This window comes from Panthera onca, chromosome E2 (assembly GCF_046562875.1).
Source record: "Panthera onca isolate mPanOnc1 chromosome E2, mPanOnc1 haplotype 2, whole genome shotgun sequence".
Classification (NCBI taxonomy): Eukaryota; Metazoa; Chordata; class Mammalia; order Carnivora; family Felidae; genus Panthera; species Panthera onca.
Window position 1 is genome coordinate 45,807,356 of NC_138353.1, and position 72,089 is coordinate 45,879,444.

The 72,089-nt window shown below is 39.9% G+C and overlaps 1 long non-coding RNA gene across 1 annotated transcript; it reads right to left on the minus strand.

Moving 5' to 3' along the window:
* Nucleotides 1-39,284: 39,284 nt before the first annotated feature.
* LOC132690200 (uncharacterized) lies at nt 39,285-44,245 on the minus strand. The gene is made up of 3 exons (XR_009615306.2): nt 42,735-44,245; nt 41,948-42,118; nt 39,285-39,633 (listed from the first exon to the last, which is right to left on the minus strand). It is a non-coding gene; the product is annotated as an uncharacterized LOC132690200 (long non-coding RNA).
* Between the last annotated feature and the right edge of the window lie 27,844 nt (nt 44,246-72,089).

Here is a 72,089-nt window from a genome sequence, read left to right on the forward strand (position 1 = left end):
TAATATTAGTAAAGAGTTGTCCTAAACCAGGTGTCTGAAAAGTTTTATTAGAACACAGTAATACTCATTGGTTTACATACTGTTTATGGCTGCTTTTGAGCTACAAAGCAGAGTTGAATAGATGACCTATGGCCTACAAAGCCAAAATTACTTTCTACCAGTCCCTTTACAGAGAAAGTTGTACTTAATATTTCATTATATATTTGGAGCTTTTTGTCTGACTTTGTCTGAGATGTAGTATCCGTGAGGGCACGGAACTAGGTTTCTCCAATGGTTCTCACTATAGCATCAAGAACAGTGCCTTATACATAGTAGATAATCTATAAATCAATATTGAGTGAATGGAACTTAGCATAAAAATGACAAATGAATGACTTAATCTGAAGGAAAACAGACGCCAAGGAAAAGGGGATAATCCTATGCAGTTGTATCACGCTATTAAAGAATGTAATACAAACATATTTTTGAAGGAGATGATAAGAAGAGGCTGCAAAGTTAAAGAAACTGAGGACAAAAACACTATTATAGAACTCACAGATAAGTTAAAATAGCAAAGCCTAAAATATTACTAGCTGAAATAAAATTCTGATATAAAGAATATGTTTCAGTTAATCATGGTGAGTGCAGAAGAATAAAAGACAAGAGAATGTAATTAGTGCATGGACAGTCTGAAAGTGGTTCAACGTAAAGATGTTCCTCAAGTAGAGAACCCAGAAATGGAATTTTTTTCAAAGGTAGAATAACCAGAAGCATTCTCTAAAATGAGACAGTAGGGATATTGCAAATAAAAAATAAATTCATTCCAGACTGGTAGAAAAATACTAACCCTAAGCTATATTCTGGTTAAAATTTTTAACCTTGAAAACAAAGAAAAATGATTTAACTTTTTCTCACATCTGTAATACAAGTCACCACCGAAGGGGATGGAGTGGAATCTGACAGCCTTTTGACCTTGCCAAATAACACCCATTAAAAGAGACATGGGATAATGTCTACTAAATACTGGGGAAAACCAGTATGATTCCAGGATGGGAAAAATACAGAGAAAAAATTTATCTGGTTTACAAACATGTCCAGAAAAATAAAAGGACACACACACACACACACTCAAAAATTTTCTTTAGAATTGCAATTAGGTTTTTTTCATGTTGTGTTTCACTTTGGCATATCTGCTGAATTTCTTTGAGGCATCATTGCATTGGAAGTCTAGTGGATTCTCATTTGGTTGTCTCTGAAGTTGGCTTCTCCAAGTCTAGCCCTAAATCAGGCCATTTAATCAGGTAGGCTGCCTTTCCAACTCCCCGATGTCCTGCTATTAATATTGTCTGATTAGTGTGTTCCACAAGCCTTTCTAACATGCATAATTATTATCAGCAGATGATAAGAGCATTTTAGACACTTTTTTAATTACTTGCAGTATCTTATTTGTGGAGTTGGTGATTGTTCCTTTGGATTAGCTGCTGGACTCTGAGAGGAGCAGGGTTAATATTTCATGCAATCTCCTTTAAGCTTCAGCTATATGTCCTCATGCCTTGAGCCTGCTCTATTGAGAAATGACTTCCACTGCCTGCCAAGTTTCTAACTACAAGGAATAATGCCATTGTTGAGAAGATCCAAAAACCACATGAATGAAAAGATCTGGCTGCCTTGACTACGTTTTATAAGACCTTGAGTGATGTAGCAACAAAAGAATTACTCAGTATTGATACCTTAGAGAGTTCAGTAGCAATTTCCATTGGTCTCCTCATTACCTTTGTCTTAAAATTTTTTTCCCAGTGTAAGACACAATGTAACATTGAATATGAGCTCTTTCTTTTCTTCCTCATAACTATAACATAGTATATATCACTTTCAGATCACTAATATGTGATAAACTATAAATACATTGTATACTGCTGACTCCAAGTAGAAGAAAATACCCAGTAGGCTTATTATGACAGATATATGCATCTTTTTGATGGATAACAAGAACGTGATTACTGTCTGGTACTCAGTTCTCTGAAAACTTCTTGAAGGGAAAAACTAATTAATACCTTTGACTGGTTCATTGGGGTTACAGCTTCCTGCCTAGAATTTGTGCAGAATGAATTGACTCTAAGGCAGGCAAAAAAAAATATGTAAGATAAAATGACTAGCATCTTAATTTGCAAAGATTATGAATGGTATGTACAGACAGGGAGGTTAACACTACAGGAGAAGTTGTATTAGAATCAACTGAGAAGTGTGGTTGTCCCCACTTAGTGGTAGGAGAAAACAGCAGAGAGATGAAAATTCTTTGAAGCTGCCCTCTGAGTAAGCAGTCACCACTTTCTTCCTTCAGCAGTATGAAGACCATGCCCAATGCAAGACTTAGTATTTTGATTGCCTGGGACTGTAATTACAGCATAACTATGAAGTCACGTAACAGGAGATTTCCAGTGACAGCAACACACACCTTATTTTAAGATGTATATTTTTACCTGGATTCAGTGTGAGAAAATTGTTCCATGGGTTTAAATGATCATTTATCAAAGGGATGGGAAAGAACAAAAAAACACCCAAGAGTATTTCCCCTTGGACATAAAAATTGAAAAGACACATCTCTCTTTCCACCATATGGTTAGAAGATGAACTTACAAAGTAGAATGAATCAGAAAATCTTCAGTGATTGCTCTCCCAGCTTTTATCCGGCACATTGGTATCCTACAAACAGAAATGTTGTCATTGAGTGACAACCACAGAGTGAATAAAGTCATGAAAATTTAATTCCTTCTAACAATTTTGGGAATTATTCTCCTCTATGAATGGTGGGCCCTAAAGAAAATGCTACCGAACTTTTGGATTTTGATAAAGATTTCATGTACCCAGTAAGAATGACAAATAGGATGCCACCTAGAGCTCAAAGCCACAGAGAATGGCCTTGCTCTTGAACTCTGGAGCCACAGCGCTGCCCTTGAGAATGATTCATCATCTTAGGCAGGGTTGGTATTAAGTAAATCTGGGATGACTTTCAGTTCATTCTGAAAATTAAATATTTTCATTAGATGGAAAACAAGGACATCAACATGCAGTTTGTTAGCCCTGAGATTTAAAATGATTAAAATGCTGCATTTGTACTCACAGTGCTTCTAAGTCACCTTTACAAGTGTGTGTCAAGCCCTTAGCAAGTTCTTCAGAAGGAGAGAGAAAAAAAAAAGCATGAGACATGGTCACTTAAGGATCAAGCTTATGTTTAAAGAAAACAATTCAGGACACCCAAAAATGCATATATGTAATGTCACCAGTTTCTCAGTTTCTACAAAATCTTTCCTGTAGGAAACTCGGTATTTTGTACATATTTGACCTATTCTAATCGTCAGAAGTTCCTCCCAAACCTTGGAAGATGGAAAGGACTGACTTCTCATTTTCTGAGTAGCCTTGGATTTAGCTCATACGATGGAATGTTTGTGCTAGCCGCAAAACGTGCTTTCTCCCCATGGAAACAAAAATGTCCCTCATTCCTGGAAAATTCGGCTTAAGTGGTTCCTGTGAGACTTGGGCTTTCTACTTTTGAAAAAAAATAAATAACCACAACAGAAACATGACAAGATGGTTTCATATTTAAGAACCAAAGAAATAAGGAAGGGGTATAATTTCCTTATATTTTATGAATTTCAGCAAACCTATATACCATGCAAGTAATAATACTGTAAGAAATACAGCCGTTAAAAAACAATGACCACTCCAGTGCTAATCAGCTTCCCACATTAGACAACACAACCAGCCAACAGAGAGAGAGTCTGTATTCTACAATCTGCCATGTTAGGGGGAAAAAAGAGCATAAAATATGGGGCATAAAGTATCATCATCTCCTAAGTCCCCAGTACTATCCTTCTCTGTCCCTCCCCATCACTCTCCATTGCTACTGACTTTAGGGTGGAATAAAAGATGCTACCTGTAGGTTGAGTTCTCCAAAAGTCTCACTCTATTGCTGAGCTAATGGGAAGTTTAATTTATTAACATATTTTACTTATTTTCTCCTCTTTGTTCTCTCTCTCTCTCTTTTGCTTACTGATTTTATAAAGGAAATAAATAAAACTCAAAAAAAACCCAAATATTAGGAATGGAAAATGGAAAAGTACATATAGATTAAAATTTTTGATAATTTTAATCTTATGTCAATGAATTTGAAACTAAAAATAAAACAAAACTTAAACCTTTCAAGAGAAAATGTAAAGTGCATCATCTCCAGGGGGAACAGAAATAAACAATTTAAAAATTGAATATAAAATGAAATTTCCCACCAAGGAAGACACTAAATTCATAAAGATTTACAAATTTTTACCAAACTTTAAGAAACTGAAAAATCCATAACAATCTATTTCAGAAAACTTTTTTAAAAAGAAGAATGTTGCCCAATTTATATTACAAGGCTAGTATAATCCCCAAATCTGGTAAAATGAATACAAGAAAAGAAAATTAGAAACCACACTCACTTGTGAGCCTAGATGCAAGTCTCCTAAATAAGCAAGCAAATAAACAAAAAACTAGCAAATTGAATTTAGCAGTGTATAAAAATATAAAAATTCATGTTAATGGAGAAGAGTTAATTTCAGGAATACAAAATGTTTCACACTCAGAAAATCAAATTATGCAAGCTACCATATGAAGAAATGAAAGGAGTAACATCATAGGATCATTTCAACTGATAGAGAAAAATCCAATTAAATAAATTTATGTTCAATATAAAAAATCTTAGAAACCTGGCCATAAGAAAGTTTTTTAACTCAGTAAAGGCTATCTATCAAAAATATGCAGCAAACATCATACTTAATATTGTTTACATTCACATCACTATGTTTGGGGAATGTAGAGAACATTTTAAAAATGATGGTAATTATTTTGAAAAATATACATATATACTACACACATATACTGGCTGGTAATTATTGAGTATACACACACACACACACACACACACACATATATATGTACATATATACATATGCATACACTGGCCAGGATATTTCAGGGAGTAGGTAGGAAAGAGTGATGGAGTGATTTATCACTATCAGATTATCATAACAGATTAAGAAGCAACAATAATTAAGGCAATTTGATGTTGCTGAAGAAATGGATGGAATCCAGAAATATACCTAAGTATGAAATAAAGATAGTATATTAAGTCAGTAAAGAACAGAAAGATTATTAATAAATAGTGTGGAATATCTGGGTAATCATTCACGGAGAAATGAAGTGACATCAATAAACCCAGTAAATTCCAAATTGACCAAAGCCTTTAAAGAAACAAATAAGCCTCCAAGTTATACAATACAGTCTAGGTGCTCTTAGTATCCTGAAATGGGAACACTTTCTAAGAAGATAAAAACTAGAAACCATCAAGGAAAAGAGTGATACATTTGGCTACAGAAACCAAAAAGGAAAGCTGAACAACCCAATGCAAAAATAAGCAAGGTAGAAATGTCAATATGATGTTAAAAGTCAACTATCACATGGCAAAAACGAAGAAATTTGGGAATACCATTTCCTGGCAGGGGAATATACCACCCATTCTTTCTAGGAATATGAATCTGTGCAACTATCTGGAAGGCAATTTGGTAATGACTATAAAAAATTAAGTATCTATTACTTTGTACAACACTCCACATATTTGTGACATGCCTCTGAAGTACACCAAAATATCTACACAGAGACACTCATTGAAGCATTATTTTCAAATGGGAGGGGGGAATATGAAATATCTGGCAAATGGGGGACTCGTTAAAAGCTGTGTGGTAGGTATAACCTTTGATGGAATACTATATGGCCTTGAAAAAGAGGGGACAGATCTGAATGGACTAATACAGAGACATTCCTAAGATATAACATCAAGTGAAAACTACACAGTGCAGAGGAATGTGGGTTAGTAGGAGTCCTTTGAGTAAAAAAACCCAAAATCGATGGATTATATATATTATATATACCTTATGAATAAATTTTGACTATATACACATGGAAAATGTTTCTGAACGGATACGTGGAAATGGCCTGTTGGGAGACTGAGGACTTATTTTATTTATGTCTTCCTAGTTTTAAGTTGAATTTTCTAACCATGTGGATAAAATACTTTCAATTTTCATATCCAACAGGACTTAGATAGTTTTACAGACCATTTATATTCTTCCTATTTTCAGTGTTTTTTTAATTCATCCATAACCCTTATATTCATTGCTCTCTGCACTACCTCCTTGTAGCGCATGAACTTTAAGAATATGACCAAAGGCAAGTTAGGACACCCTGGGCTGTTGGACTGATTGTGTTCTGTCGAAGGGGATTTTTTCCCCTGGGGGTAAAAAGAGTAACAAATATTTCCTGAATATTTTGGCAATATACCAATAATACTGATACTGTTGATATTTCTAACAGACACATTTCTTCTTACTTTCCCCAAACTGACTGTTGGAAATGGCATTGAGCTTACTGAGGGCAGTGACTATTCCATTTTTCTTTTATGTCCTTCCTCAGACTTCAGCACAGTGCTTAGCACAAATCAGATGCTCAGTAACTATTGATGGAAGAAATTAAATGAGAAACACTTTCTCTTCCTTTCTTCTATTGGCAGCATGTTTTCACTGGAAGATAAATGTCATATTCATCGATATAACAAACGTATATTGTGCATCTTTTTAAACATAGCTGTTGTTTAGAGTTACAGATCTCAGACTTCTTCACTTCACAGACCAGTAACATTTTACACAAACAATTGTGAGAGACAAATGTAGGATACCGGTATTTCATTTTGCAATGTAAAGTCATTTAAAAACATCTACTACAATCTACTATCACAACCGTGCCATTAATGAAAAGGCATTTAACTTATAAAGGGAGGGAGAAGGAGGGGGGAAGGGAGGAGAGAAGGAAGGAAGAAAGAATTGGAGCCTATAATCTCAGAATAAACCCAGTTCTTTAACTATAGTTAGTGCTCCTTTCATCTCATTTCCACCTCTAATTGGTGAAAACTCTGTCAGGGTTGAATGTTATCCCATGCCCTGTGTGACCGTGGTTGATTACCTGGCCTTCCTGAGGTTCAGGTTGCTTGTCTGTAAAACGGCAATAAGAGCCCCTGGCTCTAGGGTTATTATGGGGATTAAATGAGGTAATGCACATACACTACCTACCAGAGCCAGGCATACAGTAAGCATTCAGTAGATGTCAGCAATTAGTGTCACTGTGGTTGATGATATTGTCTTGGAACAGAGACTAAGAGGAAATAGAAGACCTTGTGTCTGCCAAGAACTCAGCATCTAACTGGGAAAAGAAGCAGGTGGTAAGAAAGTGCCCAACAGGCGATATGGATGATGAGAGGCATCCAGGTGTTGTCAGAGGAGGGAGGCAGTGCAGTGGAATAGGGGAAGGTGTGGGGTGCGTGGACCAGAAGACACCAGGTCTGAGTCAGCCACGATGGAATGCTAACCTTTATCTGGCACTCACCATGCCCCAGGTCTGTATCAGGTGCTTTTCAATCATCTCATTCCATCCTCATTCAAAAGCTATGTGGCTGTTCCTATTGTCATTTTTTTCCAGATGAGGAAACTGAGGAGCAAAGTCACAAAGGTGGTCAGTGTGAGAGGTGGGATTCTGATCCAGTTTTTTCTCACTTGAAAGCTGGGCTGCAGTGTGGACTCAGGCATCTGCTCTGTGCTCTTGACATTGCCATGCTGCCCCTACGGAGCAGTGTAGACTTTAGCCGGGAGTCCAGGAAAGGCCTCAGAGGAGAAAGTGAGCAGGGCTATGACCTACTCATGGGGGTGGCATGGGAAGACAGCATGTCAGATAAAATAAAACAGAGGACTAAACGCAAAAAGACTGCTTTAGAGGGAAACAAAGAGGACGCATTTTGTTGAAGTGGCTGGTGCCGAGAATGAGCACTTATGTGCCCAGAATCTTCCCTCATGGCTTAGAGCCTAGACTTGGTCATTAGTGGACAATGTGTAACTTCACGGCTCAACCCTCAGGCACATTCCACCGTATTCCAAGCTCTAAAAAAATGCCCGTGCCTTGGCCACACCCAGAAAAATTAAATCTCAGCCTCTGGACTGAAGCCCAGTGGGAAAGATCAGGTTTCAGGAAACTTCTTGAAAAAAGAACACAAAATCATCACCACCATCAACAGCAATATCCAGTGCTTAGTATTTCTTTAAAATGAGTGCAGAAATCATGCAGATTACTGAGATTCAGGTCCCTTGCTTCCAAGATGTCTTTGAGTGTCCCGATTGCCACCTGGATTCTTCCCTTCCCTTCCGGAACACTCTATAATTCTCAGCAAGTTCCAGCACTCACAGGGTACTGCAAGTGAGAGGCCTGCGCTAGCTTCATGCAAAATCTGTGCCTGGTCCTAAGCATCTCTTTAAAAAATTCCCTCCCTGATTCTATAGAGCAGCCTGATAAAGGACCTCTACTCTCTGTATAGCATTAATGCTCTCCACAGGACAGAAAAACCTCTTACTAAGTGGCCAATCCACCCTCTGTGGCTTTAACATCTCCCAGAACATATGCACACATGCTAGTCATGTCCCCTGGGAATGTGAGCCACCATCTTGCCTCCATCAATCATCAGATATTTATTGTACCCGCCGCGTGCTTGACCCTGAGCTGCATGCTGTGGGGTGGGAGGGGGATGAAAAGACCCAGTCCCTGCCCTGAGGTGAGCTCAACATGTAGGGAAAGTTAACTTAGAGTGGTGTTGTTGTCAGTGACCACATTGCTGGGTCATTGCTATGTTTGGCCTTTCCTGGGATGCACTTTTTGTAGGCACTTGGGAGGGATTTGACAAATCTCTGACAAATGAGGTACATGGGAACTTGCTTCAACAAGAATTTTGGACAGAGTGGATTTGAGGTGATTTTTTAAAATAAATTATAGCATGAAAGGAATCTTAGAATCATTAGTTATTAGGAAAATGTAGTTTAAAATCACACTAAGATACTTGTAGATACCTATTAAAATGACTAATATGAAGTGCTAACCAAGATGTGGAGAACTGGCATACATTACTGATGGGAATGCAAAATGGTATATCCACTCTGCAGAATATTTGGGCAATTTCTTGTAAAGTTAAATGTATAAGCAAGAACCAAGGAATTCCATTCCTATGTACCCAAGAGTAAATAAAATGTATACCCACACAAAGACTTATACACAAATGTTCATGGCAGCACTGTTCACAGAGCCAAAAAGCGGAAACAACCAAAATATGCAAATGCTGGAGAATGAACTGTGATTCACCCAATACCACTCAACAATAAAAAGAAACAAGCAACTGACACACACGACAACATGGGAGAATCTCAAAAGCATTATGCTAAGTAAGAGAAGCCACTAACAAGAAACTACTTAATTATCTCATTTATATGACTTTCTGGAATAAAAAAACAATAATAGGGACATAAGATCAGTCATGACATGGTCTGGGGGCTGGAAAGGAGGAGTGACAGAAAAAGGAGCAAGAAGGAATTTTTAGGAGCAGCGGAATTGTTCTAGATCTTGATTGTGGTAATGGTTACGTGACTGTTCACATTCGTCAAAACTCCTAGAACTGTACACTTTAAAAGGGTGAATTTCCCTGAATGTAAATTATCCCTTAATTACCCTGACTTTTCGAAAACTAAATGAGTGATAAATATCGATTAGGATAAATAGTGCATTCTTAGAAAAAGGACAGTTGCCAGGTTAGATGATGAGACTAAAAGGAAACAATAACTAAAGAGGCTTTTACCCCATAAGTGGCTTCGGTTCAGGTCTTTATTCCTATATATTACATCTACCATGGTTGCTGAACAGTCTCTAGCATCAGGCACTGCAAAGCAATGCTCTGCCTATTCATGGAACATTCCCCGGGCCCACCCTGTTAGCAGTTGCCCCACTGGAAATACTAGCCTGAGTTCCCTGCTGCTGTCTGTTCTCATTCATAGGAAACATGTCTTCGGGACTGGCACTCCTGCCCGCACTCCTGGCCTCCCCTGGGTCTCCATGGTTATCCCTAACCAAGAGGAGAATGTAATGTTTCAGGTTGCACCAACCCCTCATTTTAAAACAAAAGCCTAATGAAAGGGCAGGTGTGCCCGGAGCCCTCTGTGATTAGCTGTAATTCTTGGCAGAGTGTGACATGCTTATTCTTCTGAATTAGCACAGGGCACAAGGCATTTACCACGGTGCTAATTGCTATTGGATGAAAACAAGCAGCCCCAGTATGTGGGCATGAGGCAAGACAAAACAGATGCCAGAGCCATTCAGAGCCATACCCTGCATTGGGCGCAGCACCGGTGACTGAGAACACGTTTGTCTAAATGTCAGTCGCCTGTGGGAGGGTGTGGGGAAGCGAGGCTGGAATCCAACGTGATTCTGGTTGGGTAACTGGGCAACCACACACCCTCCATTCTCCCCTCTGATACAGTCAGCAGTTGTGTTCTTTGTACTCATGTAGAGTTAGGGAAATAATGTGCACATTCTAACACATCTTCCCCCCAAATTCACCAGTATATGGAATTTCCTCCAGAAGGGACTGATCATTCTCAAGCAAAGCCAGCTGAGAGCCAAGTTTAACTCATCTACCAAACTTCTTCAAAAACTCAAGTGTAGGAAAAATGACAGATTTTGGTGTCATTTATTGTGGAAAAAAATTTGTACACATCCCATTTCTTCATGTTTTTTTGTTGTCTTCCCCCAAATCACCATTGACATATGGAGATAGAAATATCTAGTAAACCAAATCTTCTGAAATCTTCCAAGTGTAGTAATGGAGGCCAATAATAGAGCTAATATCACTGTCCATTTTTATCAACAGATATACCCAGAAGGTGGTGATAAGGAAACTTCATGAATTGAAAAAATAAATACCTTCCTTGTGGTTCTTAAACACTTTTCCCAGAAAAGTTAAAAATAAAACTCTGGAAAAAATAAAATGAGGGAAAAATTCACTTAATGAAGCTTAGCTTGTCATCTTAAAGGTGAATGGAAGGAGCAGTGCTGAGTCTTTCAGATTCTACTGGAGTCAGCTGGGTCTGCTCCTAAGAGTCTAGTCCAGCTGCCCCTTAAGGCTACCACAGGCTGGACCAAGCCTGCTGATGGAGACCTTTGTCAGGCAGAAAGGATGCTGAACCAAAGGTGTTGTGACAGGTGGTCATGGCTCAAAGAAGGAAATGTGTGTGTATGATCCTTTGTATGAGGAAGCTCCATATTTTAGTGAATGTCCCATTTTCAGGGAGGGGATTCTATGTTATTAAAACAAAAGTCATAGGCCCAGGGGCACCTGGGTGGCTCAGTTGGTTAAGCGTCCGACTTCAGCTCAGGTCATGATCTCATGGTTTGTGGGTTCGAGCCCTGCGTCAGGCTCTGTGTTGACAGCTCAGAGCCTGGAGCCTGCTTTGGATTCTGTGTCTCCCTCTCTCTCTGCAGCACCTCCCCCTCTCACATTCTGTCTCTCTTTCAAAAATAAATAAACATTTAAAAAATTAAAAAACAAAACAGAACAAAAGAACCAAAGGCCAACTTAGATCTAATTCCCAAAGCAGGGTTAAAACATAATCTAACTGCAGTTTCTACCTCCCCTAGAAATCTAGTCTTAGCCAGTCAGTCAGGAATTTTTCAGTCAGCACCAATGAGTTTGTGACTTGGGCTTTTTCCATCCATACCCCCATCCCTTGACCCCAGCGAAAAAATGAGATAATCTGCATGACAAGACCCTTTGCTTTTCCCCTTAATGGAAAGCCACCTTACCCACAACAGTCCTTCCCTTTTGCCAAAAACTTTCTTGCCCCACCTTTCTTCTACACAAAACTTCCATTTAGGACTCTCCTAGGCTCCTCCTCAGAGCACCCTCTAGATAGGGGTTGCTAGGTGGGATGCTGCCCATTCTTGAATCGTTTAATAACGTCAATTAGATCTTTAAAGTGTACTTGTTTGAATTTTAATTATTTAACAAGATAAATACAGATCTGAGCCTGATTAGTAATCGGCAAGGACTACTTTGTATGCCCAAAATTTACTTCTCCCAAACCTTGGCACTAAAACCTAGCTGCCCACCACAGTTTGGGGTGATCACATTGAAACCATGTGTGTCCTGATGAAACAAGATGACCCCCCAAAAAAACCCTGGACCAAGGAAGACATTCCCCACCTATAGGCACAAGCGAATAGTGTCACACAAGAAATGGGTATACTGTAAAGAAACCTAAGGGAGAGATGGTTAATTAAAGTTTTTGCTTGATGCAATTGAAAATAGATCAGAACCCCTTTCTTCTTGCCTCTCTTCTATTCCCAATCAAGTTCCTGTGCCATAGATATTTTTTCCCTCTTCAACTTCACCATGCTCCCACAAAAATACAGTCAAGCTGCAAATATGTTTTTGCTTTTTCATCACCAAGCACTCAACTGCAGGAGTATTCTGGAAGTATACTGGTATTGGACTCAGGATACCTGGGTTCAGATCTCTTTTCTGTTTCTCAATAATAACCAAGTAATTAATCCTGGCCAAACCCCTTAAGCACTTGGAGTCTGTCTTGGCATCTGTAAAATGGAGACACGTTAACAGATATCCCTCCTTCACAAAAGCCTTGTGAAAATTCTAGGCAATAATGCCTCTCGCGGTAGCTAGCACCTCATAGTTTTTCATATATTTTTTGGATCTCAAAGGGGAAAGTGCAGACATTATCTCATATTTAAGTTTGCTACAGAAAGGGAAGTACATAGTCATCCTTTAAAGTGGGTAGTAGTTACATCCCTCTCCAAACAAACAGAAGCAGGATTTGTGATGATAGGGTTATAAAAACACTGGCATTCAGAAAGGAATCCAGACTGAACTGCCTACTGCGTGCAGGTTGGCAACAGGGAAACAAGCTTAGCTGTGAGTATTGTTTTACTTGTAGCCCCTAAAGGTTATATTTGCATTTGTAATCACTGCCCTGTCATGTTTTGATAAATTGAAGAGCAGCTAGATCTTTCTCTTGAAAAACTTCAGTCCCTTTGCTGTAAAGAGTAAGCAGTTTGTTTTCCATACTGACTGCTCTGATTGCCATGTTTCCTCCATTCTCTGTTAGCACCTGGGAATGTGGTCAGGTTTGGGAAATTCCTGCTGAAAGATGAAGGAGCTCATGTGACGCCCACGCCCAGAGGCTGCTTACATTTATATCACTGTCCTTGGGATATCTTGTTTTTCCCCTTCAGGGGCATTTGCGCTTTGGCCGGCAGACCTCAACTCCCTTGAAGACTAAAACCTGAACTACCTTCTGATGCCTCCTGTCATATCACTGCATCCATTTCTATTACACATGACCAGAAATTTTAATTAAAGTGGGAGTTCTCCATTTGGCACAGAAAACCAACCAGGGAAATTCCAGGAGGGCTGATAAGGTCACGAACCAGAGTTTCCAGGGTGACAACACAGAGATTTCCTCATCCCTCCTCTAATCACCTCTCAAAAGTACCAAATACCCCACAGGCTGATAAGAGTGGTCAAAACTACCTCAGTGTATTCCAGTAGTCCAGGAATGGCAAGTGAGAATCTTGCCATTCATAGAAAACCATTGTGCAGTTCAAAGATGGTAGAATTATGAACGCTGTGTCTAGGACCAAGCAAGGAGCGAGGGAATGAGCCCTGGTGAGAAGGGAATAACAGCCAATCTGACCCTAGCTCACTCTCTCTCATCAGTCTCTCTGCCCCTCATGATTTCCAGGCCCCCAACTGATTTCATTCTTGACTCCTAAGCCAGGTTCTTCTTTGCCACTTGGCCTCCTAGTAATCGAGGAGTTGGAACTTTGTAAGATTGTGATTAGAAGAATCTTGGGACTTTAATCAGAAGTCTAGTGTTTTTTCAACTATGAGAGCAGTTAGGATGAAAGTCTTAAAGGAGAAAAATGAAAAAAATGCCTAAAGTTGGAGGGACAGGGAATGGGTGAAGGATATAGGCATGAAATTTAATGGGAACCAGGAAACCCTTAATTGATTTCTGGAAATGGAAATGGGCACCTTGAGGGTCTGGGGAGGTGGGGGAGGGTGTACTGTTAGTGAAAGCCAAGTAAAAGGGAGAAAAGGAGGGTGAAAAATGAAAGTTTGGAATCCTATGACTCCAGAAAATCACTCCCTGGCTTTCATTTTTATAGGATGTTCTCCTCTGTTTGCCCAGCACCTCGCAGCCAATACTAGCTAAGCCCGCTCCCTTTTATTCATACAGGAATAACTTACCAACATATTTGCATAGCAGTCTAGAGACTGCAAAAGAGGAAGTGGGGTAAGGAGGCTCTACAGACAGCACTTCCCTGGGTCCTGTGCCAATCTCTCTTGCTGTTGCTGGAGAATTATGGTCTATGACCCTGGGAGACATGGATCTTCCCCCCCACCCCTGGGCCCTTGGTAGGATCCCACCCAGAGGCCAGGGGTGTTCCTGAGAATAAAGGGACATGGACCAGGCAACACATGGGTGGGATAGATAGTTAATCTTGGTGCATAGTTGGTCATCCAGACATCCTAGAGATGAATTATAAATGTGGTGTTATTGAAGAGAGGCCCAGGTTCGTTATCAGTTTTTGCTGTATAAAACACCACTCCAAAAGTTAGTGGCTTAAAACATCAAATATTTATTATTTAGCTCACAGTTCCATGGGATGGTTAGGATGGCTGGACAGCTAGGGCAGCTCTGTTGGTCTAGACCAACTCAATTGATTTTTGTGGTCTGCTGGTGGCTTGGCTGGAGTTGGATGATCTGGGGAGGGGGCATCTGACTCATGTGCCTGGCAGTTGGCCAGCTGGTTGGTGGTCTAGGACAGCCTCCACTGGGACTTCTTGTCTGCACTCCATGTGGTCTCTCATCTTCCCACAGGCTAGCCCAAGCCTTGTCACCGAGTAGCAGTGTCCAAGAGAGTCAGATCAGAAACTGCAGGACCGCTTGAGGCTGAGGCTCAGATCTCACACTACATTCAAGGAGTGGGGAAATAGGCCTGTCCCCTTGATGGGAGGGGCGATGAGGAATCTGTGGTTATTTACAATCTAACACAGCTGACAATCCCACCACTGATGTTCTAGGGTTGAATCTGCTCTGTTTAATTGTGCTACATTGGACCACCACTTTTTCTCCTTGAGCCCCATTTTTATGTATTTCATAACCTAGAAAATAAGAGACATGAATTAGATAATCTCTGAGGACTCTTCTCTTTCTAAAGTTTCATGATGGTAAGAATTATAACTTGAGCCATAAGTGCCGGGGAAGATGTAGAGAAACTGGAAAAGCTGTGTGCTGTTGGTGGGAATGTAAAATGTTACAGCCCTTATGGAAAAACAGCAGACTGGTTTCTCCAAAAAATTAAAAATAGGTGCCATTTGACCTAGCAGTCCTTCTGGATATTTACTCCAAAGAATTGAAATCAGGATCCTGAAGATATATCAGCACCCCTGTGTTCATTGCAGCACTATTCACAATAGGCAAGATATGGAAACAAACTAAATGTCCTTTTATGGATGAGTGAAGAAAATGTGGTTCATACACACAATGGAACATCATTTAGCCTTAAAAATGAAATTCTGCAACATGCAGCAGCATGGATGAATCTAGAAGACATTATGCTAAGTGAAATAAGCCAGTCACAGAAGCACACATACTGCATGATGCCACTTATATGAGGTATCTAAGATAATCACACTCATAAGAGCAGAAAATACAAAGGGAGTTGCCACAAGGACTTGCATGTCAATGGGTGTAAAGTTTCACTCATACAAGATGGATAAATTCTAGGGGCTCAGTCGGTTAAGCATTCAACTTCAACTCAGGTCATGATCTCACAGCTTGTGAGTTTGGGCTTCTGCGTCAGGCTCTATGCTGACAGTTCAGAGCCCGGAGCCTGCTTCAGGTTCTGTGTCTCCCTCTCTCTCTGCCCTTCCCCCACTTGTGCTCTGTCTCTCTCTGTCTCTGTCTCTGTCTCTGTTTCTCTCAAAAACAATTAAAAATTTTTAAAAAAGATGAATAAGTTTTAGAGATCTGCCGCACCACTTTGTGACTCTAGCTAACAGTACTGTATTGTACATGTAAAATTTTGCCAGGAGAGTAGATCTCATATTAAGTGGTATTACCATAATAAAATAAAAATAAAAACAAATTATAGCTTATATTTTTTGAGTGATTACCATGAGTCAGCACAGTTTTAAATGCTTTACATGTAGTAACTCATGTAATCCTCACAACTACCCTAGAAGTCCCATTTTACAGGATAGGAAACAGGGCACAAATTGGTTAAATAAGTTGCCCCAGGTCACAGGGCTAGTGTGGCAGAGCCAGACTATGGACACAGCTCCCTGACTCCCTGACTGGCAGGCTGTGTGGCCTGCCTGGGGCATCACTAAAGTAGTGAGTAACAACAATGCATTAAAGATTATCTATCTTAGGACTGCTCCTTAATGTATTCCTGTGCTTTTAAAAGTTCTTTTCCTGAAACTCAAGTGGTGAAATATAATTCTCCTCCCGCCTTCCTTCTCTTATAACTTTATCCATCCATTCTTTTATTCAACAAATGTTTCTTAAAATCCCATAAATGTGAGAATATGTGATGACTAGCCGTCCTAGTAGCTTGGCACTTTGTTTTCACTCTTGCTTCACCTGCCTTTGCTCTGGCTTCTAGGATAAAAATATTACACCCATATCACAGAAAGAGAAGTTAAATCATAAAAGTATACGACTGTTTTTATTGATACTGAGAGATAATTATCCAGTTGCACTTGTGTTTTTAGCTAGACTCTTGTCCCAGAAAACAGATTTCCTCTTTTGATATTTGAGACAGTAATAAATACTTTGCATTAAAGTGATGCATTGCTTTAAATTTTATAGTATTTTTAATGCTTCATATGGTCCCAAATTTGAATGGTACAAGAAAGTTTATAATGAAAGTCTTTTTCCCTCTATTACCCAAATGCTCAGTTCTTTTATCCACAGTCAATGTTTTTTGGATTTTGTAAGCTTTTCCAGAGCTATTTTATGTATTTATCAGCAAGCACATATACATATATAATATATGTGTGTACGTGTATATATATTCCCCTTTTGGTACATAAATAGTAACATACTGGATACATAGTTCTATAAATTGATTTTTTTAATTTAATCTATGTTGGAAATAATTTCTCAATCTTTTATGGATGCATAGTATTCAATTATATGGACTTAAATAATTTATTTAACCCTATTGATGAACCTCTAGGTCATATCTAGCCTTTTGCTATTCTATATAATGCTGCAATTAATGATTTTATACCTGTTGCAAGAATTTCTGAAGGAGAAATCACTAGGTTCAAAGTTAAGTGCACCCATAACAAAGAACACACCTAGCACCCATATCTTGGTTTCTAAATACCATTCTCCACTCAAAGGAACCAGGACTCCTTAGAAAATGGTCAGTTCCAGGACAAGATCTGGGTGGGCATGAGATGAACGTGGGACATCTCACAGTGACAGAAAGTGGCGAAGTGCCAAAGAATAATGGGGATGTATCAAAAGAACACAGAAGTAGGCTTGAATGAGTGTTCACTGACCAAGCATGAAATACTTTAGTCATCACAATAAGGTTAGTAACCCAAATCAACTTATTAAATCTAGGAGTCCATCCTGATAGAAATTGAATATATTCATAGTCACAAAATATCTCCCCAAAAGATAATTACAAAGGGAAAAACAGGGGGGTGCCTGGGTGGCTCAGTAAGTTGAGCATCTGACTTTAGCTCAGGTTGTGATCTCACAGTTCATGGGTTCGAGCCCCACATTGGGCTCTTTGCTAACAGCTTGGAGGCTGAGGCCTGCCTTGGATTCTGTGTCTCCCCCTCTCTTTGCCCCTCCCCAACTCACATGGGAGTAAAAATAAATAAACATTAAACAAAATTTAAAGGAAAAAACAGTTACTTGGCAGGTACCACCATAACCAAGTGATCAAAATAACATCACCAGTAATTGGGCAAACTGACTGCAATTGAGTACTTCCGTGATGCACTGAGGAAGGATACAACATCACTTGTGTGGTATTTTTCCCAAAAATGCATACCCTCTATCTAATTATGAGAAAACATTAGATAAACCAAAAATGAGGGGTATTCTACAAAACAACTGATCAATACTTTTCAAAAATACCCTGAAAACAAAAAAGACCAAAGAATTAGTCCATCTCCAGTGAGCCTAAAGAGACATGACAACTAAGTACAACAAATGACTTTACATTGGATCCTGGAAGAGGAAGAAAATATTTTAGTATGAAGGACATTTGTTGGAGTGTAGATAAAATTTGAATAAGATATGTGGGTTATATAATAGTATTATGTTGCTGTTCATTTTCTGATTTTGACAACTTTTCAATGGTTAAATAATGGAATGTCTTTGTAGAAAATTTTCAGAAGTAAACTCTTGGAAATAAAATATATGTGTGTGTGTGCATTTACAAATAGATGTGTGTGTGTGTATATATATATATATATATATATATATATATATATATACAGAAAGAAGGAGGAGAGATGAGAGGGAGAAAGAGATTGAGAACTATAATGCAAATATTATAAAACATTAACATTTTTACAATCTGGGTCACAGGAATTCTATGATATTTTCACTATTTTTGTGAAATTTTTAGGTTTTTTTTTAAGTTAAAAGAAAATATATGTGCGTTTGAAATTTTGATACATTATGTCAAACTGTCTGCTAGAGAAACTACAAATATTCTCTCCTACCACCAGCAATGTACAAAAATGGCACTTGATACTTAAAAAAAACCCGCATATGCACACTGCACCAGAAGAACTTATTACTACTCGTACAAATAGGCAAAGGTATTTTCTCCATTTTACATAACTGAAGCTTCCAGCAGCGTAGACAGTAAGAGGAGTGGTTAAGAACACAAGGTTTTGAAATAATAATTATATGCTATTTCGCCCTAATCAGGCTGGCAAACATAAAGTTTGAAAATACTGAGCATTGGCAGGGATGTAAAGAAATGAAAACTCTTACAGTCTGTTGGAGGGGGTGTAATTTAGTGCAATCATTTTGTAAAACGATTTGGCAATATTTAATAAAGTTGAAGATGTGCACAGCCTGCGACCCAGCAATCCCATTTTGAGATGTGCATCCTGGAGAAACTCACACACACACACACACACACACACACACACACACACACACACACTTGGGCTCCAGGCTGTGCAACTTGGAAGAGCAAACAGTGGGAGACAATCTAAATGCCCACCAAGGGGCAAATGGTTGAAAACATAGTGGCCTATTCCCTCTAATACTGTTATTAAATAAAAGTATTAGAACCATAAAACATAATGTTGAGTAAAGAAAGCAAATTGCAGAAGAAGGTGTACCCTTTCTGTGCATTTTTTGGAGTGTTGTATGTGGCTTGTGAACACACATCCATGGAAAAGGAGTATAGTCTTTCCCAGGGAGGCTATGGTTCAATAGAATTGTTATTTTGGGAAAGGAAGTGAGAAGAACAGGAGTGAAAAAGTCTAAAAGGGAGATTCATCTTTGTAACGCTTTATTGCCAAAAAAAGATATAAAGCAACTATGACAAAAAATAATAGCATTTGTTAAATTCAGAGTACTAAGTACATAGGTATTAGATTATTCTCTTTACTTTTTTGAATGGTTAAAATGGTTTAAAAGAAAAAAGTAGGGAACAATGAACATGAGCCTTAAGGTTCAAAGTTCTGGGTTCACATCTCTAACACTTACATGTTGTATAATATTGTGCAGTTTCCTTAACATCTGTGGACTTCAGTTTCACCACGTGTAAAGTGGGGATAGTATTGCTTACTTTGAAATGCTAGTTTCAAGACTGAATGTGGTGTATATAAAGCCCTACCACAATGCCCTAATAGGTGCTCAAAACTAGTCGCTATTATTATAACCAGTGATTCTCAACTGGGGACAATTTTGCCTCCCCCAAAGGGGACATTTGGCAATGTCAATGTCTAGAGACATGTCTGATTGCCACAAGTAGGAGTCACTTAATGGTATCCTACAAGGTACATCCTATCATGTTCAGGATAGCTCTCCCCACAGCAAGGAATTATTTGGCTCCCAGTATCAGCAGTGTTGAAGTTTAGAAACTCTGCTGTTGTCAAAATGGCCCCAAATTTGAACTGGATCTTTTGACTCCCAGTTGAGTGCTCTTGCTTCCACAACACATGACCTTTCTATTAAATGACGAGGGCACCTGGGTGGCTCAATCCATTAAGCGTTCAACTCTCACTTTTGGCTCGGGTCATGATCTCACAGTTCCTGAGTTGGGCTCTGTGCTGACAGTGTGGAGCCTGCTTGGGATTCTCTCTCTCCATTTCTGTTCCTCCCCCCGCTCATGCTTGTGCTTTCTCTCTCTCAAAATAAATAAATAAACATTTTTTTTAAAAATGACTTGAGTAACTGGTAATCAGTATTTACCCACCTTCTAGTCAATAGGCTTCACATTGCCCTCCTTCTAGTCAATAAGCTACTGAGCCTGGGATATAAAGCTACTGCCTGGGATATAAAAGGTCTTCATAAAAATTGAATGAATGAATGAATGAATGAATGAGCCCATGAATGAGGGCACCCTCTTAAATTGTGAAGATCTAGTCACTGTTCTTGGAATAACTTCTCTGATTCCCCATTCATTTGAAATGAGGATGTACTCAGTTTTCCCTTTCATATATAAAGAGAAGAACCAGAAAACAAGTGAGTGTGAAGTTCTCAGAGCCCTGTAGCCCATATCAGAGGGTCCTCTAACTACTATGGGCTAGTCTTCCAGTGATCCTTGTCAAGACAGCTCTGGAATTTGCTGAGACACAAAACCCTTCAGCTTAAATTGACTGTGGCCTCACAAAGTAAAGTGAGAAATTAACCTAAAGATGAAGAGCATAATTATGACACTTAAATCTGATTTGATTCTAATAAAGCTTATGCAAAGTACTTGTTATTTTAATGCAGCATCAGAAACAAATACAATTTCTTGCAACTGTTTACTTTTTTGTTTTATCCAGGCACTGAGCTGGGGGGACCCAGACACTGTGGTTGTTCAGAGGACAACTTAGAGTCCCTTCTATCATCTTTTTCACCATTGATTTTGGAGAGGGTAAGTACCATTTCCTTCTGAATGTTTGCTTTGGCAACACTGAAGTTCTCACCAATTGCTTCAAAGAATATAAAAATTTAAAAACGAATCCACACATTCTCATTTCTACTTATGTGCATGTATATCCAACAGGACTTGAAGAAGAGAAGGTATAGTAAATGCAAACCAAACAGTATATAGTAAATGCAAAAGGCACAGTGACTAGACTTTGCTTCTAGTCCTGACTTTCCACCTTTAACTGGGCTAGCGACCTTGAGAAGGTTACCAAAGCCTTCAATTTCTTCATCTGCAAAATGAAAGGTTTGGGCTGGATTACTTGGAAAATATTTCTATAAACTTCTTAATATCACATCTTCAGAAAGATTGAAAGGCAGTGATTTAAAGCAATGACTTCTAATATATTATGGGCAATACATCTGCTTCTATCACTGGAGTACTTGCTAAAAATGTACATTTTTCAAGTCCCATCCCAGACCTACCAAGTCAGAATCTCTGAGGCTGAAGAACAGAAATCTGCCTTTTTCACAAACTCCCCAGGTAAACTGGATGCACAGTAACGTTTGAGAACCCCTGTCCTAACCACTGTAAGCATCATTTTATCTACGTGTACGTTTAGTTCTGTGAGATATGATGAGTTAGGTCTGGGCCAAGCAGCAACTGGCTGAAATCACTTGTATTCATATAAGAATTAACAAAGTCAGCTTCTGATGTTTTTTTTTTACCTTTTGTTTCTTGGCTCTGTACCTTCCCCTTTGGCTCATTCCTCCCCTCAACACTTTGTTGGCTAAATCTAGGTGTCTTTGGCTCCCTTCCTCTTGGCTGCAATTGAATGAGAGTAAAATCCTTTTGGAAATGACTGTTAAAGGATAGAATCTCCTCTAGACTCCATTCAAAATGTGATCTCATTGGTGTGTATCACTCCTGGAGATGTCATAGTTATTACCTCTTCATTTTACAATGGCTTTGCCGTCAATCTTTTGCTGTGGAAGGTTGGGCTTTGCTCCCAAGGATGTCATCACTATGAAATGACTAAAGGGATGTGGATGGAGGTAAATCATGTTTGCATGTGGAACCAAGATGGCAGGCTTCTAGACAGAAGGGCCTGTGTCCAGAGATCCCAAATCAGACAGAACCAGACGCTGCTCAAGGCTCTGGCCTGTGAATCAGAAAAGCATTCAACTGTGCTGTAGGCTAGTTTGGTTGCCAGTATAGCATCCATAGCATTTCATGCTTTCTATATTGTGTGCCTAAACCCTCAAGGAGTCACAGGCAGCCATGAAGGGACTTCTATCTTAAAGGAAAACTAAATCCTGGCTTTGAAATACATAGAGTCTCCCAGTACTGCCTACAGAGACTTCCCACCAGGATCAGTCTAATTGCTCAGTGGATGACTGTTGCTCTTCTCAAGAGCTTCAGCAGATAGTATTTTCTGGTATCAAATAAAGGGAAGTGGAGCTTTAAGAACATAGTGTTGCTGTTGTCTTCTGTGGGCCAGATATTAAACTCTCCTCCCAAATCACAGGCAAGGCACTGTATATGATATGTCAGGTAAAGTACTAACAAGTGCCCCTTCATGAGAGAGCCACTCGCCCATAAAGTGCGTTCCAGACAACACCCACTGCTGGCCGGGGATGCATGTGGGCTTTATTTGATTTGGGGCTGATTTATTTGTTTGCCTTGCTTCTAGAACAGAATAACTTGGATTTAATGTCTCAAATACTGAATCCAATACTTCTAGGTTCACTGACTTGTTATTATTTAGCATTTATGAAGTATATGTCAATGCACTTGGTGCTTTACAGTGACTCATAAAAAGGCATGATCCTGGCTGTTGAGCATACGGTTGCTACCAGTTGAATTACTGCCTAGGTAAAAATGATCACAGGGCCAATCTGGATATCCTTTGCCCACAAAACAACTATATATCTGGGTTCTTCACTGCATCTTAATTCAAGCACAGGTGTGGTAGCTGCTGCTACCATTTTGATAACAGTATTGTAATGCAGTAGATGCACAATATAGGTCCTGACACTTAGGAAAAGCTTAGCAAACATGGATGGATGGATGGATGGATGGATGGATGGATGGATGGATGGATGTTTGGGTGGATGGGGAGCCCTCTCCTCAATAGACATATGTCATTTTTCTATTTTTCCCTCCACCTAATGGCTTTATTTATGCATCTTACAAACCTTGCGGTTATAGAGCTGGTTGACTTGGAAGGAACTGTTATTTAAGTGGCCTTTTGCAAAGAAGATGAGATCAATATATCTATGATGTGGACAGGAACATAATGAGAAACAGATTACCCCAAATCATATGAACTTGTTAACAATATTATATCAATATCAATTTCTTAGTTTTAATTATATAAGATGTTACCACTGGAGAAAGCAGAGTGAAGGGTATAGGGGAAATCTCTGTACTATTTTTGCATCTTCCTGTGAGTCTATAATTCAAAAAGGAATTGCATAAACAAAATCTTCACATCTTTGCAGTCACCTCATTGCCTACATCTTCCAATCACTAGGTCCTCCACTAATAATAGCAAGCCCAATGTGTCCCTTCAGGACTTCCAAAACAGCAGAAGCAAAAATAGAATTAGACATGTGAGAGATTTATTGGGGGAAATGCTTGGGAGGCAAAAAGTGAGAGGGACTCAGGTTGGGAGAGTCTTCAAATTGGCAGGCAGTTCTAATAACTAAGAAGGAGAGAGGGCAGGAGGGTTTGGGTAGGAAGAGCTTCAGACTCCAGAAAAAAGTCCGAGAAAAATCTCAACCAAGCCAACGGAGTCCCTGAGCACACTTAATTATGACAGGAGTCCCACATGGGGAAAGATGGCCAAATTTAGTCCCTTCACTGGCTTTAGTCCTTACTGGTGCAGCCTGGAAGCAGCCTGGCCTGGGACGAATACTGAGTGAATCCACAAGTGCTGAGACTACTGGAAGCTGTCAGTCAGCTGTGCTTCCAGAGCAGGTTATCTTCAAAGGGGAGCTGATCCTCCAGCGCCACCATACCAGGCAATGTTTTTCTCTCAGTCCTCTGGCCTTTCTATCTACTCCTTAGTGACTTTGACCCTTTGTGCCTCAGTTGGACTCCTATTCTAATTCCCAAACCAGAGTGAATTCCACTGTCTGCTGCTCCTGCATATCTGCTCCCTGCCTAAACAATCCAGTTTTTTTTTTTTTTTTCAATGTTTTTTATTTATTTTTGGGACAGAGAGAGACAGAGCATGAACGGGGGAGGGGCAGAGAGAGAGGGAGACACAGAATCGGAAACAGGCTCCAGGCTCCGAGCCATCAGCCCAGAGCCCGACGCGGGGCTCGAACTCACGGACCGCGAGATCGTGACCTGGCTGAAGTCGGACGCTTAACCGACTGCGCCACCCAGGCGCCCCAACAATCCAGTTTTTAAAAAGTCATAGAACTGATGTGGTTGCTCCACCATACATGTTATCCAACATCAGGTGGCCCTCATTCCCCAGTATCTTTCACTGTCCTTCCTCTGTTGACTACATGCCATACTTCTCTCTGTGTTTATTGCAACCCTGTTGCACTTTGATCAAGTACTTCTATGCTGCCCACGCTCTCACTTTTTTCTGGTTGGCCTTCCTCCATGAGCTCCCAAAGTGCTCTCCCTCTCATATCTCACATCAACAGCTTTCTTCATCTTCCCCTCCTTTCTTTAAGTGTTGGACGAAGAAAGGCCCTTCTCCTGCCCAATGCCTCCCTCTCTTTGGGCTCTCACTTGCTTTCTGCCTGCCTACTCTGGTTGTGTCAGTTATCTCTCTCTCTCTCTCTCTCTCTCTCTCTCTCTCTCTCTCTCTCTCTCCCTGCCCCCTCTCACCCATTTTCTTTCTCTCTTCTCCACTGGGATTCTTCCTCTTAGTCCCTAAACCTTGGCTCTTTTTTCCTAAACCAAACTTTCCCCTGATCCTTCTACTACTTTGAACTATACTCATGTATGCCTCATCAACAAACCTCTTGGGAGGTGTGTCTACACTTGCTGCATCCTCCCCTTTCTCACCAGACACTCATCCCCTAAACCCCCCTCTCCCTCACCACTCAAGTGAAGCTGTTTCCTCGCAAGTCTCTATTGCCAAACCCACTGCCTCATCTTTTGTTGTGCTTTCCATGACCTTTCATCTTGTCTCTTACCCCCTTGCTCTCCACATGTTCTCCTCCCTTGGCTTTGCTGCTCTCAACTCTTCCTATCTGTCTAACTTTATCTTTTCTGACTACTTATTGCCTCTAAATATAAATGTTCCCCAAGATTCTGTCTTTAACACTCTTGATTTGACTCTATATTTTCCCTTGACATTCTCCTCCATTTCCATGATTTTCACTCTCCAGGCTCTGCAGTAACTCTAGGTCCCCACTCTAACTTCCCTCTCAAAGTTAAATTCCTCAACAGTGTCCCTATGCATCTTACCAGAGCTTCAAATTCTGTACCTGCACTTTCCTCCCAGGTGCTCTTCTCCCATCTTTTCTGTTTCTCTTAATGAGACCCCATTCTGTCACTCATCCTGATTGGAATCTTGTAGTCAACTTGACCCTTCATATCCATTGCTCTGGCCTTCCTCTGTAGAGCCTCTCCCCACCTCTCCATGCCTATGGTCACTGCCCTCATTCCAGCCCTCCCTACCTGTCCTGTGGGTTCCTATAGACACCTCCAAATTGGCCTTTCCACCTTGAGTCTTTTCTCCTTCCAGGCCATAATAGTCACTGATGGCAGTTTTATTTTCCTAAAAGCATAGCTTTCATTATATTCCTTTTGTGCCAAAAAATCTTTGATGGCTCTACATTGTATACTCAACTCCTTCCTGCGTAGTAGCTAAAAATAATCTCCTCCCAACTAAACTGCCATGATATTTTTCTCCAAATGCCTTTCTTTCAGCACTTATTATTAACTGATTACTAACAGGCTAATTCTCCCAGCTCTGTGCTCCACCTCTCACTGACCCCCCAAAGAAATAAAGGAGTGTGTGTGTGTGTGTGTGTTATTCTTGTTCCTAATCTACTTTTGTATGTTTTCACCTGCAGTAACTAGCTTCCTACAAGGGACATGAGAATTAAGCATTCTCTTGTGTTCTACTCTTAAATAGGGGTCACAGTATGGTGACTAAGACCAAGGCTCTGAGATCCATCTGCTTGGGTTCAGATCCTATAACCTTTGTACATATAATTTACCTCTCTGAGTCTTGGTTTCTTCATCTATAAAATAGGCTAACGACTGTATACATGCCATAGTATTATTATGATGACTACCTAAAGTAGTGCACATAACAGCCTTAGAACCATGCTTGGCACCTAACAGCGCTCAGTGTTAGCTATTGTTATTATCACCATCATTATTGTTTTATCACTCTTGCAGCATGACATTATCCACAGCTTAATTAGTCACTGTTTGGCACGAGAGACTAACTTGGGAATTATATACAACTGGTGAATTAATATCCTGAGTACTTCCACTAAGACATCAGGCTAATAATTTTTGGTACTTTAGATAACCCATGATGGGTCCCAAAGGATTCTGAAACCAAGAGTCTACATTTTTCCTAGTAAGAATGGATTTTTTTTGTTTTAATTCTCCATAGTTTAATGTAACAGCTTCCACTATTGGACAACTGTAAGCTGAGCTGAAGAAGGAAAGAAAGTCCTGTTGACACAGAAATCTAGTTCCCCACATATGAGATAACACACATGATTCAGGCTGTAAAAGAGACCAAGGACCTGGCAAAGATGGCAAAAGATAAAGTGTAGGAAGAGGGAGCGGCTGTATTAGAGGAAGTTTTTTGTTGTTGTTGTTGTTGTTTTAATATATGAAATTTATTGTCAAATTGGTTTCCATACAACACCCAGTGCTCATCCCAAAAGGTGCCCTCCTCAATACCCATCACCCACCCTCCCCTCCCTCCCACCCCCCATCAACCCTCAGTTTGTTCTCAGTTTTTAACAGTCTCTTATGCTTTGGCTCTCTCCCACTCTAACCTCTTTTTTTTTTTTTTTCCTTCCCCTCCCCCATGGGTTTCTGTTAAGTGTCTCAGGATCCACATAAGAGTGAAAACATATGGTACCTGTCTTTCTCTGTATGGCTTATTTCACTTAGCATCACACTCTCCAGTTCCATCCACGTTGCTACAAAAGGCCGTATTTCATTCTTTCTCATTGCCACGTAGTATTCCATTGTGTATATAAACCACAATTTCTTTATCCATTCATCAGTTGATGGACATTTAGGCTCTTTCCATAATTTGGCTATTGTTGAGACTGCTGCTATAAACATTGGGGTACAAGTGCCCCTATGCATCAGTACTCATGTACCCTTGGGTAAATTCCGAGGAAGTTTTAAGAAAGCAATTTGAAATACCAAAGTCGATTCTAACAAAGGCAATAAAATGAGGGTGAAAACCATGTGGCTAGATGGTTGCATTGTGAATATAATTAATGCCACTGAAATGCACACCAAAAATGGCTAATTTTATGCCATATACACATATTCACATAATAATAAAGTAAATACACACACCAGAAAAATTAGACAGCTAAATTATATAACAATTTATAATAATACTTGTATTTTAGACATATTTTTATATGACAGATGTGCTTATATCAGTTGAGTGTTCACTGAGCACCTACTCTGTACAAACACTGTGCTTGGTATGTTGTATCATAATATGTAGCTATATTTTTTATGTGTTCATACTCACATGATCATTACTATTGACAAAAGAATGATATTATCCATGTAGGATAAATAGCTATCAATTCAATCACCGTAGACCTGTGGCCAAGGTACACTTGTCTTAATTGAAACAAAAGAAAAATAAGGACCTGACTTTAAAATTGTTTGAGAAAACCTTCTGCTTTAAACTCAGACAATTCAAGTATGATCCAACCAGCATCTGTGCCATCACTATTATATTTGGAAGAACTAATGTGTTATTTCTTCCCTTCTAACTGTGCATGAATCCAGTCTAACAGCAATCACTAAAGAAGTTTGCAAATAAACAACAAAGTCAAAAGTGGGAGCAGAACCTTGGATCAGTGGGTGATATCAACCTCGCTTACTGAGAAGCCTGGTTGCTTTTCGACTCCTCTACACATTTAGGGAGAAGAAGGGATAATGAGTCTGGCTGATAGTCATCTTCGAGTCTGTCCCCAACTCTCTTTCCCCTGCAGGAAGACATAAAAAAAAAAAAAAAGAACAGAAGTAGTAATGTTATGGAGGAGCTTCTTATAATGGGAAGGAGAATCAAGCAGACTTACAAAGGTAGGCAGGTTATAATTTGGTTAAATTTGATTTTGGTAGCAACGTTGAAAGCTTTGATAGACACAAAAATTTATTTTCACTGTAAAAGGCAATATATATTTGGAAAAGCACATATATACAGTTTATAGTATAATCATAAAGTCAAGGAAGATGTAATCACCTACCAGGTCAAAACAGGGAATATTGTCAGCCTCTCATAAACTCCGCTCCACTGCAAGCTCCTTCTTGATCATACTTCCTTCCTTCTCCAATACTGATAAGCATTTTCCTGGATTTTATGGTAATCAATTCCGTTCTTCTTTTCAGGGTTTTTTTTTCATTTGTGTCTTGCTTCTTTTCTTCAGCATAATGACTGACCATAAGTTTTATCCATGGAATGCATTCATTTTTAATGCATGTATTTTAGTGTACTATTCCATTGTATAAATAGAAGGGACCGTGTTCCTGTTGATGGATACGTGGTTGCTACTGTGAACATTTTTATCATGGATCCTGTACCCATGCTCACAAATTTCTCTCAGGTGGTGCTTCTTCTACTTGAAAGCTCATGACCATCACCCACATGGTTCACAAATGACAAGGCTCCACTCTCAGGTGTCTGATTCAGTGGAACTGGGGTTACATTTGAGAGTTTATATTTCTAAGAAGTTCCCAGGTGATGCTGATGCTACCAGCTGAGAATAGGGACCATACTTTGGGAGCCACTTATTAAAGTTATTGGAAGAGATTTTAGGGGGATGTCAGGGGGAGTGCATCTCTTCAGCTTTACTAATTAACGCAAAACTATTTTCCAAACTAGTGTCTTTACAATCCCACCAGCAATGCATGAGTATCCGTTGTTCTTTGCACCCATGCCAACACTTGTTATTGTCGGACTTCAATTTTTGCCAAGCCCGGGGGGTGTAGGAGGTGTCTCTCATTGTAGTTTATTTTGTATTTCCTTAATTCCAGTGAATCTGAGCACTGATTGGCCATTTGGATTTCCTTTTGTGTGTGAAGTCACTATTCCAGTCATCTGTCCATTTTTCTGTGGGTTATCTATTTCTTACTGATGTGTCAGTTCTGTTTATTGAAAAGACAACAAAATTTTCATTAATTACTGCTTAAAACGGTTTTAAAAATCTCAGTATGGTTTATAGGACAAAATCTTCTTTAGTAATAACAAGAATACAATATGGAAAAGAATTCTTTAGATAACCTCTCTTTTGCAAATGGCTTTGTGGAAAATAAGTTGAGGATGTTTCTCCAAACAAAGTTACTAACTGAAGAGGCAAACCACATAGAGGAAATATCAGCATTCTTGTTATGTTCACTGAGAATGTGTCTGTAAGCACAAGGCCATCTTGAAATGATAATAATGCAACTGAAATAGATCATTCAAGAAAAGGAGATCTATTATTGAGGCCAACATGGCCATCGACACTTGTTAGCTCGTCTCTGAAGAACAAAATCCTGAGCAGCAAAAGCTTAAAGTAAATGAAATTGTATCCAATTCTCAATCTAATGAAACGCTTTGGGCTCTGGGCCAGAAAATAGATTCGAACCATGGATGGGAATTTTTTCAGGGCCTTCAATTTAAATCACTAAAATTATTTTTAAAGTACTATTCTACTCAATCTTTTGGAATAAAAATGTAGTTTTCAGTTTTTAAAAAAAAAAACTTCGTTTCAATGTAAGGATGAAATGCAATATTTCTGCCCTTAAATGATCCAAAAAAGCAGACACTTCATTCTAGTGTATACTCCACATGGAGAAGATGCCTATTATAGCCTCCCTTGACCCACAACACACACACACACACACACACACACACACACACACACACACACATACTCCACATATAAATATACACACAGACACATCATATACACAGTATACATACATATGTGTGCACACACACAGACATACATGTACATATATACACATACATGCACACACACACTCACACTTTGTGAATGGAAAACTTGAAGCAAATATGCATATATGTCAATTTAGTATAGAGGGATTTTTCCATTCTGAAAATGTTAAATATTATATTATGAAAATGTCTATAACCATCAGTTTCTTAATCAGTCAAGAACAAAGGAACCATTTTAAAATTACTGGTTTGTGTAAAACCTAATTTCCAGGAACTGAAGGCATTGCAAGTTCTAAGAGTGGAAAAGCATACCTCATGATACTTATTTTAAGAATGTCATACCTAAAGAGTATATAGATTTGTTTTAAAATACAAGCATTTAGGGACCCCTGGCTGACTTAGAGGTCATGAGTTCCAGCCCCATGATGAGCATAGAGATTACAAATAAATAAATACATAAATACATAAATAAATTCACTTATAAAAAATACAAGCATTTAAAAGGAAAATGTGTTGTTATGGCTCTCTTGCTCTCTGGCTCTCTCTCTTAAATATATAAGGTAGAATTAACAGTAAGTATAGATTAATCAAGAGATCTGTATAGCAAGGAAACACCCTCCCCACCCTGCTGTTGGAAGCCTAATCAAGCTGCTAAAGCCTTCCACCACCCACAGCATCTCAGGGCTCAATGGGTGGTAGTGACCCAGCTGGCTACTTAAGAAGCCAATCAGTCTGGTTTCTGTATTCCTAATCCATTTCCCTCCAGACTCCTGAGCCCTGTGCTCACAGCTCCAAATGTAGCTGTAGAGGAATCCTGCTTGGAAATACAGACTCATAAATCTATGACTTAAGAGTCCTTCTTTGGTTAAGCTTCCTTCCTCCAAGCCCCTGGTTGTGAGGAAGAAGCCAGAGCCCAGTGATCACCATCAGGCCCTGGTATTCAGGACACTTAACTTCTGGGACCTCCATGGACCAGCATGGATCAGCTCCCTCCTAGAATGTCACGACTCCGGGGCTTGGAAGCAAGAGACAAATGACCACCTGTCAGCCATTGAGGGTCACCTGGCCAAGGTGCCACCTTCACCAGAACCATTACCACAAAACCTTAGCTAAGAAGCCTAGGATTGTTCACAGAGGAGTGGATCTTCTCACTACATTCTCAGGGAAGAGCGCAGGGGAGTGGTCTTGTGCTCTATCCACAACCCACAGTTGCCTGAGGTGCATATCCCACTGGAGCATATCCAATCATGGTCCAAGGCCAAGGACCCAGCCCTTTTGAAGTTTATGGATCTAGAGGTGATACAAGTTCATCTGCCATTCCTTCTCATCTTGTAGGACCCTTACTTTTCTTGCTCTTTTACTTCTTTATCAAGACCCTCAATTATTGTGTATGGAACTGACACCCTGTATGATCATTGCAGAGTTGTGTTGACCTGTTTTTGGAACACTTAGATCACGACTAGAGACTACAATCTACTGAGGTTCCAGGAGGTTCTGAAAGAGCCCATATAGTAGCCAGCTCTGGACTATACATATTCCCCTGAACTCACTTCAGCCTTGGACGGCTTTGGATGGGGTCTTCCACTTCTTTCCACACAATGTCATGGGATATGATCCTCATTTATTTACATAATCTTATCACAGATAGCCATCTCATTTGTGACATCTCTTGATTTATTCACATATTTACCTGTTCATCCAAAAAACGTTGATTAAGTGTCTGCTATTTGCTTGACACTGTGTTAAGTAGTGGGAATCTATAGATGAATAAAATATAGTCCCTTTCCTCAATGAGCTTACAGCTCACTAGAAGAGAGAGATGAGTAACTCAATACTTAAAGAACAATGTAGTAACTGCTATTAGCTTTGGGGGAAATGGAGACAGAAGCTTCTAAATCAGTTCTCATGTGCAAGAGAATAGAGTCTGACCACCTCTCATGTCATGTTTCTGATATCCATCCTTTATTCACAGAGTTTCCAAGCTTAGGTTGCTGAGATAGCCAATTTCAGGTCATGCCAATGTGGAACTAGGGCCGTGTTGATGTGTGTGGCTTTAACATCCACCTGTAACTGTAGAACCTCTAATTTCACTCAAAATCTCCCTCAGGTGTTCTAGGAGGTAATCCAGTGGGGGGGATGTCATGCGTGCTTACCTAAGTCCTCTCTGTCCCTCCTGATCTGAGTCCTCTGCTGCATTTCAGGCTTTGTGAGTGTGCCTCATCCTGCCACTGTCACAGCTGCTATGAGGGTATATGGCTGCTATCCAGGCAAAAGCACTTCCTCCAGTTATTCCCACAGCTGGTGGCATTGCTTTCTGCCAGATTTTCCTTATTGAAAAAGCTGGGGACATCCCATATCACTATGCCAGTCACTAAGGGGAATCTGCTGAAGCTGGGACTGGTAAGGCATGAGCACCCATGTCTACTTCAGGTTGAAATTTCTGACTTTTGTTCTGCACTCAGTTGCCTTGATCCCCACGTGCTCCTGGCTCCCATGTCCCACCACTCAAAAAGGCTCTGTGTGAAATTAGTTCATGAGCTTTTTACTTGTCACTGAGACTCAGCCCTGTGTCCTGGGCTTTGGCCTGGAAGAAGGAGGAGTGAGGGATCATCTTCGCAGTGGAGGATATCCTGTGCCCCAAATCCAACCACTCTGTTGATTACCCTGTCTTTCTTCTGGAATCAAGTTTATATGCCTGAACTTCTCCTCAAGACAAATACTTTTCTAGAAGATTTCTTCATCTGCCACTTAAGTATGCTCCCAATAGATCTTTCCATAGTTCTCTAGCCACACCCAGGAGTATGGAAATTTCTGTGGATGCTGCTACTAAATTACAGGCACTGTTGCCTGGCAAAGTCCTGGAGCTCTCTGTTTTCCACTTCTCAATTCAGATATTGTCATGTACCCTCTAAAGAAGTGGCAGCTGAATTAAAGAGATGTCCTAGAAACCAAGAATTTCAGACTAGAAGCACCAACTTCTATTGGACCACTGATGCCATTTCCCGTTCCTCACAGGGGCCAACATACCTTCAAGAGTATCCCATGCTAAAAAAGATCTAAGAGCTCAGCTTCTGCTTGCACAGAACTTCTGCTTGCACAACTATTCCTTTCAAGGGAGGGCAGCCTTACATGATGCTATTACCTGAGAGAACTCCTGGCCATCAGCGTACCATTCAAATTTGGTACTTGGAGGGAACCTCACATCCAACTGAGACTGAATGTTCAAGGGACTTCCATACATGTCACTTCAGCAACAACTCTCCTGTCTTTCATAGGACTTTTATTTTCAATTAAGTCTAGACAAGTAAGGTAGCTGCTGAATGGTTGAATTCTGGATAAGTGAGATGTTGCATAAATCCAAATTAAGCCACTGAACAGATTATACCGCAAAAAGCATTGTGTTGGATGCTTACGTGTATTCATTGCGATCTTTTTCTATGCCTATAGAATGACGGAAATGATGAAGCAAAACCCTCATGAAAGCTATTCACAGTTTAGCATTTACCGTCATACGGAAATGTCAATTTCATCTAACAAAGAGAATATTAGGGGCATGTTCAATATAAAATGCAAATATAATAGCTTAGTAGGCTGGTTAAGTCAGCTGTGTTTCACTTAAACCTATTACCTTGGCAGATTAAATACAGTTCCAGGCTTTTTGCAAGAAGGATATTCTGATGAAGTTACATCTTATACAAGCTTTTGAGACTGTTCCATATGAGTAGAATGAGGACCAAAATTAGTAAGGAATAAGGACGAATGGGACACAGCCATGGAGAAATAGGAGGATCTTGCCCTGCAAACCTTCCAATACCCACTAAGAAATATCGTTATTTGCTCAAGGATAATTATGAATAATTCATAGCAGAGATTAATCTCTCATGTGATAAAATAGGTAAGGATACCCCAATCTTTCCAGGCCTGCCTAACTACTTCCAAATTTTGATACTTACTTGTATAACCCAACTCATCTAAGTAGAGGTTGGGACCACCCTGTCTTGTGATGCTGGCTGTACCTTGGTGTTTCTGCAGCATGTGAGGCACCTAGCTCCCTTAGCTGAAACTCCACAATAGTAGACCCCTCTCTTGTGTCAAACACTTCAGACTCTGACCTCATCTTCACCTCCAGGACTCATGGGCACATCATGCCTTGTTTTACCGTTACCACATCCTGCTGGATATAACTTCTTACTTGAATGCCACATAATCCATCATTCCATGGCACCGCCCAGTTTCTGGATTGTGGACAGTTGGACTGTGGACTGTGGACAGTTTCTAGGACTACCTTTTCTCATCTCCCACCCTACACCTCCACACCAATGAAAAAGTTGCTGGCTCCTAGAATAGCCCACTTAATGCCTGTACTCAATAAGACAGGCTTGGTGGAAATTAACCAGCCCCATCCAGTTTGCCCAGCCAAGTTCTCTCATCCCTTCATTGCATGATCATTTATAAGCTTTGGGGTTTTAATATCGGGTGGCAATATCCCTGGGGGCTCTTCCAAAGTAGCATCTTGCAAATTGCTGCAGAGAACTACAAAATAATTGATCGCTTTTTAAAAGAGCATTCCCTCTGTAGATTCTACAATCATTTTTGCCTTGTATTACATTAATATACTGTGAATATTATCTGTTCATAGATATATGTGTATATATATGTTTTCTTCACATAGATATATGATTTCTTCATATATATATGATTTCTTTACATATATATACACACACATATCTATATGTGTGTGTATGTGTATATAGATATAGATATAGTCAAAAATATGAAGAAATCATGCTCAATGATTCCTGTTCTAAAAACTCTACTTGGCTGTTGCTATTAGCTCCAAGTGTTTCTGCCAAAGAAGATACCAGTCCACAGAGCAATGGTTATCAGCCTAGTGGTTAAGGAAGAAGGGGTGGCAGACAGATAGTTGTAGTAGGTTCTATAAGGGAAATGTGGGTATAGAGGACTTTACTGAATAGTTGTGAACCAGACTTCAGAGAGCTGCATTTTCCTTTTGATTCTGCCCTAACTAGCTGTGGAATGCTACACTAGTTAATCCTGTTCGGCCAATATTCTCCTCTGTGCATTGTGGAAGTTGCCCTAGAGCAGCTCTTTCAACTCCAGTCTTCCATGTTTCCATGAATGTGTATTACCTAGAAGTCAGGGCAGATGACTAATTAGGAATCTACAAAATTATAACAAAAGCAACAATTCCCAATTCCCATTTTCATAGTACCTTTCTGCCTGACTTCAAGCTGAGCACTTTACATACATTTATCTCATTTAATCCTCACAGTCATTCCTGGAGGTTGGTATCATGGTCCCCATTTCCCAGAAGAGGGAACAGCTCTCAAGGCAGTTATCCAATTCCATTAGGATGGCAGCAAGCATATATAACAGAGCAGAGATTCCAATCCTGCTGGAATCAACTCCAAGCTCACTTGTAGTGAGACATAGTAAGAAGTTCCAGAGGCTCTTGTCATCACTCCAGTTATCTGAAATCCTGCTATGCTTTACACTCTAAATTCCTGATTTACCCCTTTTCCTGACTTCTAAAACACATGTGTGTCTGTGCCTCTGGCTTGTGTGAAAGGGTAACATAGTGTTTAGAATGCTTCATCCATTCTTTGCAACCAGATGGAAATCAATAAGAAAACAGCAAAAAATGAACTTCTGAGCAGCTGTTTGCAAAATGAAATGTAAGTGAAGATATGACCCAAAGAGGGCACGATTTAGCTCCAAAGAATAGCTTTTTAAGACAGTCATATAAAATCCTCTTCATGTAGGCAAAGAAGCCTAACATGAGTCAATTGTAATTTTGCTGAGGCCACCTTTAAATCATAAACCTTAAGCGGGTAAAGGTGACAGTGGGAGACTTCACCTAGTTGGAGATGGAGTCTAAATGATTGCCCAGCCTTTGCATCTCATTGCAACAGACCAGTTTTGTTTCTTTGAGTAAAATGCACCATCCCACCCCCAACAATCAACTTCTAGTGAGTGGCAATTATTTATGTGAAGAGTTCCAAGAAAGTGAAGGTGATCCTTTTCCAGAATGAAGTTTTGTACAAATTAAAGAATGAACTCCAAAGTCAGAATTGCACTGTGAACAAGGTCATCATCGTCTCTACTTAGAAATAAGCAAAAGCTCTAATGTTTTATCCATATATTCTGGTAGTACAATCAATCTTCATTCATAGGCTCTGTACTTAAAAATTCACCTACTCCAAGTTATTTGTAATGCAGCAGTACTTACAGTGTTTTGATGGTCATTTGTGGACATGTACAGAGGGGCAAAAATAGAGAGTAAGTACTTCAATAGGCACATTCCCAGCCGAGTTTGAATGAAGCAATACTCTGCCTTCTTGTTTCAATTCTCATACTGTAGACAGGTGTTTTATTCCCTGTTTATTTAGTGCTACATCTTTCACATTTTGTACTTTTGGTTCACTGTTTAAAATGGCTCCCAATAATGCAAAAGTGTGGTCTGGTGTTATTAAGTATGAGCAGGCTATGCTGTGACTTACAGACAGAACACATGTATTAGATAAGTTTCAATCAGGCAAAGAGTTATAATGATATTGGCCATGAATTCAATACTAATGAATCAGCAATATATATTAAATAAGATGTCTTTAAACAAAAACACACTTAAAACAAGGTTATGTATTGACCACTTAACAAAAATATGATGACCAGAGGCTCAAAGGAACCTAACCTTATATTTCTCCTAGGAGCAATAGTTCAGTATTTGCTAATTCAAAGTCTTTGTTGACTTTATAGAATATAACTACCATAAATAATGAGAATTGGCTGTATTTGCAAATGTAGGAATTCCTAATGATGTCATGAGCTATTTCATGGGACTGTCAAGGTACTATGGTACTAATAATTTCATGCCATTTTCTGCTCTGTGGAAGATGGACACTTAAAAAGCCATCCTGATTCTTCCTTCTATGGTAGACAGTTTTTCCTGCTGTTCAATTCAACCAGTATTAACTGAATGTACTAGAATATACTGTTATTGGAAGATATGCAAAAGAAGCATTCAGCAGTCTTGACCTCAAGGGATTTCACCTTTGTTAGAAAGACTAGGCTTAAAGTGGCAGATGTAGCCAGGTCCAAAGGAAGGTAGACACATCTTAGAAATGGCAGGGAGAACAACGAGCTCCCTGAGGCATAACCTAAGGGAAACAGGCTATTTTTCTAATAGTAACCTTGAACTGTTAATTTAGTGTTTCCTCCAGGAACTCCACAAAGGAAGTTCAGCTTTAGCCAAAGCTTCTAATTAACTCCAAAGTTTCTACCACATCAGCACACACCTCAAGACCACCCCAGCATTCATTTCTCACCTGACAGAAGTCAAAAAACTGATGTAAGTGAGAACTGCACCATAGGAAATCTTTTTTCCACCATGAGAAATGGTTGCTGTATTTCCCTCAGTTTGATTATTTGGGGGACCTGTAATTTGACAGCTCAAAAAAACAGCATTTATGATACTCAGAATAAAAACAGTAATGTTAATATATTAAGCATCCAGTATACACCAGAACCTGTGCTGGGTTCTGGGAACACAGGGATAAAAGTCACAGTCTCTACCTTTAAGTGTCTCACAGTCAAATAGGAGAACCTGATTACTATGCCAGTGGGGTAAATGCTGTGGGACAGCGGGCAGGGGTATAGGGCTTGTGGCAGCATATAATCCGTAGTAGGAGTCTTGGGTGGGGTGGGGAGGTGTATTGCTTCTTGCTGGAACAGAACCATGAAGGTGAAAGAATTGGCCAAATGAAAAAAAGTAGAGGTGAACATTCCATGAGGCAGGAACATTTTATGAAACCCTAGAGGCATAAAAGAGCTATGAGTATTCTGTGACCTGTAATATAGGGTGAGAAATGGAAGAATTTTAAGAAAGAAGGCTGGGAAGATGCAAGGCCCTGATCATGAGGAGCCTTGAAGACCAAGTTAGAAAGAGTCCACTGAAGGTTCACAGAGGCAAGCAAAATGGTCATATTTGCATGTTCTATAGATGCGTTAGAAGTAGTACAGAGAATGCATTGTGGGCTGGGCTCGTCTGAGAATGAAGAGAACAGCTGGGCTGTTAGAAAGCCACTGGGAAAATAAACCAAGAGAGGAGCAATCAGAATTTAGTGAAAATGAGTGGTTAGAGAGAAATTAAGAAAGTAGTATTGAAAGAACTCAAAGAGCAGTTGGCAGTGAGAGGGGTGAAGGAAAAGGGATCCAGAAGGAGAAGGTTTGGGGATGATGGTAAGTTTAGAGGGTATTGAGTTAGGAGTGCCCGAGGAGATGTCAGCAGGCAGCCAGATATCCAGAGCTGAGTTCAGGAGAGTGGTTTGGGCTGGAGACGAGAATTTGATGATTAGTTTAGAGATGACTATTGAAATCAAGGGTTTACATTTACACAAGGCAGTTGAGAATAGAGGAGAACCACAGAAACCACTTGGGGGAACACTAATATTAAAGGGATTAAAAAGGAAGAATAAGTCTGAGATGAAGCAGCCATAAATAAAGGAGCAAATCTAGCATAGCATCGTATCAGATAGGAAAGAAGACAAGAGTGTCATGGAGGAGGGAGTGGTCAAGAGACTGTAACTATGGGGAAGGAAAGTACAATTGAATTGGTCATTAATGACCTGAGGTAGTTTTAATGGGGAGTAGAAATGGAAGCAGAGTGCTTTGTTAGAGATGCAAAAGAAAGCAAAGAGCTAAAAACAGGGCAAATGTAGACTGGCTGTGGATAAACCTGACTTTCAAGGGAACAAGGGAGGGGGGGGCAGATAAGAGAAAGTGAAAAGTTAAAGAAGGTTTCTGCCATTGCCAGTTGGAACTTAGCCCTGGTTCTTAACTGCTGGCAGGGTATAAGGAGCATTTCCAAATTGCACATGACTACAAATTACACAGATTACAAAATGAGAACCTCATAGTGAGGGAGTAAGGGTGGGGAGGATGAGAGAGGATCAAGAATAGAGGAAGCCTTGGGTAAGGGGTTCTGAAGAGGATATTTCTAGAAGAATCTATGAAGAATAATGAAACAGCATGAGGCTAAGACTCAGAATCCGTGAATGCCTCTTACCAGCTTCCAACTTGATGCAGTTTCGTCACCTCCCAGAGCCTGAATATCCTCACATGCAAAACAAGCTAAATACAATCTGCCTTGCTGGGTTGTAGTGAGAATTAAACAGGATAATACGCATGAAGAACACCTTGGAAATTGGAAGGCCCTATTGTACTTGTGAGAGAGGGGGGCCTCCTTGCTGCCCATTACCATCTGCTGAGATGCCTTTTCCTGCTGAAGTTATATCAGGTGCCATGGGAAAAATTTCTTCCAAACTACGTGCAGGATCTCTCTTCTGGGGATTTCTATCTTTTTTTTTCTTACCCACTTGAGATGTAGAGTTCTGTGGATGAATAAGAGGAAAAAAAAATTAATTGTTTTTAAACGTTAACATAGCACTCACTAATCACTAATGGTAACAACAGGTGGAGATAAATATGAAAATATGCAAACACATTTCTTTCTAGGTATTTAATCTTCCCAGCTATGACCTTTGTAAGAAAAAAAATCTTTGTGGAGATCACTACCTTAGAAAAAGATAGCATTATACCATGACTGCTAAGATGCCAGGGACCACAAGGCAAGTAAGCCAGGCACACATCCATTTCCTTCCCCTCTTTATTGTTTTAAATTAGCAGTTCCCTCTTGGTCCAACAGAATATACCCTCCTACTGATGTGTGCCATATAGTTGCTAATATGTATATATATTATAAATGAAATAAAATAAAGTATTTCACAGAAAGCCTGGGCATTAGGAAAATATAATGTAAAATAAAATAAAACAAAAATACATAGGTGCTAGGTATTTTAAACTAAAGCAAATATTGTAAAGTGGCATGCTGTGGACCAAGACCATCCTCAAAAATATTTTTTGTTTGACCCATGGATTATTTAAAACACACACACACAACTGGAGCCAGTATTTCAAAATCAATATAGTTATATTTAAACATCCCAATATCTACCACCTCTTAGAACATCGGAAGATTAGGCAACACAAAGCGTGGCTTTTATAGCCCTAAATAGAAGTGAGCGGCTCTGTCTCCAGTTCATCCCAAGTTCCACTCCTCCCTCTTGCCTCCTCGGGCTGGGGCCCACAGGTCATCCTGAAGTATGTCAGACAGTATGACCCCTGTTATAAGTCAGACCACTGGTACACTACAATGGAAGAGAAGATGTTTGTCCAAGGATAAAGTGGCTAAAAGATGGAAAAAGGAAACAAACTTTTCCCATCCCAGATACTTGGTGGGAAGTGCCTGAATCTTAGCTCTTAAACAACATTCCATCTACTTTACCATGGGGCTCTGCAGAAGTACAAGTCAAATCTTCCTTGTGAGTTTTTCTGTATGCTAGAGATTAAAATAAAAGCAACTACTTCCTTTGGGATAAGTCTAATGCGTAGCCCAAGAGAAAAATTCGTATTACTTCAGAAGCTGAGACAATTCGCCAAAAGATCCCAAGAGGCTCTCTCTTCCTACCCTCAAAAGGTCAAGAAAATTTGATAACCTGTGATGAAGTGGAAAGACATCTGGTAGACCACACTTTAGAGTTAGGAAGATAAAGCTCATTCCTACGTTTTATTCATACAGATGTACTGGCTGTGGCTGGTGTTTGCCACAGAGAAGAAATTCCCAAGCATTGCGTTCTTGGGCTCTCGTCAAGTGGTCTGTTGTCTGTGGAATTTCCTATTCTCCAGCCCCAGAGCAGAAAGCAAACCCCCCCACACACCAGCTTTGGCCGTCATGAGGTTTAAAGAGGATCATTTGTTTTCATTACAGCCCCTTGAAGCCCTTCCTTCCCTCCTCATTAATGAATTTCCAGTCTTTCATCAAAAAACAAAAACAAAAAAACAAACACAAAAAAGGACCTGACAGAGGACATGGTTAAGTGGCTGGCGCGCATGGCGATGCCGGCTTTAAAGAGAGTAGACGGCCATTTACTGATCGCAAGGAGGGGTTGACATCTTTGGTTAGTATGCTAATTTCGTCTCCTGCATTTAACATTCAGATCAGGTCTGTACAGGCCCTCCAGAGCAGCAGAGTCCGGGGATGGGTGGCTGTCTGCCTTGCAGCATTGAGCATTCTCGGCATGAATTGCGTAAATGCCCAAACACTGTCTGCTCCGACTTTATTCTCTTTTCCTCCCTCTCCGAGAGAGACACAGACACAGAGCCACACACATGCAAGCACACACTACATGTAATGCCATCCCACTCACACACACACACACACAGTATAGACACAGGTCTCTATGAATGCTGAAGAAATGCAACGCAAGGTGCCCAAGTCATCCACGACTGGCTTAATTCCTCCTCCTCTGGGTTTCCAAGGCACACTTCTGCAGGATATATTTCTCCTACTCAAGAAACTTGCAATGTATGGGGGAGTCCAAATTTAAAAAGCAACATGGAGAATAAAATCCCAGTCAGAAGGGGGACATCTTATCTATTGACCTTCCAGTCTCAGAAATCCTTTCAATAAAAAAAAAAAAGCCCCAATTCCATTCAGGTGAAAGAGAACCAGATAGCTCAGTTAAATGAACACCCAGAAATAAAAGAAGATCCAGCTCATTTTATTCCTCGGGGTCTCCACTTTGTCATTTGTGTTTGGAACCCTGTATTAAGAAAAGTCCTATTCATGACTGGTTTTGGACTCACCATGCCACAGCTGGGTGACAACAGAAGAGGAACCCCAAACTAGCTCCCGCATGGTGGTTCAAATGGCAAAAGACAATCACCTGGCACCATCTCCAGAAGCCCAGTCTACGGAAAACCGAATCTCCTCAACCTCCTTTTTCCAGGATATTTTTGTAACATTGCAGCAGCTTCCTGGAGACAAACAGAGAATCGGCAGCTCCTCTTATCAGGAGGCACATTTAGGGGTTGCTTTTAATAAACCGAAGCAATTTTGAGCATGCAGGAGCTCCAATTAAAAGGAAAGGACAGGTTGGTTTTTACTGTTTTGTTTTCTTAAAGTATGACATAGCTGTGTAACCTGGAATGCTGTGGTTCCTTCCTCTGGACACCCTGGTGGTCCCTGCTCCTGTCCCCTGGTGCCCACACAGGATTTCACGTTGGCTGAGGAACACCAGGCAATTCCTGTCCGAGCCTCCGACAGGAGCAAGGGGTGTTTCCTCTGAGCTGCAGACTTGATTTGCCTCGATTTTTTTTTTTTTTTTTTTTTGGCTCTGGTCCAAGATGTTTTCCTGTCATCATTTCACTGTCTTTTCCAGTAATCCCTTTTTTAAACATTGCCAACAATTAGTCGATTTATCTCCACCACCACCACCACCACCACCACCATCACCACCACCCCCACCTCCATATCCAGGCAAACACACACTCCACTAAGCCCCATCACTGTCTTGTTTCGCCTTCAAGTATAAGAAATTACAGCTTCTCATTAGCTGGAGAGCACGTTTGGAACGGCTTTGTGTTTACTCACTTAGCAAGTGATGCTGGCCTTTTTAATTATTCTCCCTCCGCGTGCCATCAGAGAGCGGCAAGCTGTTCCAGTCGAACCAAGCGACTGCATATCCTCCACAAGGCAGTTGGAAGTAATCGTGTTTTACCTCGCTGCTGCTGCTTTCTTCCTGTCCTTGTCAGCAAGCCAAGGAATCCCCCCAAAGCTCTTACGTAGGAGATACCAAAACTGTGAGTCACTTCTCACTCCCAGAGCCGAGGGAGTCCGCTGCACGGTGCACGGAGCAGCAGACCACGATGGGGGCTTCCTCCAAGCCACCGAGATCCCTGGAACCAGGTGCCCATCATCACTTGGTTTTTCTTGCTGTTGCTCCCTCTTTCTCTTCCACCCTTGTCCACTCCTTCATTTCCCAGTGCCTTCCTCGTTTCCTCTTCCTTTCTGTGTCGCCGACAGCCGCAGACCCAGCAAGAGCTGGGTCCCTCTCGCCTTCTGTTATTTTTTTTTTTTTTTCCCCTGCAGCAGGCTTTGGCTGCTACCTCTGCCAGCCGGATCACCAAAGACACACGACTCACTCACAATGAATAATCAATACAGATATTGATCTGCGGAAAATGTTTGTAAATTCCTGAAAGGGAATCAGGAGCAGGGGGCAGGGAGGCTCGTGGGGGACGACGCTGGAGGGCTCGTGGCGGTAGGCAGCAGAACTTCATTTGGATCCCAAGTCTTGCCGGCTCCGAGGTGACGGTACCGGAATGCGTGCGGTCGAGGGTGTGCGCGTGTGAGTGCGCGTGTGACGAGGGTGTTGTGCATTCTCCTTTCTCTACAGCTGCTTTCCCCAAAGAATCAAGAGCCAAATGGTCGGGAGCCCCCGTCAGTGCCATGTCTTGGCTGCGGGCCAGCACTGTTTTGTTTTCATTATCACACGCTACTTTGCAATTTGCATAAATACAGGGTTATTTTTTATCGTGTCGCCCAAAAGATAGGGAAAAAAAATAGAAGTCTTTGTTGTGTGCAAGAGGGGCTTGCTGCCTACTCATCATGGCTAAGGATTTAGTGTATGTAGAGGGCTCCAGAAGAAATGCGGCCAAAGAAGTGGAAATCACAGAAAAGAAGGCAGGAGAGACAAAAAGAGGACTTTAAAGAGAGAAGAACTGCAGGCCACTCAGCTTGGTGGAACCAAATATTAGGGATACGTTTTCCTCTGTGGAGAAGGGCTAGAGCCTTAGACAAGCAAAGAAGAGAGAAAGATCACCAAGGTCTAACCGGTGCCCTGGAGTCGGGAGGTTTCCCTCTGTCAGCTGCAACCAGCTATTTATTCTCGGTGGGAACGGTAAGAAGGACATTGAACACAAACTTGCCTTTTCCTGCCCTCATGCAAAACCTAGAAAGAGTGGGGGCAGAGGAAGCGTCCCCTCCCTCCCTCCGCTCTGCGCCATTGGGTTTTCAGCAGGCGAGCAGTTCTGGACCCTGGGCTTTTATCCGCCCCTTCCCCTTTGACTCCATCCTTCCGTCCTTCACCTGAGCTTCCTGAATTGCACTTGCCCTAGTACGGAATGGAATTTGCACCCTCCCCTTGGCTTTCTCACCTTCAGGAAAGTGAGCCCAGGGGCATCTTACTCTAGACAATATGCTTTGGGTGACTTTCTCCTGCCTGCGCCCAGTCCTGGCTGTTGAGATGAGGCCTCCTGAAGTGATGCCCCCATGTGGAAGCCAGGCACGCTCACGTGTCCCAGGGAGTGACACCTCATTGCTGAAAAAGCTTCTAGCTCTCTCAGGCCATTGGATGTCCCCCTTTGATGTCCTCTTTCATCTGTCCCCCCACTCACTCTGGTGGTGTTTTTTTTGGTTTTTTTGTTTGTTTGTGTTTTTTTGATTCAGTAGTAAAATCTCTTTGGGATCGTTCTCCTCTTTTCTCCCATTGCTCTGTCTTCTGCTGGCCTGGTGACAGAAGGGATGCGTCACCTTTGAGATAGCCATCTACAGTGAGACCTCCGAAGAGGATTCAATTCCAGCACCCCCTGTCCAGAAAGGAGCTGTGCGCTTTATCAGCCAGCAGCAGCAGCAGGAGAAGGAATACGGATTTTTTTTTTATCCCCTTTCTGGCTTCTGATTAGCTCCAGCAATCCAATTAGCAGAGGAATTTATATCACTCGGGCTGAGGTGCCCCTACTCATCACGGCAGCTCAAGCCCACTCATAAATTCTGCGGATACTACATCCTCCTATGACATGGATTAATTACAACATCAGACCTTCCTGAGTAGGTCGACCAGTGAAGGTATATGTGAATATCAGAAGTGAAAAAGAGGCAAAAAGGCAGGACTTTTTGTGCATCACCAAGGATGCATGAAGGCTGTCCTGTGCACCCGCCACTCTGTGCATCCCTCACTGTTCTAGTGTGTGCCAAAGAGGCTGAGTGGGCCAGAATCAAGCATTACGCAGGAGTGGCTACATCATGGCACACCCATGTGTTTTCTCCTTATAACTAAGACATTTATTGTGAAACTTTGGGACTCCTAGAGACTGACTCACTTCCTCCTTCTAGCCTATACTTCCCCCAACACAGTTAAATTATTTAAAATAGCTCCATGAAGAGAAATGTCATTATCTTCATTGGTATTCCATTCCAGTTGGGTGCAATTGTGATATTGTTGTACCCTTCTATCTATCTACAACTTCATTCCAAATTTATCTTTACGTTCATCAATCTCAAGCATCTACCTCTCCATTCACCTAACTATATTCATTTATATATCAACTCTTTATTCTGCTTCCCAGCATTCTGTTCATCCATGTGCATCTAGCTATCCATTTCCTAACCAGGTATTGATCTATGAATATCTTTCTATTATCTGTCATCTACTTGCCTATCCTTTGTGTCTCTATTAATTCATTCATCTGTATTATCCATCTGTTTTTCCATCTATTCATTAATCTATTCGTGTATCTATCCATTCAATCATCTATCATTTGCTTATCAGTTGCCTTTTACTTTGTGCCTTTTGTTGCCTATGATCTTAACAGAATCCCAGACTCACATTCTCAATCATTTTTCAAGTAAATAATGCCCAATTTCCTAATGAAGTCTATAAATGCCATACACTTGGTTATCTGTTCTCTGGTTTAAAAGTCCTATAAACTAAAGAAGTTCATAAAATGGCATGATTTTAAATGAGTTAAAAACTGCCAAGAAAATATTTTTTCCTGGATTCCTGGGGTATTTTCTTTGCTTAATACAAGTATGCATTTCTCCTCCCTTTTAAACCATGGCTTTAAAAGAGGGAAATTTCAGATAATGTGTTACACATAAATCTCATTCAGGATGTTGTGTCTAACACTGAGAGAACTCCTTGCAAAGGATCTAATTCAACCAAAGCTAACTTGAGATTATTTTTATCATAAAGCAAAACAGATACTAAACCCTAACATGGTAATGTGGTCATACATGTGTGGATTTATCTTATATCCAGGTCGGTGGTCGAGTAGCAATTTGGGAACTAAAAATAGATATTTTTTTTCCTCATTACTTTTATTCAGAATACATTCAGGTTTTGGCCAAAACTTGAGATTCAACATCATCTCAGGATGACCCTTCATTTATTAGCATCCAAAATAATGGGTCATGTGAAGCATTATTGGGTTGGGGAGAAACATTAATGGATGAATCTCATTTCTCTTTGGGACAGAAACTACAGTTTGTTGCTGTGAGTGAGGACTGAGGCATTTGATGGGCTTTTCTCTGTATTTCCAGGGAATCCCTTCCCAAAAACCAGCCCAGGTCAGAATCCTAAGGGCAATGTCTCTGACCCTAGCCATCTATAATAATCTGTTAGTTTGCTGCCAGTATTATCAGTTAAGTATCCAAGTTTTGCTTTTTTTTAACTAAATTGAACTGTATTAATGTAGATAAAGCTAATAAAGACCTCAACAGTTCTGGAGTTGCACTCCTCAAGGAGCAGGCAAGGCCCCAAGCCATGTGTCCTCCAAAAAAACGAGGGGGATGAAAACCCCTTCATTCTTCTTCTCATGTTATTTCCATTTATTCCATTGCCATAGCTTTCTGGATCCTGTCATAATCAGCAATGAGGTTACATGATATCACGTTCGAGTCGTGGCTTTTTTGTCATGCTAACCAGGCCCGACTTCTCCATTAGTCTCAGTAGACAGGCTACAACACTTTCAGGGGCCCACAGTGTTTTAATTTCTTTTAAAATCATTAAAATGGTAAAAATTTTGGTTAAGGAAAATGTGGGGGCGGGGGGTTAGGTATTTTTTATTTTTAAGTAATCTCTACAGCCAACCTGGGGCTTTAACTCACAACCCTGAGATCAAGAGTTGCATGCTTTCCTGACTGAGCCAGCCAGGTGCCCCAGTCAAAGAAAATGCTTTAATATCTAATGTTAATGTATTTATATTAATGTCAGTGCAGTCATAAAACATAAGTTTGAATAATTTTTTAGGGAGGAAGGAGTCCAGGAAGGCAAAAGCACCATAGCTAATGAAAGCTACACATGATGTGGCTTTGACATTTACCAGACTTCTTATAACAGTTGTGCTCAAACTAGTGTGGTGGTTAAGGACCTGCTCAGGAGCCAGACTGCCTGGGTTCAAATCCTGGTGGTATCACTTTCTCTAAAGTCATGCACTTCTTTGAGTCTCTCCTTAGCTGTGAAATGGAGACAACGGTATCACCTAGTGCATAGGAATGCTGTGAAAATTAAATGAGATTGTGCATGGAGCCTGCACGTAATAAGGGCTCAATAAAATTTGTTATGTTAACTGTTATTATTGTTTTGGTTTTGATGTCTGTGCTTTAATTATCCGCCTCTCTGTAATCCAGCAACTCTGACTAAATCAGTTCCTTTTATTTAAAAAAAAAAAAATTGTATTATCTTCTAGTCCCCATGGACAGAAGAAAAAGATGATAAATGAAGTTTTCTTCCTACTCCAGAAATTGGGAAATTTTCTCTCTTGGAAGTAGTAAATTCCATACTGTCTACCTGGAGCCAGGTCTTTATTCTGTATTATAAAACTCTTCTAATAAATCAGCGTCATCTCTCTTGATCGGAGATTTGATTCTTTCCTAACCTAAAACAATTCCTGCAAAAATCTTATTAAGAACCACAGGTTAAAAAGAATATTGTCAAAACTTTCTCTCTCCTTTTTTTCTCTTTACTTTATTATCCCCTCATTTTTTTTGTCATTTAACTCCAATTATGAGATGCTAAGTGCTTTTGGAAATTTCATTGTTAATATCTTCTTACAGTGCTATTAACGTAAATCAAGTTTAATAGTGTCCCAGAAAGTGTAAAAGCAATCAAAAATTCAGTACTCACGAATCATTCTGTAATTTCAGCATAAAATGTTAATAGAAATAATATCCAATACCATAAAATATCGGTAAATTCAACTTTAAATATATGTGATGAATTACTTCTCCATCCTATAGCATTCGTGGAATATTCTAGTATGAAGTACTTAATTGGCCAAGCCATACCTCAGTCATGTTAAGGCTGCCAGAAGTCTCCTCCTCTCCTTTTCCTCTTACTAGCCAATCCTGGCAGAATGGACAGCTCAGTGACAGGCATTTCTTTATCCCAGACATGCTGAGTTATTTGGCTATCAGGAAAAATGACTCAGGATCAGGGTGGAAAGTACAGTCAGCTTGAAGGAAGTCAAATTAATGAGAACAAGATATTTCGGTTCAGTTCTAAGAATATTGATCAGCAGCTGCAAGGCCTTAGCTCCATGTAATCAGCAAAGATGGTTAAGATAGAAGCCCTGTCCTTGGGGAGCTCACATCTTATGAGCTAGGCCAAGGCCAAGACACATACAACATACAACATTTCTGGCCCAGCTGTGAAAACAATTATCATGTAGGAAGGTTCTGATGGACGAGCAGTTTGTTGGTAAATTGTAAAAGTGGGCTATATATATATGATATATATATCATATATATACATACCACATATATATATGATATATATATCATATATATATACCATATATATATATATATGATATATATATATGGTATACTTTAAGAACTTTAAATTTAAAATGCCCTACATCTTTTTGCATGAACCACCACCATATTCCTTTTCTACATTTTCTAGTCTTTGAAGTGAAGGGAGAATATAAGGCACCCAAGAGGCCATCAGAGTGCAGAATCCATCAGTTATACCTGTCCTACATACATGGCAATTTTTAGCAACTCACCTGTGTGTTTTCACAGAGTTAGTTTAGCTGTCATAGAAACAACTCTTTTCACCCATATACCTCTTGCTTATATTTTATTTAATTAAATTATGAATTTCATAAGCAAGAATGACTTCCATGAAGAGTCTGGGGGCAAACACAATTGACTCTTAGGAAGGATACAATTCAGCTGGTGGGGATAGGACTGCTCAGATGCTCCAGGTAATAGATTATTATCTGGGACCACATGGAGTGCTGTGGGCATCTGTCAGTGGGGCTTCCAAAGGGAATGGAGAGTGACTGTCAGTTCAGTTAGTTAGTGAAGTGGATATTGCTTCAGGAGTTTCTACTCCTGAAACAGAAAGGTGAGCCCAGAGACAAAGAATGCAATGCTGGGTCAGAACAAAGACCCATGTTGAGCCAGCATTCAATCTGTGCTAGGATTATATGATGTATAACACAGGGTTAATGGGTCCATCTGACATCAGGGAGTCAAGTTAGGATTTTAAATACTTATAATTGAATAGTTTGCTGTGTCTCCGACCTCCAGACATGTATTCAAATCTCCTTAAATTTATAGCTTCATTTATAGCCTGTAAGAATATTCCAAAAAACAAGTCTCATATATTTATTCTCTATTGTAAACAGTCATATTTCTCTATTTGTCCTAAAGGAAGCTTTCCTTAAATCAATGCTTCCTTCAAATGTGGAATGCATATCCACAGTGATGTAAAAGACCGTGTTTGGAAGTACACTAACAATTTTAGCATTTGTGCATATATAAAAATATAACCACATAATCTCATGTTTTCATGGATATTGTCTCAGGATAAGGCTAAATCCACATAAGTAAAATTGTAAGTCTACTGAAAGAAAAATATGAAGTCACAATGAAGGTGGTACAGGAATAGGACAGAATCATGAAGGTGACAAGGCCAATAATTGAAGTTTAGGAAAGCCATCTTAATCTTTAAGAAAGATCTCTAAGTTCAAGTATTCTACAATTCAGCCCCTCACATTTGGGCTTCCATGCACAGGCTTGCATTTTAAAGATGCCTGAGAGACCTCTTTGCAGTGAAAAGTTCTCGGTGGCTGTTGTAGCATGGAGTCCTTTTCCTTACAAATAAGACTGTTGGCTGCAGTTCTACAAAAGCTCTTCTTTCTTCACAAGCCACACCTAGAGATAAAATACAACACACTTAGAAACAACACTTGAGGACTACTGCTTGTTTGAGTTGACTTGTCTTGCTTAGGTGAGGTCGACCTGCTCTCCACAAGTCTGTCCTTGGAAATTTCCATGTCAAGAAAATTGATACAACCACAGAGAAGCGCCCTCGAAACTCAATATGTGGCTGATTTGAACAAGACAAATGTCTGAGTATTTCATATACATGTTGTGCTGCTAAATCTACTTTTTATTTTGCATTTTCTTACATGGTAAGGGAAAGCAATACTTTAAAGCCATGTATTTTCAACATGCTTTTTTACATTGTCAATCTTAGTGTATGACATTCATATGAGAAGAGATTATTCTAACACCTGGGAAATATCTGTTCATCTTTAGAAAATAATTATAACCATCAGTGATGACTTCAGGGTTAGAGAAGTATAAGAAAAAGATGTGAGAGGCTTCTGGGAAACAATGAGACATGTAGGGGAGAAAAAGGTTTATCACTGAGTTTTGTACAATAAAGAAAATTTTTTAAAAACCTGAAAATCCAATGATAAGGGTTATATTAAATAAAATATAGTCTATCCATACAATGATACACTGCATAGCCGTGTTGTGAAGAAATATTTAAAGACATAGAACATATATACAAGACATTAATACGTGATTTTTAAGTTAAAAAATAGCATAGATAGGATATCCCAATTTTATTTTTCAATCTATTAAAAGATGCAACTTAAGATGAAAATGTAGAAAATGTATATTCATATGTGAGCAATCTATAAAAAGAAAATAAATACTTATATATAAAGGTGTATAAAATATAGACTTCAAGATTGTAACTATGAAAAGAAGTATTATATTTTTTTGTATTTTTTCGTATTTTTTGTATTTTATATATTTTTTTGTATTTTCCAAATTTTCTATGATGGCCACATATCTTTTATGTGAAAAAATCATAGATAGAGATATAGATATATAAATAAAAATATATATTACTAGGCAAGAGCAGATAGCAACCTGATATACAGAATTACTTTTATTTATGAGGCATTTGGCCTTAATGCCACAAATTTTGTAATCCTAGAAGCATGTTTATCTAGTAAACCCTGTTTTCCATTATGATCATGGCCATGGGTTGGGATGTTGTGATTAGTCAAATCTTCTTAGAAGTATCCCACATGGAGTACCAGTTTTCAGAGAATTCAAATATAAATACGGCGAAACTAGGCAATATAAAAAATAATTTAATCATTCTGAGTTGATTCAGAAGGAATCTCATAATCCCTTAGTGCTCCAATATTCTTTTCATTTGAAACATCAATGACCTCTGAGCAGTGGAAGCACAGAGGTGAGAGTTAATAGATGTGTCCAGTTCAGTGCCCCACTCAGCATCTCCCTGAAGACTTTTCTGGCTTGTCCATCACGCTGATGGCTCTCTCTCTCTCTGAGTTCTTGGGTTTTTATTGTATACCTCATCCTGTGGTATTCTGTCAGTTCCTTGCCTGCTTCTGGTCTCCCAAATCCTCATCCTTGACTCCCCAAGGCCCCATATCCTGACCAAGAAGTAAAGCATAGCCTCAAGCTCACTCTTCTAGGGAGGTCAGAATTAAGTCAAGTCCAAGACCTCTGACACAGTGGCTCAGTTACAACAATGGTGTTCTTCTATGCTTCCTTGTCCCTAACAAATTCCAAGGTGCAGTGGCCGTGGGGATCAACCCTTGAGTTCCTGTATTAGTTCATTTGGGTGGCCATAACAAAAATACCATAGACTGAGTGGCTTGTTTTTCACAGTTCTGGAGACTGGGAAGTCTAAGATCAAAGTACTAGCAGATTCAGTGTCTGCTTGGGGCCTACTTCCTGGTTCATAGATGGCCCTCTTCTCACTGTGTCCTCACTCTGAGATCTCTTTTATAAAGGCACTAATGCCACTCATGAGGGTTCTACCCTCATGACCTAACACCTTCCCAAAGCTCAGTAACCAACACACTGGGGATTAAGTTTCAGCATATAAATTTGGGGAAGACACAAACATTTAGTCTATAGCAATTACCTTGCTGTTGGAACAGTGCTCCTTCCTAGGGCTAAAGCCTTGCTCCATATAGGATATGCTCATCAATTCCCTGGGACAGTCTTGTTCCATACACACACCCTCCTTCACATACACAAGCACATCCATTCACAGTGTTCCACCAAAAAGGGTACAGGGACTTTGCTATCTACAGAGCATCCTTTCAAAAATTAGAAGATAAAGACAATTCTTAGAAGACAGACAAATAAAACTAAGAATGAAACCCCTCTGGGGAAACACAGGTGCACAGTCCCTTTATTTGGCAAGCAAAGCGCAGGGCACATACATTTCAGCTCCCAGTCGCTCCCTTGGGTAGGTACCTTTGTGTAGCACAAACACTGCACCATAAACAGCAGCATTGAGGGATTCCACAATCAAAACATTTCGGAAAATACTATATAGTGTGTCTGGCCTCTTGGAGGTTCAGGATGCACATGGTTATATTTAAAGGCTCTTCAAAGATCTGTATACCAAGACCCACTTAACTTCTTTTAACCTAAACTTTGGCTGCATTTCTCAGACTTGTCAGTGAAGTCCACTCTTTTTTTTAAATGGTTTACAGTTCACCTAGCTTTCCCCCAAATATATTTTCCAAAGAAAATCTTAACCCATTTTCCTGAGACTTTACTGACCAGAGAAAGCAGCCTTCAGTCTCTCACCAACGTGGACTCCTGGATAGGACCAGTCCAGAAGCAGCCATCACAGTACTTCCTACTCTGTCTTGTGGGTCACTCCCTTTATTTCAGGCTCCCTTATCACTAACCATTTGTCAAAACAGTGATAGAAAATTGTAATATCTCTCAGACAAATGATCTCACAGGTCCAGCAGGGCCTTAGCTGTCAACTGGATATGTCTTGGGTTCCTGTTCTGTCCCAGTCAGCAGATTTCACCCAGGCTTAACTCGTTCTTGGTTCCACAGTATGACCCATTCAGAGACCACCTACATTATCCCCTAATTATATCATATAACTCTTTCATCATTTCCGGTGTACTCAACCAGAACTCTTGGAGGCAAGGACATGAACTTATCAAGCAATATTGATTTAGTGCCACGAGTACAGTACATGTTGACGGACTACTAAGAGTAAAATATGTTAATAACATGACTTGTTAAAAACTACAGCAACAATAACTTTAGAGCTGCATGTTGTTTATATGAATTTCTGTCATCATGAAAAGAAACTAAAATCAGATCCGAGAATCCAAATGTCCATCAACAGATGAATGCAAAAACAAAATCAGTATATCCATGCAATGGAATCGTATTCAACTATAAAAAGGTATGAAATACTGATACATGCTACAACAAGGATGAAACTTGAAGATATTATTATGTTAAGTAGAAGAAGCCAGACACAAATCACACAGAATGTGTGATTCTGTTTTTTATTAAATAACCAGAAAAGGGAAATCCATACGTACAGAATGTGGATTTGTGGTTGCTAGGGGGATGAGGAAAAGGGAAGTGACTGCTAATAGGTTCAGGGCTTCCATTTGGGGATGAGGGATGATGAAAAAGTTCTGAAACTAGATGGTGGAGATGGTGGCACAACCTTGTGCATACGACCTAATGCTGCTCTGTTGTCCGATTTAGAATGGTTAAGATGATAGATTTTATGTTATGTGTTTTACCCACAGTAAAATACTGTGAAGATGCTTAAAGGAATTAGTTGGGTCATTCCCTGGAGCCAATTCATTACTATTCTCCATAATCCTCACCCTTAAAGTTTCATTGGATAGGTTAATCACTGCATCTCTATTGTAAGATTTTAAGATTGGAATTCTTTTGAATCGTGCAAGGCCAAAGCATACAGAGTAGTTTCCTTTTTCTTATTTATGGTAATGACATGGTTATGACACATTACAGAATTTTCTAGTATGCTATCTCTAGCCTCTTAATGTGCATAAAGATTTTTTGGGGGAGAGAGAGAGCATGAATGGGGGAGAGGGGCAGAGGGAGAGGGGGAGAGAGAGAGAGACAGAGAGAGAATCTCAAGCAGGCTCCAAGCCCAGCATGGAACCCCACACAGGGCTTGATCCCATGACCCTGGGATCATGACCTAAGCCAAATCACAAGTTAGATGCTCAAGTGACTGAGGCACCAAGGTGCTCTGCTAATGTGTATAAATCTAGATCAGACCACACTGTATTATACTCCATTCTGGATACCCCATTGTGCAAAGTGAGTGATTCCAAAACTGCACTAAATATGGCATAACAGGAGGGTTAGAGTTGGGGTGTGGGGGGAAAGATGGAGTGACATAAATGCTCTCCATCTCAGAATATAACTGGAGGAAACCATCACTCCTGTATGCTGGAAAAGGCTCATGGACAATGTAAACCCCATAATAAAAATATAAATCACCAATTAATCTTTTTTTTTAATCTTGGCATCTATAGATTAAAAGAAATTGAATTTTTTAAGGTTAACTGCAAAGCCACCAGCAGGGGGATGTATACAAAGGGATGTCAGGACTGCCTTGGGGCCCCAAAATGTCCTGGGCTCCTCTGTAAACAGGGGGGTTTCTTTTGTGCCTTCAGTAGAAAAAATAGCCCTATTGTGAGGCTGTGAGAGAAACAACCTTTAATCCTTGCAAAGCCCAATAATATTATGTATATTGACTAAAACCCTGTAGAGTGGGCCTGACGGGGTTTTTTCATTACCACGGTACATTGTAACCTAGCTACCTTTGAAAAGTAACCAACATCGAGAGGCACTTGACATTTGCAAAGTATTATGGGTGTCCTCTCTATGTCCTCTCAAGTTCCCAAATTTACAATGGTCTTAATTTAAAAGTTAAGCCAGGGGATCAATTGCTTAGTGTAGGGCCAGGCTGCCCTTTTTAAAACAAAACAAAAAATACCAAACCCCTGTGGGCCAGTGTGACCTGACTTCCTCATGTGGTTCAGATTTTGGTGGGTTGCACGTTGTCTTGTACTTAATTTTGAAGGAAGATGTCTGAAACCCAACCGGACGGTCATGTTCCACTCCTCCAGGTGTTGCTGAGATGTATGAAAGCAGCAGCAGCTGGTAATGAGTTGGTGAAAATGAAAAAGGAACATAAGTAGCTTCTTTAGCAAATCCCCTGGAAATGACACAGAGCCTTGAGGATCGATAGCATCGATCTATCCCAGGACTATAGCCCTGCTCCATCTGACTCGTCTGCAACAGTCAGTCCAGGGAAAACAGCAACATTATTATGGTCAAAACTGTGACCAAATCAACTGGGAAAATCAAACCCCAGCCTGCTTTCAGCTCCCTCTATTTGGGCAATGGCTATGGGTCAACATTAGAGCAAGGATCAGGCTGAAATCCCAAGGGAGAACTTAAGTGGGCCATGGCCTTGCTTTCAGAACATATCTTTATGACCTTCAGTGATATTTGCACCATTGTCTGTCTCCTACTGAAACCCAGATCATTGTGTAAACCTAGACTCCTGAACTAGGAGTCTAAGTTACTTTCTTAAAAATGTTCAGACAACAGCTGAGTCTATTGTAAACAAATGGTCTATTGATGTTTCCTATCAAAACCAGGCAGGTTGTAATCATTACTAAGTAAATTCAATTTATTTACCAGAAGCTATTGCTGGCACTACAAAGATGAATGGGATGACTCTTGACTCTGGAGTTCAGTTTTCCCAGGGAAATAGATATAATACGACTGACATCCAGTAGAACAAGTGCTATTGTAGCAGACAATGGACGTGCTCTAGAAGCCCAAAGGAGGGGAGCCAATCAGTTCAGGAAGGTTTTGCAGAGAGACTGACCGTCAGGGTTCAGCTGGATTGGGAGAGGCCTTGAGGGGCATGGTAAAGAATTTGGACTTGCCCTATAAGCATCAAGGAGCCATGAAGCAAAAGGCTCAGGTGGCAATTGTAGGAGTCAGCTATTGCCACAACACTGCTGTGTAACAAACCTTCCCAAAACAGGGCATCTTAAAACAGCAAATTTATATTTTTCCCTTGTGTAGGCTGGCTTTGGCTCTGCTGTGCTTGTCTGGGGTCAGCTGAGTTTGGCTCCAGAGTGTGAGATGGGTTCATGTCAGCTCCAAGTGTTTTGTTATTCTTCTCCAACCACTTCCTATCCAGGGCACTTTATTCCCAGGCAGATTAACAGAGCTAAGAGCAGGAGCAGAAAGACAGGCGCAGTGTCTCTTGAGGTCTCAATCCAGAGCTAGCATGCTCCCACGCACATACACACACACACACACTCCAGTAGCCAAATCAAATCACATCGTTGAGCCTCACAGCAATTCAGTGAGGAAACATACTCCACTTTTAGCGCGAGGAACTGCAAAGTCACAAGGCAAAGGGTGTAGATGTACTGTTCTCATACACAGAGGTCAGGAAGACTTGCAAACAGTGATTCCTTCCACCATACCAGGAAGAGGACAAGCTAGGGGTGGAGAACCATAGGCAGCTTATGATATGTTGAATATGGTCCATGTAAAACAGAAGGAAACAATTCACTGAGTGACACAGAGAACTTTTCTGAAACTACAGAGTCCAACCAAGTTGGCCTCACCCATATATTTAGAACAGGGAGAAAACTCTAGCTAGAACATTATTAAATGGTTGGTTGAAACATTTAGAAATTCCCGGTTGAATTATAGTCTTGGCAGCAGCTGCCTTCCAGATCCATCTGGTTTGAATTGGCAAAACTGCAGCTGTGCTTGTTGGTAAGGGTGAGCCTTTCTTTTGAGGAATGGGCCTGCATGGAAGGGGTGGAGAAAGGGAAGAGAAGGATGAAGCTGTTGTCATGAAAAATGGGTAGAGAGAACAGAACAGCTACTACTGTTTTGCTTTGCAGGATGGAAGTGGCCTGTGGTTCTGGACTGGAGGACAGATTCTTGCAGGATTACTGGGTCCCCTCTGCTCCTCTTGAGCTGTCATACCCAGGAGATGCTGTCACATCACATACTTGGGTTATGAATTGATTGTTTTGCTTTTATGGGGCTGGTATAATTAGTTTCACATTTTTAATTTATAGCATCAGCTAAGCTTTTTAATCCGTTATTTATGGCAAAGAACTAAGAACTAAATTGCCTCCTGCCCCCCTTGCAGAAACCATTTCAGTCCCACAGTTTGGTATCGGTTGTTTGGCTAAGACATGCAGCCTCCTTAAAGGAAAACTTTTCTCACAGAGAAGTTGTTGTGGCTTCTTTGCATTTCTTCATATTTGAGTCCTGGAAACCCTGAAATTAAAAAAAAAAGTCTCAAATGTTTAAATGGAGTAATGTTTCGCTAAAGCTCTGCTTTAGGAGAAAGTAAAGCTGGCAGGGTTGAGAAACTCATGCCAGAAAAGTTCTATTGAAAGAAAAGCTCTTGTGTTGGGTCTCATTTTCTGTCTTTGGCGGGCCCTATGCAGTACTCAGGTATATCATTACTTTTCTGAAACAAGGAAGGAACCTTGAGCCTATGAGAAGTGAACTCAAAGAGCTGGGGTCTGTGAGAAGAAATCTGTGCTGTGAACCGAGGGTCTCGGAGATTAGGTGAATGAGGGACAGAGCAGCCTGGTAGACTCAGAAAGCATCCTGATCTACTAGGAGTTCATTAAATAGTGCTCCCAGGACATCTGATCTGGTTTGGGAGAGTACCTGGGAGGTTTGAGTTGTGTTGGTGGCCACATCATCAGTCGCTTAAAAAAAATCACAGTCACACTATGGATCTGGAAATACCAGATACCCCATAGCTCACACTTTGCATGGTTGCTTGAGATGGCACTGGGGAGCATGGACCATATCCAGAATGGTAGCCCCCGTAGTAGCTTGAGCTATAAGCTACAGTTTAGGCTTCGATCCCGACTTTGATCCTTTGCCCAAGCCCATTTGGGCTACAGTGTTGAAGGGTTAAAGATGAAGGAGGAGACACGCACCAGGAGCAGCTCCTACAGGACAAAGGAGGCATTGATGCTGAGCTGGGGTCCTCCCCCTGCCCGTGCTCCCATCTAGGCTGCGGGGTCTCAGTGTTCACTGAATGTTAAATAAATACCAATTGAATCGTATGTTTAATGAGGTGTATCAAACATGTAATAAGATACATATCTATTAAACAGTTGTGAAATCTCAGTAAATATGTTCTTAATAATAAAGGGTGCAGATGGCTTGCAGATTGGACCGAAGAACAAAGACTAAAGGAGTTTATGGAAGGAATAGGGGAGCCATCTTCTGAAAACTGAGAAGACAGCTGATTTTCAGCCAGAATTTGATACATGTATCTGTGCTCAACTAGAGCAAAAATGGGACCCAGGCCCATTAAGGAGGAGACTATCAACTTTGAAACCCAAAGACTAGGAGAAATAGCAACTAAAATTAAAGACAGAGAAATTCTTTCTCACAAAAATGTCACCAATGTTTGAAATATACCTTCAGGTTTTAACGATACAAGATTCTCAGTGTCACACATTTACCCTTTGGACATCCCCAGACTTCAGGGCCTAGCCACATATTAGAAAGCAAAAGAGTCACATGATATGTAGGTAAAGGATTATTAACTTGTTTTTCTTTCCCTAAAGTGTGGTAATTATCATATTATATTGCAATATGCTAGTGAAGTTACATCAGCAAACTCCTTTGAAAACCGATCTCTTTCTCCTTGCACACACAGGTCAGGCTAAGAGCCTGGGTAAGCACGATTGTTTGCCAAATAGTTGGTGCCTCAAGCAGAGGGGAGAGCCGGGGAAGGCAAACTTTGCAGCAGTGGGGTATCCTAGAGAGAATTCTGAATGAAACAGAAAGCTCATGACCACGCTTTCCAACCTTTCTCAAGTCCTTGCTCACCACTCAGCAGACTAGACTAATCGAAGGCTGGTTCCTATCAGCCCAGGAGCTCTGATCCCTCGGGCCTTTGCCATACCATCCTGAGGGCAAAATGAATCACTTTCTCAACACAGTGTAGAAAATTATGCCCCACACCAAACAGAGACACTAGAGCTTCCAAGTGTAGCATTCTGTCCTTCAGATCAGAAGCCACCCCGGATCTGAAAAAGTCAGAAAGTGTGCTGATGTATATACCAGGATAACAATAATTAACATTTTTATTGCTTCCCATGGATTTGGCATTGTTCTAAGTGCTTACATTTACTAACTTAAATGGCACATTAACTATGAGCTAGATATTATCATCACCTCCACATAAGAAATGAAGAAATTGAAGGACACGAAAGGAAAGTCACTTCCCTAAGGTCCCCTAACTGGTGAGTAGTGATACTGAGGCAGCTACTTTGGCTGGAGAGGGCATATTTGTAACTCCCACACTGTATCAGCACTTTCCAAGACTTTTTGAGTCATGGATCACATAGAAAAGACCTTTGATGGATATATTGAGGTAAATACTGGAGACCACTCACAGCCCCAGGCATAGAGTTGGGCCAAATATAGAGTGGGCTGAGTGGTTCCACATCCCACACTGGAACCCTCTTGCACTATACCCATATGCCACAGCACACCAGTTAGGAAGTTCTGCTCTGCAGAGCTAGCTAGAATGTTCAGAGCAGTCTTATTTAAAGCAGCAGACAAATGCCTCCCAACAAGGCCATCTGTAGACTTGGTGCCTGATGAAAATGGGCAAAGTCCATATGCTCACGTACTAGGGAGACTTGGTAAAGTTTGATAGAGAGGTATATTTGCTGGCCTGGGGAGATGTTCATAATACATTATGGTAAAAAGAAAATCAAGTGACGAAATAGTATATAGAGTTTGACCTCATTTTAATGTCTTAAGAAAGGACATACATACATATAGATATGTATGTATAGATATCTATATCTATATATCTATTTATCCTTTTTCCATAATAAACACAAATAACTGGAAAGTTTTGGGTTTTTTTTTTCTTTTTTAAGAGAAGCCACCTGTTTAAGTCCTACAGAAGAATTACTAGCGTGTAGGTTCCATTTCAGTCTAAACATAGTTTCTCCCAGATCAGTGATTTTAAACCTTCCATTGTCGTTTTGGCAGAATTTTTTTCCCAATAAAATCTTACTCTTAGCCTCAATATATAAAAAGACAAACCAAATAGAGCTTCTCTGATTGAAGCCAGGTGTGAGGCCTAGAGCCCACCATGCACTTACCCCCGTCCCTGCCCCACTGCCCCATTTTCAGTCAGGCCTTGTCTACCAAATGATGCCCTCGACCGCTCCAGGAAAATCATGGTAGCCTGAAAAAGTGTGCTTTGAAGAAATGTCTATATGAATCATCAAAATAATAACTGAGAGAAATAATAGAAAACTGGATTATTTGGGGCACCTGAGTGGCTCAGTCAGTTGAGCATCCAACTTCAGCTCAGGTCATGATCCCTCGGTTCATGGGTTCGAGCCCCGCATCAGGCTCTGTGCTGACAGCTCATAGCCTGGAGCCTGCTTTGAATTCTGTGTCTCACTCTCTCTCTACCCCTCCCCCTCTTGCACTCTGTCTGTCAGTCTCTCTCAAAAATAAATAAAAATTTTAAAAAAGAAGAAGATTCTTTGGGACTTAAATTTAAACGCATAGACTCTATTTTCTCACAGCTTGCTTTCATGATGCTTACCTGCCTCTTAAAGGGACAAATCAGTTGCACTTGGTGGAAAATTATTTTAAAGAAAACTAGGCTGTTGTTTTTTTAATACACTATGGTTCCCAACAACCAATATTTGTGGCTGAAAATAATGACAGGGTGCAACAGAACAGAAGCGAGCCACAACACTACCCTGATGTAGACTTTGAATCAAAATCAGGGACTGATGACCTCATCTTGTTTTTCTCTAGAATAGGCCCAACAGTCAACCAAAGAGAGAACTTTTGCTTATGTTTATTATTCATTCTCAAGAAGAAAGTTGAATAGATCCATAATGTGTAAGAATTGGGTCCGTTATCATTCAATCATTGGAGAGCTATAGTTTGGTTAACCTTGCCTCACAAGTGTTTAGGAAATCAAAATAGTATTTGAAATAAAATATTTCCCAAAGAGAAGCCTAGATGGTCCTATCTCTTTCCTCTTTCCATGGTTTTCATTGTGTGCCGTTTCTGTTGTTCCTCAATGTAAGTAAGAGTAGCCTCGTGACTCTTAGAAAGGATTAATTGTGACACTATAAGTTCAACTCTACTGAGCTGAGTTGAAATCTTATTCTGTATGCTACAGGTTATTAGGGTTAGCTGAAAGAATGTGCATTTATTTACTGAAGGTACTTTATAAATCAATACCTTGTTTTTGAATTCAGGTCAATAGGAATAACTCTGAAACACAACCAACAACTACAGCAACCCTAAAACAGCACTTTCAACTTATTGATTTTTAGAAAAGTATCTTTTCCTGGCATTATTCACACACCCTTGATAAGCAACTCAATGCAATCAAAAAATTTAATGGATTTTTACCCCCAAAATATATATTTATATATTTTTCAACATGACTTTAAACTGCAGCCAGTTGGGTTTTTTGAAAACGGTAAGTTTGGGAGAGACATGAAAGATGGAGTTAGCATTTATTCCTTCCCATTTGCACAGAGAGGCATTTTGCCGATTCAGTGTTTGAGCACAGCTAACCAGATCCAACAGCTACTTACCATTTAATTTCATTTAGTCTTTTGGAGATTTTAGATATTTCTCTAATTTTGCTGAGGAAATTTTATTTCTTCTCATGCACCAGTATTTATCAAGCAGCTTAACCAGGCATGGTCTTGACCTGGGGCACTTGAAAAAGCAGATGTAGCCAGAACAATTCTTTCCTTCCTTCCAGGCTGAGTATTCTTAATCCAGGATGTCCATAGACATCAGGGTGTTAGTAACTCACAAAGCTATTTACAAACCTGTGTGTGTGTGAGTGTGTGTGTATGTACATGCGTCTACATGCTCCTTTCTTGGAGAAGGGAGAACATGCACATGGTTCCTGGAGGAACCATGACCCTGAAATGGTCATGAGTCATTGCTCTAGAGCAGCAGTTCTCAAAGTGTGGTCTGGGAACCCCTGGGTTTCCTGTGGTCTCTGAGGTCAAATTATTTACATATGAATAGAAAGACATTGTCTTTTTCATGCTCATTCTCTCACAAATGTGCAGTGGAGCTTTCCAAAAGCTACATCACCATCACGTAGTATATTGCAACCGATTGAACTCAGAAGCAGATCTGAGAATCTAGCTGTCTTCTCTTAAGACTAGACACTAGAGATTTACAAAATGTGATACAATGACACTCCTCTCACCAAATTATTTTGGTTTGGGAAATATAGTTATTTTTATAAAGGTACGTGATTTGTGTTAACATGTAATGGGTGTATTATTTTATTTTTAAATGAGTCTACTTTAAAAAATTTTTTTAATGTGAATTATTCTTGAGAGAGACAGAGTGTGAGCAGGGGAGGGGCAGAGAGAGAGGGAGACACAGAATCCAAAGCAGCCTCCGCCGAGCTGTCTGTCATAGGACTCTAATTGTCTGTTGTGGGACTCTAACTCGGGAATGGGAAGATCATGACCTGAGCCAAAGTGGGACGCTTAACCGACTAAGCCACCCAGGAGCCCCAAAATGAGTCCATTTTTAAAAAATGTTTCCATTTCCATCTTTCACATATCCATTCCAGGCAAACAAAAGTTCTTTGACATCCTTACTAATTTTTAAGATTGTAAATAGGGCCTGAGACCAAAAAAGTTTGAGGATCACTGCTTTTGAAGATTGGGGGCTTTCTCTATGCAACACTAGCCAGCAAAAGTAAAAATAACCCTACAGTCTGATAGTTAATTTTACAAGTGGACAGTGTGTGCTGTTCCTTGCATGTTGGGTTGAACCAATGTTTGACCATTATATGCTTACAAAAAAATGGTAATTTCATTTGGTAAATCTAAGAAAAAGGGGATATTTTTATTTTATTGTCACTTTGGCTTTGCAGATTTGTCTGGGCAACATTTATCTGCACACCTTTATCCAGGTTCCTTTTGTAAGCTAATGTTTTTTTTTTTCTAAGTACTTTCTTCAAATTTTCATTATGAAAGTAACATACGACTTAGGAAAAGTACAGAAAAGTAGTAGAAAGGACAACTCTAATCCACCATCCAGAAATAGCTTCCTGGGGAGCTATCTTCCCAATATATTTCTTCCACTTAGTTATCAAGGTATGTTTCACCGAAATAAGAGCATGTGGTATTCTTTCAGTCGTGAGTCCTATGTTTATCATTTAACACTGTTACATTGACATTCCCTGTTTAGTTTAAATCTCATCACTAAAAATGTATTATTTTTTCTGATTATAAAAAATTAACATGCTAATCTTTTTCATTTTTGAAAAACGTAGAAAATTGTGAGGAATTAAATCATTCTACGTAACACCATCCAGAATAATCACACTTATGATTTTGGTGTATTTTTCTCTGTTTGCACATATTGTTTTTCACTCTTTCTATCATATTGTTTACGTGGTTTTATATTCTGTTTTTCATACAATGAATGGTTTTTTGTGTCAGCAGAAAACTTGTCGTAAACAGTTTCTTTATGGAATAAATCCTATCATATGATGTAACATTATCTACTAACTATCCCACTTTTTTTTTTTATAATGTTGGCACTTTTTCACAGAAATAAGGCCTCTGTGAACACTTTTGGGCAGACATAAATCTTCTTTCTACTGGAGACTTTTTCACTTTGTTTCTCAAAAATGGAATCAGCCCAACTCAGAGGTTTCTGTCGCACAAGCATGTCACTGGTGGTGTTAAAGCACAGGATGTAGTGGAGATAGTGTTCTAGAGAAAAAGGGCAGGTTCTCCAATTCTGTAGGACAGATTCCTAGAAATTGAACTATTGAGCCAGAAGATGAGAATATACATTTGGCTCTTTCCTTGCCAAATTTTTTTCTAAAAAGTTGTCCCAATTTACATTTCCATCTGCCATGTTGGAGTGGCTGTGTTACTTAGTCATGCCAGAACTAGGTTGTCTCTGTGTCCCTTTCCCCTGCCCACCCCTATCTTCCCCTCCCCTTTACTTTTCTCCCCTCCCCTCTCCTCTGTCTTCCAAAGGAAATAAGCAGGAAAAAATGCTCTCTTAGTTTGCATGACTCTGATCTTTAGTGATGCAGAAATTATTTTCCAAATATTATTTGCTATCCACTGTGAGTCACTTTCATTTTCAAGGTGGCTAACTAGCACCAGAGTCAAACCTTAATAGTTCTAGTCTATAGTTATAAAATGAGTGAAGCCAACTGGTCCACAGGGCACTGCACTCATTCTTTTGGCTTCATTACTACCTAGTTGCTAACCAAATGAACTAACCAGCCACTGTTGGAAATATTCCTGGCTAGAAATACAAAATGTTGAAACCACAAGTAACCTTCTCATTATACCCTACACTGGTCAATATCCCTTGCAGTCTAATTTAGGGCCCTATAATTTAAGAGGAAAGTGAATAACTTATACTTCAAAAAAGAGCAGTAACAGAAGAATAAACTTGAAACTGGCCTTATTTAACTGGGAAACAAGTGTTTAGAAAGGTCTGCAAATCATCTAGTACCTCCCTATCTCTTTCTTTTGGGTTAAAGGTTCTTAAATGATCTCAACTGGCTTTCTCTGTATCTGTGTATCAACATTTTTGAGGTAGTAAGTGTGACAAGACAGAAGTATGTCTAATTCTCTTTTTACAATTTTGCACAAATAGATCCTTTCTAAGCATTCTGGTTGGTTGTATATTGAGATGGTGGCCATGTGTAGAGGGAAAAGAGGAAGGTGGGAGAATCGTTCTAAATATATTTAATAGAAAAAATACCAAATACATAATAATATGGGAGAGGACTTCAGATTCCAGTAAGAATTTATGAATGGTAAACCTTGAGAAATCCTACTAAGGTATAACCAAACTATGATCTAGATAGGAAAGGCAATTGTGAACTATAAGCTTCCCTAGGAATATAAAGGAATCAAAATAGAAGGGGAAACACCCTAAAATAAATGTCTAGAAACAGAACATTCCCTGTTTTCCTGAGTACTGTGAACCAGATCTCTTTATTAATTATCCCCCAGCCCTGACCAGTATGAATAGTGGTTCATAATGATAACCTGGGGGCGAGGGGGTGGGGGCAGAGCAAGATCTTGAAGTAACCTCTGACTTACCAAAGAACTACTAAATTAAATGTGTTTTTTGTAGTCTAATTCAAAATTGGCAATCCCTGTGTGGTGTATATGATAATTCCATATTAACCCAATGTTTTAGTTAACCAGAGCAATATTTGAGTAATCCATTTCCCCACAACAGTGAAAAGTTGATGTTAGTTTTCAAGATGGACGAATCAATTGCATCTCTATTGTACATTGCTCAAGGAATTTATATGAGCACAGCTGAATATCAGTTGTTTTCTTGCTCTGTGATAAAAGTCCATTTTTAAAACCCCAAATTGCAATTTGTCAAAGTCCATTTGCCAGTTCTTTAACAATTTCAGCCAAATTGTAAATTGTATAACTGTCTGCATCATTTGCATACATAATCACGTTAGAGTGATGGTATAATCTAGGCACATCATTTACGGGAAGAGGGAACAATAGCAGCCAGCTTCCAATTCTTGGGATACTCAGAGTAATTTATTACATGGCTGATGTTTTCTTTCTAATTTCCACCAAATGATCTCTTCTAGAATGATGAGCACTAAGGATGGCTGTCCCTTGTGTATTATCTTTACTGCTTTTCTAATCTTGAATTGAGAGCCAAGATGAGCACCATGTTACATGTCTGCTTCATTCACACACACACACACACACACACAGTAATTTCAGTCCAAATAATATCACAAGAGTTCAATGAAACAGCCTCCTCAAATGATGCCCCTGTGTTAAATTAATTTAATCTCTGGGTCTAGTTATTGAGTATTCTTTTCTGTGCATTGACAATTTGCCAATTGCATGCTTCCTATTTTTAATCAATCTTGCAGATAATTTACCCGCCAACTAAATCGTTTTACTGGCCTATCACACTTCTCTACCCGACAGAGAGCAAAAGTAAATACAATCCCTCTTGTGTTGCACCATTGGAAATTTATGATGACCCCAGGCAAGTAGCTTTCTGCAAGACTAATTTATGTATAGTCACATCTGTCACTGTGGCACTTGGACACATCTTAGCCTTTTTTTATTAGTTATTCCTGGTAACAACCCAGTGAGATCACAAGGTAGGTTAGATACAACCTATCTTAAGCGGCCCCTGAAATTGCATTAGATGCCCACATCTCAAGACTCAGCCCTCAAGACAGGAGTATGGTCCAGACCATAGTTTAGGGTAACCATGAGTCCTAAGACTCAGAATCTCTGCCAGGCTGAAACTCATTCTTCTGCTTATTCATTTCTTCCTCCACAATAAATTCTACAACCCAGAGAGAAAATGACTTTCCCAGGGTCATAAAACAATTTAGTAGTAGTAAGATTAGGTTTCCTTGTAAGTTAATGATGAACACAGACTCAGATCTGGATTCGAATCCTGACTCAGCCACTTACTAATAGCGTGACTTTGGGCAGGTTGCCTGGCTTCTCTTGCAACACTGTCGGCTTCCTTAAAATGAGGAAAGCAATGCCTACCCTGTAGGGGTTATTGGGAATGTTGAAGTAATAACAGCTCCCCGTCTAAGTGTTTCTGGGCTAAGCTATTTATACTTCCTACTGTGTTTAATCTGCACTGCTGCCTTGTAAGGGGTGCAGGGGTATCTCTGTATAGAGCTCCTGATACAGGATCTATACTCATTATTGTTAGGATACCATATGGTAAAGAACACCACCTTGGTTGTCTTTCTTTCCTGTCTGAAAACCTGCTGTTTATTTACTGAAAACATCTTAGAATCCAGAAAGGAATTTTTTTGATTCAAGTTGCAAAATCACAGGTTAATGGAATTTAAAATAATTTTGGCTTAAAATACTCAAGTGCGGGCAGAGAGCAATTGATGAAACTCTCTGGTAACTCTCAGAACAAATCCATATAATCTCAGCTTTCATATATAAGCATGAGACTCAGCATATCCAGCTCTCTTCCCAGTTACAGACTCATAGTTGTCACTGCCTCCAGTGCGAGTCAAGCTCATAACTATGGAGCAGTGTTGAATGGTGGTTTTATACACACAAGGCTCTTAGAACAGCATGTGTCCTACAGTAAGAGCTCAGTTAGTGTTAGCTAGTATTATGACTGTGAGAATTCCCCTACCCCTAACCCATCCCACCAATTATGTTTGTTGGATCAGATTGTTTAGTATCCAAAGCTAGGAAGATTGTCCTATCCACTTTGAGATTTGTTTGACTGATGTTTACTTTTTTATGGCCTAATGATACCATAAGCCTTTCCATAGATATTTATGGGACAGAAACACATGTGCACGCACTATGAGCAAGGCATCTTTAGAGACAGAAAAATGAAGAAGACATGAATCTTGACCTCAAAGAGCTTACATTCTGTTGAAGGAGAGGTGGGGAGCCTACTCATAAAGCAAGTCAAACTGTGGGATTGTTTACAAATAATGTATATAAATTGCAATAGAATGAGAAGGATCATATAAAGAAGTAGCATGAGAGTAGAACCCTAAGGGATTAAGTCACCCTTCTTTCCTTTCGGCCATCTATCCACTCTTCCTACCAAAAGCCAGGCACTAAGTGATAGGAATACATGATCAATGCACATATGATCTCCAACGTCAAGGCCATTCTAGGCGTAAGGAAGAGATACACTCATAGGTCAGTGGCAACTGGACAGTGGGATAGTTGCTCATAAAGTAGCTACAAAGGGCCTATAGGAACCCAGAGAAGGGTCTTCTAAATTGAATGAGAGATCAGAGAAGGCTTTCAGGAGGAGGTGATGCTTGAGCCAAATTTGGAATAGCTTGGGGAGATCAAGAAGACAGTAAAAGATGAGAAAGAAAAAGAAAAAAAAAACAGGCTAGGTCAAGGCATGGAGGCAAGAAAAAGGATGGAGCTTTATGACACCCCAGATAGTTCAGAATGCACAAGAGAGTGGGGAATAAAAGCACAGTAAGGTAGGTGGGATGGCTGGGACTCTGATGGGGCCAGAGGAGAGCAAAGAAGATAGCCACTCCAGGCAGAGGGGCCAGCATAATCAAAGGCACAAAGATGTAAGAGCGAGTTACATGAAAGGCAACAAGTGGTGTAGTGTGGCTGGAAGAGAGAGGAGTCTGGAAAGGTAAAATGGGGCAAAGTCCATCTTCCTCCTGTGGAATTCCTATCTGGCTCCCTCAGCACCATCTGGTCGACCCAGTTCTCAGTGACACAGTATAGCCATTCTGCCTCCGGCAACTCTAACATCTTCCCCTGCCTTACTGATGGTTTTATGAGTTGGATTTTGATTCTGGGCCAAACTGGCCATATGGCTGAGCTGCCTTAGTACAGAAACCCTTTCAGCCATTTGCCCTGGGTACCGTTCATATTTTCTTCTCAGGCTTCAGATTTCTTTTCCATGTGGCTTTTGATTGGCTTCACATTTTGGCCAAGAGTTAGCATCAGAAAAAAATGGTTAGGAAATAAATACCTAAGAGATAGTTGGTTCAAAATGAAGGTGTTCTTTTAATAGTGTTCATGCTAGAAAATCTCTAGGGCTCAGCAGTGTTGGGTCTAGCCCAGATTTTGGCCACATCTATGAATTCTAACAAGGCTGGCATTCTTACACATCATCCTTAGGTAAAGAGTGGGTGTTGGGCTGCAGCAGCTGTAAAGTGAATAATTGTGAATGTAAATCTTTGCATTCACGTATCTTTTTTTAGAAGATGATTATGTGAGCCACAGAAAAAGAAGGTTCCTCCCTCTGATTTATGTTCTTGGTGTTTTCTTGGAGTTTTGTCAATCTGTAGAGAAGAGGCTGATCATTTTTAGATTGCACTGAATTCCTCAAAACTACTGGTATGCCCTATGTGCCTTTCCTTTTTTTTATTATAGAGTCAGTGTTAATAGCTGATGGCAATTTTTTTCCTAATAAATTTAGCCCAATAAATGCATACTGTGCCCCCAGGTCTTTGTTTGGTATTGTAGATGTCAGTGAAACCCAGTGCCTTTCCTGCACGAGATTTCGTATAATTCAGGATTACCTAAAACAAAACAAAACAAAAATATTAAATCTTCCTCTTCTTCATTATTTTTAAGGATCTTTCAACATCTCTTTTCTTGATCTAGAAGAGCCTTTCTCAGACCAAGTTTCAGGATCAAGTCTAAGATGCTTTAGTAGCATTTTCTTCTCAGCTGGACAATGAAATCATTAAATTCCTTTGAATTCAGTGAACCTGCCTGAACATTCCAGGTTTATTTCAGAGCAAAAAGAAATCCATTTTGGAACATGAAGGTCTTTCATAGACAAAATTTCCCTGATTAATCAAGCTCTTTGAGTTGAAACTAACTGGGATAGGGGGCTTCAGGCTTAGCTGAATTCAAGGGCTCAACCAGTAACATCTGTCTTACTGCCCCACTCTATTCACATCTGCTTTGGTTCTGCTTGCCTTATTTCCCACTGGGCTATTTGAATGTGGTAGCCCCTTGCAGCTCCAGTCTCACATCTTACTCATATAACCACCTCAAGGGCAAAAGCTCTAGCAAAAGTCCTGGTTTTGGCTCTCACTGTCTCAGCATGGGTCCTTGACCCATGGACAGGGTGGTGTGGCATCCAGCAGGTCAGCTTTGGGTCAGCCTGAAGTCAGGGGGATGGGTCAGTCCTACCCAACCAAATAGACTGAGAGCAGAGTAAGGTCCCTCCTCAACAAGGAAATTTAGAGTGAATGCTCCAAAAGAAAAGGAAGAGAGACAGAGCAAGCAGTAACCACTTCAATACACCCTCAGTATACCTAGCAATCACCTCAGTACACCCTAGCATATTGGAAAATCAGGTAGTAAAAGTCAGGTGAAGGACATAAAACTAAATCTAAAAGTAATAACAACAACAACAACAACAACATAATTGGTGAAGACAATTAAAAATGAAAATATGTCCTCAAAGATTTGGGGTTTTTCTTCAAATACCTTTTATTTAATTATATGATTGCATTATCCCCACTGATTTAAACTACAAGTGGCTCAGATGATTCCTAAATGCACTTTAAGTTTAAAAAAAAATGCAGGGAGGGGGAGCGGCTGGCTCAGAAGAGTATATGAATCTTGATCTTAGGATTGTGAGTCCCACCTTGGGTGTAGGGATTACTTAAAATTGTTTTAAAAAATACATAATTCTATGAACTGGTTAGGTTGATTAGTTCACTGTTTTGGAACCATCTAGGGAAGGCTTTTGGGTCATACAGTTAGGTAAACTACATGATACTGTGTAAACAGTCTGACACCAGGTTTTTTCAGGCTGTGGTTTCCTCACAAGGCCAATCTATGATACACTCCTTCAGGGGATTCTTTATTTAATATAATTTTGTAGATGAAGCAAAGGCAGAATTCAGCCCTATATTTGGATGACACTGCCATTTTTATATGATTATTAAATAATAATATATTTTCCTTCAAGTGGATAAGCACATTCTCACTATGACTCTAAATACATAAAATAGAAATTCATGAAGGAATTTTATGGGTAAAATGGAAAATATTCCCTAGAAATATATAATAATATAGTTGAATAATTTTTTAATTATAGATTTTTAAAAGCAAAATAATAAAGTCCAACTTTGAGACTAGAAATTCTGTAAATTTGATGTGATTTACTCCTCTGGATCAAAATTATGCTTTCCTGAAGAAAAAAAAAAAAAAGAACTTTTAGTTTATTACCCCCTCTATAACACTGGTGTGTTTTACCCAAACAAAAACTCTCCAGAAAATACTTATCATTTTATTCTATATTTTCCAGCATGCTCACATTTTCTTTTAGTTGCATTTTTTCCCATGTGGAACTTCAATCACAACAAAAGGCAAAAATATATTTCACAAATTGACAAGAGTGGTGATTTTTTTTTTAAAAAAAGGATCATAATAAACCCAGCTTCATCAGCTTTAGGGTTATTTCCAAAGCCTTTAAAAAAAAAAAAAAAAAAACTAAGTACTGCCGATCTACAAAACACTATTTCATTTCTGAAATAAAAGTTGCATGGAATCTAGTGGCTCATCAAGAAGGCAACAACAGTCAGTTTGGAGTTAGCATTGTTCATCCTCTCATTGTAGCATCTGAACTATTGTGAGGCTATGTTTCCATCTACTATGACCTCCCAAAGGTACTTGTTTCAGCGATGAGACTCACCAATCTTTCATTATTCCAGAAAAGATAGTAGCCGACTGTATCTCTCTAGTGGACTTGGTGATCTTACCTTGAGGTGTTAAGAATCGCTAAGGGCTAGAAGGACTTGTGTAAATTACAGCCATGCAGAGAGGTGTTGAAAAATCAATAAGTAATGAAATAGTACTGGAGTGAAGTAGCCAAGAGAGCAATGGGTGGGAAACTCCCGAGGATGCAGTTTCATTTTGTCAAAAGGTAAAAGAAGATGTTCTGATGTATTTCTATAAAACAGGCTTCCTTGGAAATGAGACGCTATTGGCATAGAATGCAGGAGAATCATTCCAATGTGCCACAAAACACAATGGACTATGGACTTCTTGGTACAACAGTTTGATTTAGGCAACCATGAATTTTATTCTAGTAAAGCAATAAATATGGCATTTTCTTCATCAGTTTGGGTGTTTGCTCTGTCCCAAGTTTTCTGTCCCCTGGATACTCAAGTGTACCCCATTTCTTCTCTTCTACAAGAGACCATCCATATTGCCTTCATAAATCATTTTCATCGTTTCTGATCCTGCATTAGCAATGTTCCCCAAGAACATGATAGTGTGGTTGCCCACTCATTCACAGATGGCTCTAGATAGATACAGTCTGGAGGCTGAAAAGCTCTTCTAAGCCTAGTAGCCAAAGGGCTTTGTTTTGAATGAAACATTTGTATGGTTGAGAATCCCTGAACTGATATTTAAATCTCCTGGTTTCTTTTTTATTATCATTATTATTTGAAATGACATGTATCTGTGTTTTTATCTT